General features: G+C 44.3%; 2 protein-coding genes and 1 long non-coding RNA gene across 5 annotated transcripts in view; 2 read left to right on the top strand and 1 right to left on the bottom strand.

The window, feature by feature from the left end:
• Positions 1-2,064, top strand: part of LOC147452246 (uncharacterized) — an 8,359-nt gene extending 6,295 nt beyond the window's left edge. Inside the window, exons 2-3 of one of the 2 annotated variants that reach the window (XR_015188881.1) lie at positions 1,514-1,630; positions 1,723-2,064. This is a non-coding gene — a long non-coding RNA (uncharacterized LOC147452246). The remainder of the gene's footprint in view (positions 1-1,513; positions 1,631-1,722) is intronic. The other variant, XR_015188882.1, reaches the window with a different exon arrangement.
• Positions 2,065-10,045: 7,981 nt separating this feature from the next.
• On the top strand, positions 10,046-11,776 carry LOC147452245 (uncharacterized). The gene is made up of 3 exons (XM_086518901.1): positions 10,046-11,282; positions 11,376-11,477; positions 11,579-11,776. Exons 1-3 carry the CDS (start codon positions 10,218-10,220, stop codon positions 11,621-11,623), a joined length of 1,212 nt encoding a protein of 403 aa, XP_086375027.1. The 5' UTR covers positions 10,046-10,217; the 3' UTR covers positions 11,624-11,776.
• Positions 11,777-21,175: 9,399 nt separating this feature from the next.
• LOC147452244 (scarecrow-like protein 30) lies at positions 21,176-69,576 on the bottom strand. Of its 2 annotated transcripts, none has more exons than XM_086518012.1 (2): positions 67,274-69,576; positions 21,176-21,198 (listed from the first exon to the last, which is right to left on the bottom strand). In XM_086518012.1, exon 1 carries the CDS (start codon positions 69,378-69,380, stop codon positions 67,317-67,319), a length of 2,064 nt encoding a protein of 687 aa, XP_086374138.1. In that variant the 5' UTR covers positions 69,381-69,576; the 3' UTR covers positions 21,176-21,198; positions 67,274-67,316. The 2 variants fall into 2 exon arrangements, with proteins under 2 accessions (XP_086374138.1, XP_086374137.1); XM_086518011.1 differs by lacking the exon at positions 21,176-21,198 and adding an exon at positions 66,273-66,787 and having other exon boundaries at positions 67,274-69,575.
• Between the last annotated feature and the right edge of the window lie 2,513 nt (positions 69,577-72,089).

Below are 72,089 nucleotides of genomic sequence, written 5' to 3'. Positions count from 1 at the left end.
GTTTTTATGGGCTGTTATACTTGCTGAAAACGCTGCTAGTCTGTGGTGCCAAGCTGTGGAAAAACGCCACCAACGCTAAAGGGTGAGTACCTGCGTTTCTTCAATGCTGAATTTGCTGATCAAAAATGTTGGCATGGCAGCAATCCTAGCGTTAGTAGTTGGCTGCAAAAACGCTGAGAAGTGCAGGCTTTCCAAGGCTCAAAAACGCTGCTGTTGTTGGTAAAAAACGCTACGGTTGATGCTGATCTGCTGGGGTGCTAAGGCCAGAAGGGAGAATTCCAATGGCGATGGCTGAAGCTGTGGAAAGAAAACACCAGCCTGGGGTGTAGATGCAAAAACGCCAGGGATGGGTGAATATGCAAAAATGCTAGATGGTATGAGGGGGTATTGTTGAGAAGTTTCCTGTTGAGTGGGAAGCTCCTGCTGCGTCTTCTGCCAAATAGTGCTAGCTCTAGTTTGCTTATATACAAACTGAGCAATGACGCTGCTTGTGAGATTGTGGAGAAATATCCAAGATCGGTAGGCTATTGTCACTTTTTTCTGTTTTTGGGTTAACAATAAACCTAACAGCTTCTACCAATTAGGAGGGAAAGATGGAAACGATATGTAGGAGCTTTTAATTTCTTGCGCATATAAGTATATATTTTCACAAATTCGAAGGGCCCTGGCATAGCTTGGTTTATAATCATATATAATAATAGCTTTGCCATGGTGTTGCATGGCTCTCCATATGCAACAAATTCCCTTTACAGATCATATGATGACATTCACTTCTAATGCAGAAGCCACGAAAGTAAGGCATTGATTGAGTTTGACAGTAGATCGTGTGATTGTGTCTAAGGGTTTACACAATGAATTCTGAGGCTTACCTTCGACATAATTTAACTACATTATATATAGGAAGATGTAACCATGAGGAGATGCCTCTACCTTATGAAACTACTCCTCAATTACATTAGATGAGACAAGGCCTGTAAAGTTCTACAACCCAATGCAACAACACAACAAGGAGTGAAGGCAATTAGAGCAAGATGGAAAGATGGAAACGGTACGTAGGAGGTTTTAATTTCTTGTGCATATAAGTATATATTTTTATGGCCCTGGCACAGCTTGGTTTATAAGCATATATAAGAATAGCTTTGTCATGGTGATGCATGGCTGACTATATCCAACAAATTTTCCTTCCAGATCATATGATGGCAGTGGTGGACTTTCTGATGCAAATCCTTACAAAGGGTTCCCTTATTTATACTGTACTCTACCCACCCATTACCATTTCATTTCGTCAGTGTCTTAGGTTCCCTCTTGAGGTGCCCTAGGTGGATTTCTTTTCGTCATTGCTGTGGGTTCCTTGCAGTTCCCTAGCTGAAGAAAATAGCCTTGCTGGAATCTCTTTGTTTGGACAGCTTGAAAGATGTGTGATTATCGTCATGTAATGAAATTAATTATTTAAGCTAAAATTTGTGACAATCATTACTATTAAGCACTCCTACTTGATGTTGGCTCTTACCAGGTGAGACCACTCAACTTGAATGTTTGCTGCTCTTCCTGCAAATCATAGTGTGTTATCCCACTTCTGAGATAACGTTAGAAAGAGTCACATTGTATTGGAGAGATTATCAACAAAGATGTAACTAGTTTGTTTTCAAAGTTCTTATGTAAATAAATAATCATGGATTCTCTACGTTGTGTTTATTTGATTGCTTATATATATGGATGCAGGGTTGCAAGAGTGCAGGGATGAGTGTGAAGTGCTGAGCGAAGCAGCATAGTGAAGCTGAATTTGGAGTACTCGCATAAGTCATTGCTCCAAGATAGACCATAACAAATTGTACTGAAGGCAAGGGTAACCCCTTGTGGTTTGATTGTGGAGAAGCAGGTGGAACTTGCAGCTTACATGGTGGGTTGATGTATGCGATGGGGATATCTCTTGCAGATCTATACTATTGCCTGTGGCAGTCATGTTGGATTGATGTTTATCATATGAAGATTATTTTGTAAGGTCATGCTTTGTAAGGTAATTGTGAACCAAGCACAATACATCTGGCTATAGTTTTGTGCGGGTGTGTAGGGTTTTGGGTTACTTGTGAGTCAAGTCTCTTGTTGTGGATTGTTCCAAATGCCGTGGGTTGATTGATTATTGAAAGTTCATATATTTTCATAGGTAGCATGATGAGTACTTTCACCAAGAAGTAGGTTGAGGTAATTTCGGGAGACACGCCGAGTAGGGCTAGGACTTTTCATCTTGAAGTTACTAGATGAATTACTATTTTACATATTCGAGTTGCTAGATGTATTACTAGTTTCATAATACACCTCAAACTAGCAAGTGAGCTTGAACTCTCTTGATTCATCTAGCAATTATCTTACCATGTAGCTATTCAACTTACTATATGGTAAGAGGATTGCTACTTGAAGCATCTAGGAGTTGTCTCACGCTTACTAGTTTGCACTTTTACTAGATGTGTGTATTGAAACTAGTAAAATATCTAGCAATTATATATTTTTTGCCGTATGGTAAGCCGTCCAAAGCTCCTTGTGCAACTTCCTTCAAGCTTTCTTTCAAGCTTAAGATGCCGATATCGACTGCTTACTACTCTCGATTCTTTGGCAAAATCTACAAATGCTTTCCAAACTCTGCTATGCAGAATCTATTCGGCTTCAATTCTTTCGAAGTTGATTCGTTGCAGATCCACATTTACTGCAGAGATGCATTTGGCAAAAAATCCCTTGATTCTCTCTCAAGATTTCCTCTCCCTGAGAGAGGTTGCACATACGACGGGTGCGGGGAGCCGAGCGCGACCAATGTCGGGCGGAACCGCCCTGGTCCAGTTCCACCTCCGGTCCGGATCTGCTCAAGGAAGCTTCGTCAAGCTTCCATAGCTGCCAAAGCTCAAGCCAAGCTCGCTTATGTGTCTCGTTGAGAAGCCATCGCTTTTGCGCCAATCATCGTCGTAGCTCTGATACCAGTTGAAGAGTGCAGTACGCAGATTGCATGCATGTAGTACAGTGAATCTATCTGCCACATTGAGATGCCGCAGTACAATACAATTTGAGAGAGAGAGAGAGAGAGAGAGAGAGAGAGTGAGTTGAGACACAGTCAAAGATATGGAAGCTAGACAATTTGTTTCAAAAACAATATAGACAAGGGTACTTAAAACAAGAACTCCCATTAATAATAAAAAAGTTACATTTTATTAAACTTGCATTACATAAACAAGAAGTGTTCATCTTTTGGAAGGACCGGTTTTAGTAGTTGATGTGCTCCCTTCGATTGGCATATTAAGATTCACCACGTTGCTTAGTTGCTGTCTCATTTCCTCCTCATCCTCCTCTGTGATGAGCCCAATCTTCTCTAGTAAGAGAAAGCTAGTTGTCTCGTCTCGTTCAAATTGATTAAGCTCCGCATATTGAGTTCCTTGCGGCATTGATAGAGGCGATACACGTTGATGGTTGCCTTGAGAGCCTGACGAAACCAGTCGGCTCCATACAATGCCTCTGTTTGGAATGGCTTCCATGGCATCCCACGCAGACTTTATTTTACTCTCAAGATCGTCGGACATCATGAAAGGAGAGGTGTGCTAGGAAGCTATTGGACGCTTTCACAAAAATAACTCAAGCTATGGCAATTTATAGCCACTGTGGTAATATTATATTATTTTATATACGATTTGACACATAAACAACCAGTACTCAAATATGAAAAAAAGTTGCAAATGAATGTATCCAAATGTGACCATCCTAAGATAAAATTAGAAAGTAGTACAATTGTTTAGGTAAAGCATACTAAGAAAAAGTGAGCATTGTCAAATGCTATGCATCCATGCCTGGATAAGTCCGACTTCGACTCAGTGCCCTGAAGATATCAACATCTACCAGGATTGGTTGATGGATAAACATGTTCTCATTTTGGCTTATCCCTAGCACACGCAAATAAATAAAATACAAATGTTTACATGCAAGATATGGTTTTTGCTTTGACACTCGTTCCATGAAGTCTGGGCATGTGCACAATGGCTGGTTGCTAATACAAACTTTGTACATCCCGACATGACCATCTTCACTTTTTGTCTCTAGTTTGAAGACCTCATTAACACCATCTGCTGCACATATCTCTTCTACGACCTTCGCTCTCAGGGCTAGTGCTAGACTAATCTTGCGAGCAGCATCCTCGGAAATGGAAGTCCGATACCGTACACGTAGACCATCTCGCACTGTGGCTCTCACTACAAGAGGCTATTCATATTAGCGACGCTCACACAGCGACGCTCAAAAAAAAAATTTCCCGGCGTCGCTAGACGCTCATAGCGACGCCGGTTGGGCTAAAAAAATAACCGAGCGCGCCCAAAAACTCAGATCTCAGATTTGAGTTTTTTGACGCCCTCAAGCAAAGAGCAGGTAACGCTCTCCCTCTCTCTCTCTCTCTCTCTCTCTTTTTCTTCTCCACACACACACACACACACACACACACGAGGAGAGGAAGGAGAGCCAGGTATGCTCCTTCCCTCTCCTCATTCTCATGTTCCCTTCCCCTCTTTCTCTCTCCCTCTCTCTCTCTCTCACACACACACATACACACACACACATAGTGTTTTTGAGAGAGAGAGAGAGAGAGAGAGAGAGAGAGAGAGAGAGAGAGAGTACAAACAAAAACAAAAACGCACACACACATACATAAACAAAGAATGCACACACACATTGAGAGAGGAAAAGAGAGAGAGAGCATGCATAAACAAAAAACGCACGCATTGAGAGAGGAAAAGAGAGAGAACATGCATAAACAAAAAACGCACACATTGAGAGAGAAAAAGAGAGAGAAAACATGCATACGATCCAAAAAAACGCACACACATTGAGAGAGAAAGAGAGAGAAACTAATTTAACGTCGTAGGAAACTAATTAAAATTAAAAGACTTAAAGATCTAGCCGACGAGGAGTTGAACTCAAGACCTATTATTCAAGACGGAAATGGCATAATCAATCTATCATACTTGGCATGGGTGATAGAAAGGTTATACCATTTATCTCTTTTTATTGGCACACACATCCACACACGCGCACACACACAAGAAGAAGAGAGTTATAAAGTCGTAGGAAACTATCTTAAAAGACGTTAAAGATTAGGTTATATGTAAACTTACATTAAATTAGATTTAGGTTTATTTTTAACTAGATTAACGTTTATTTACGCTAGATTTAGATTTACGTTAGATTAGATTAGATTTAGGTCTCCATAGACTGCGATGCCTGCATGAAGCGGGTGAAGAAAGCCCTCAATGGAATATAGGGTATTGCTGCCTTCACTCATGGTGGGCTCCGTCGATCCAAAAGTACTGGTGAAATGTCTTCAGAAGATAGGGAAGAAGGTGGATCTTCAGGGCGGCAAGAGTCACTACATCCTCGACACAATGACCATCTAGACAACCTCTAGTCATTCAACAGCAACTTCAAAGTTAGTAACAAGAGCAAGAACGATCTAAAGGGCCAATTGCTGTCGTCATATGTGGATGGAGATGAGGCAGCGTCACCGCCGGAAGTTAACTCTCACATCTTTAGTGATGAGAATGCCAACTCTTGCCGAGTTATGTGAAAAATTATGTGTTAAATCAGTTTTAAGGTTCTTATAATCCCTGTTAGTTTAGTTCTTTGTTTTTAATATAACATAATTTACGTTAGATTTAGATTTATGTTATATTAGATTAGACTTAGGTTTATTTAAGTTTACCCCCCACACACACACACACACACACACACACACACACACACACACACACACACACACACAAGAAGAAGAGAGTTTTAACGTCGTAGGAAACTATCCCAAAAGACGTTAAAGATTAGGTTAGATGTAGACTTACGTTAAATTAGATTTAGGTTTACTTTTAGTTAGATTTACGCTTATTTACGTTAGATCGAGTCCACGCAAGAATTACTTACGATTTAGGGTTTAGAGTTAGACGAACAGTGAAAAGATCTACTGTGAAAAGATGTTAAGATGCTGTGAAGTGCTACAGCTAGAGAAGAGGCAAAGGGGTTTTGTCCACTACATACAGTATCATGTAGACGTGGGTGTGTAGATTTCTTGTACCCACAAATATAGGTATTGACCAATAAAGACGAGATTATAACCCGGTGGTTCTGATCTCCGTGCACCTCTAGACCGAGGTGTGCGGGGATTGGACATGACTAGAGAATGTGAGGTAAAGAGAGAGAGAGAGAGAGAGAGAGAGAGAGAGAGAGAGAGAGATAAGACGAAGAATGCCAATAGAATATTAAATTTGTTGTCCAGGTTATAAGTTTTTTATCCTCATTATGAGTAGTGACGAGGATGTGGGACCGTCCAACCGAAACACCTATCTCTCAACGAGGGTCTTATGTCCTTGTAATCAATGCAAGCATGCTGTGCGACGGACAAGACGTGTTTCTTTGCAGCACGTTCGCGAATTTGGCGAGTTCGATCCATCTATTATAGATCGAGTTGTTGCCAATTATAACTCGTCGGACTCTAACGCTGGCCAACAAGCAGCAATCTTGCAACCCAATAGACGTGTTCGCAGGCGCTTTGGTCAAGCAGCATATGTGAGGCCACAAGATGTAGCCTCTGACAGCTCGGGGGATGATCATGCAGAGCACATTCCCAACGAGGCAATGTTTGAGCCCGAGATTGATGAAATGATCGAGACGATCATGGATTCAGAAAGGCTTATCTATGATGATATGAAAAGTGAAGCCGATACGCCATTGTATAATGGAGCACGTATGTCTAGATTGAAAGCACTCCTGGTTCTTCTCAACATGCAGGCAAAGTTTGGATGGAGTGACACTAGCGTCACAGCGCTTTTCAGGTGATCTATTACAATTAGTTTACTTTAATAAAACTCTAAATGTATAATGATCTGATAGATTTTTACACGATTGTATCATATTTTTATGTTGTGTAGATTGCTGAAAAAGCACATACTACCGGCTGACAATGTGATGCCAGATTCCCGAGATGAAGCAAGAAAGATTTTGCGAAACTTGGGGATGGATTACAATTCTATCCACGCTTGTCCTAATGACTGCATTCTTTTCAGAGGGGAATACATAGACATGGAGAAGTGTCCGAAATGTGATTCCGAAAGATATCGAGTAGATCTCCACGGGACAAAAATTCCACAAAAGGTTTTGCGACATTTCCCTCTGCTTCCTCGCATCAAGCATTTCTTCGAATGTAAGTCCATGGCCGCCCTAGCATCATGGCATGAGGAGAATAAATCTTCGGATGGTGTGCTACGAATTCCTGCAGATTGCGTAGCCTGGAAACATATAGATGGAACATGGTCGGATTTTGCCAGGGAAGCTCGAAATTTGCGCTTAGGCCTGGCTATGGATGGCATAAATCCATTTGGTCAAAGATCAACATCTTACAGTGTATGGCCCGTTGTCATCGTCAACTACAACATTCCCCCGTGGTTGACTACGAAGAAGGGGCACCTATGGCTAAGCTTGATTGTGCCAGGGCGATATAAAGTGGGGAATATGGATGTGTATCTTCGTCCACTATTGGAAGAGCTACAACAATTGTGGATTGGCATAGAGGTGGTGGATATGAGCCGACACACAGGACGACGGAATGCTTTGATCAGAGGCATTCTAATGTGGACCATGCATGACTATCTCGGGCTAACAGAATGCTCAGGTGATCTATTGACACTCCTCACTCAGACACTGTAAATCTTTTTTTTTCCCATAGTTGATCTATTATCATGTGTATACATGCAGGGCTTCAAACAAGCGGATACAGAGCATGTGTCACATGTGGACCTAGACTGAATGCACGTAGGGCACCCTCACTGAAGAAGCAAATCTACGAAGGTCATCAAGCGTATCTTCCAGAGAATCATGTGTTACGCGACGGCTTTTTGGGAAGAGAGCCACCAAGGATGTCTGCACAAGCATGGTTAGAGCAGAAGGAGATGTGCGATGACGGATTGCCTCCAGGGATGAAGAGACTATCTCTATGGTACGAGTTACCATACTGGCCCTGACTCATGATCAATCACTTGCTCGATCCAATGCACATATTCAAGAATGTGGGTAATCTACTATGGGACCATCTGACCGGCAAGAAAGATACTTTGGGAGCCAGAGTTGACCTTAGAAATGTGGATCGTATGGAGCAATATTGGCCGCAAACAGCGTCTGATGGATCGATAAAACTACCTAAAGCACCATGGATTTTCACAGGAGCCCAAGAACGCAAAGTAAAAGAGACCATTCGATCTTTGCGGACCCCCACTGGCGTAATGCACTCGCTCCGAACGTGTTTTACTAAAGAAGGAAAGCTTACCGGTTTGAAGTCACACGATTGGCATAAAATGTGTCAGGTACGTTCATAGTGGACTTTAATATCATTGCATAAAATGTGGACTTTAATATCATTGCTGCACATACTTTACAGTTTATTTTACCGGTTGCCATTGAGGGATGTTTGTCTCTCGACATCCATAACACAATCTACAAACTTGCAAAGCTGGTGCAATGGATCTCACAAAAGGAGATCAACGTAGACTCCATACCATTCGCCAAACTAAATGTTGCGGAGCTTGTGTGCATGTTTGAGAAACATTTTCCTACTACAATGCTAACCATTCAGGTGCATCTTCTTGTTCACATAGTTGATGAGGTGGAAATAGCTGGCACAGTTCATTCTAGATGGATGTTCTTCTTAGAACGTTTCATGAAAACGCTTAAGGGATATGTGCGTCAAAAGGCACGTCCGGAGGGTAGCATGGCAGAAGGTTGGTTGGTATCAGAGTCCCTAGTGTACATTGGAGAGTGGCTAGACGGATTTGATAAATCTCGGGACACGCTATGGCGAACCATAGATGATGAGCGCATATCTGGGATTGTCATGTGCAATCTCGGTGTTGAGAAGAAGATGACGGAAGATCTAAAGGCTAAAATCAACCGATTTTGAATGCTTCACAATCCAGTGATGCAAAAGTGGATTTCACAATATGAGGATGCAAAGCAAGAGCGACAAAGGGCACGAATCGAGTGGAGACGGGGAAGACGACCACCGATGCACTATCCAGCGGTTCTGGAGAGCCTACCAACCTTCATGAGCTTAAGATGGTTGCACAACCAATTGAAAAGCGCACAACAATGCGGTGACGAAGTGACTGAGGAAGAGTGGGAGTACTCTCGGGGTTGCGCGACCAAGGTAAGTTTGCAATGTACGACTAGCAAGTGACTTTATTTATAAACGTTTGAACGGCCACTCATAATCTTTGTTCGTTGTAGTATAAGTCATACACAGCAGCATGGTGTAAAGGTCGACATTTTAGGGTGGAACGAATCGACAAAAAACGTTTTACTCAAGATTGTGGAATCAGGGCAAAATTTGAACAGTCTAGTCGACGACGTTCCTCTGATGCAGATCCTGTGGTGGCGGAACTCACTTACTTCGGCATGCTGCAAGAGATTTTGAGGATCGATTATAGAGGATTTTTTGTCGACTTGTTCGACGTGCAATGGTTCAAGATAATCATGGAGGGTCGCAACGCTACTGTGCGTAGAGGAGAGTCTGGTTTTCTTGAGGTGGATTTTACTAAGAAATGGACTGACCTAAGAGACACTTTCGTACTACCCGAGCATTGTGAACAAGTAAGTATGTAAATAGTTAACATCCCCCTTTTACAAGTTATGTGCTTGAAAGCTCTCATGTAAGTTATGTGGCTCTGGCAGGTAATATTTCATCCTACAAAGTCTACATCAAACTGGTGGTACGTCATAGAGGTAGCCCCTCGTAGTGCAAGGACGTATGAAGGCTACCATGTGCCAATCACAACGGCATCAATGGAGGAGATCAGAGAAGATGCTCAATCAGAAGCCGTTGCGGTGGTGCCAGACGAGCATCAAGATGCTACTACTCTATATGGGGTGCATGCAGAGGAGCTACAAAATGAAACAGAGGATATGTGTTTAAACGGAGATCTCTATATAGATATAGGAAGTTATGCTGAGTTATGCGAGGATGAGAGAGAGATCTCTTAAAGCCACAAATATTTTATTTGAACAATTTTGCTCCGTGTTGTAAAAGCTCTGGCTCTCTAAGTACCTTCCATGGTGTATAACGCTCTTTTCTACTCGCGCTCACATCTTTTGATTGAAAATTCTGAGTTTTCGACTTGCCTCTTCTATCACTCAATTCATTGCGTCATTGTATTTATATGCGTCATTACGTCATTGTATTTAATGGTCTGTGCGTCATTGTCTACTCTATTCATTCAATATTAAGTTTAAATATTCGTGTGTTTAATGCAGGTATGGATGATGCGGAGTTTCTTTCTTCTTTGTCACCGCAGCAGAGACAGTGGTACGTGGAGCGTCATCGCTCTGGCGCATCATCGCGCGTTCCTACTCCATCCGCATCTCCCTCTCTTTCGGAGCATTCGGCGCACTCCGAAGCTTCGGCGTCGACGAGACGAGCTTCACACTCGTCTAGACACCGGCGCTCTAGTGGTGGCGGTGGCGGTTGTTGTGGGGATTCCGCCACCGATGCCTCCACACCGTCTCGTGTTCGACGAGGCTCTTTACCCTCCCCTTCTTTGCCCGCCCCCACACCAGCCACAGCATCGCCATCTACGCCAGGTTTTGCACGGCTGACTGTTCATAGAAGCTACACACCTCTACCTACTCCGCCAGGAGCCACCCCACTCGACACTCCTCGCTTCGGGGCCCAGACGCCGGTGGAAACACCTGACGTCCGTACCCCCATCGACACGCCGCTAGAGACCCCTGCCGGGACACCCAGGTTCACGCGTCACCGGCCAGAGGGCTTGTCTTACTCCATCGACTTCAGCGGCGGCATCATCATGGATGATGACGGCAAGAAGGTGATCTCGCGCATGCGTGGTATTTGCTCTCAGCTGTTTAGACACTACATACTAAACAAATGGAGTGAAGTACCAAGTGATTTAAAAAACAGAGTCATCAACATACTTCATGATGAGTTTCCCATTCCAACACGGGATCAGCGCTTCAATGAAGACCTAATGAAGATTCGAATGCGCGAATACTGCAAACACAAGCGTTCCGAAGTGCAAAAATCAATCAAGAATGGGTGGAATAGGCCAGATTGGCTGGCCAAAGAAGATTGGAAGAATGCGAAGAAAGCAGCGCGCGAGAATCTCGACAAGTGGAAGCAACAAAAGAATGCAGCCAGAGCGCGAGTAGAGGCAGGGAGCTTGCACCACTTGGGGAGCGGTGGATGGGCATCATTTGAGGTCGATTTTGTAAGTGTTTTCACATTGCTCTTTATGTTCGATAGTTTAGGGTTTATGAGTTTTTTAATTCTAACATAATGAAATCTTTGTATGTTTTGACAGTGGTCAATGACAGGACGTGATCCCACACCGTACGAGCGCGAGTACGCAGGCAGGAAGGGCTTAAACGCCCTGATGGACATTCTCAGTTCTCGCGGCGGCATGGTTAGTATTAGGGTTTACTCTTTTTTATTTTTTGTATTGTTTTATAAATGTCGTTATATGTTTATACTTACTGAAAGCTGTCTTATTGTCTTTTTTTGCAGAATCCGACAGATACGTCGCTTGGACGCGATGAGACGTCTGACTAGATGACGTCAGTTTAGCCGTAGCTAGATAGCATTAGTTTAGGGTTTCTCATAGCTTATGTATCATGAGACGAATTTTATACGTCTTTTTGAACCATGTATATTATTACATTTGTCACCGCAGTTCCTTTTGCCAATCAATTCTTTATGCCTATGATGTTGTACAATTGTCATTATTACATTTGCCAATCAATTCATTTTGCCTATGATGTGTACAATTGTCAATTTTGCAAACAATGCGTCTTGTGGGTGACTATTTTGGGTCTATTATCTACCCTTGCACTTTTTTTAAAAAGTGAATCAAGTACAATATGGTTGATGGGTGGCAGGGCATTCAATGCCCTGCCACCAAAAAAAAATTCTCTCGGGCGTCGCTATAACCGTCGCTATTTATGGCTCTGTAGCGTCGCTATGCGTCGCTATAGTCTTCAGTGTAACCGTCGCTATAACCGTCGCTATGAGCGTCTCTATATAGAGACGCTTGTAGCGACGCATATAGCGACGCTCGTAGCAACGGTTTTAGCGACGCCGGGGGTTATAAAAACCCAGTGTATTTCCGTCGCTAACAGCGTCACAAGAGCACACAACCTCTTGTAGTGTCTTGCACTGCCTTCAGGAGTGGATGCATCTTTTGACTTGAAAGGAGAGTTTGTCATATTTTGTTCTTGAGCAACTGGCATTACATTAGATACTCCTTCTTTGCTCAGCTCCACTTGATAGCCCCCTTCATGCAATATTTGCACCTCATCCTCCGATAGGTTGGTGCCCACATACACGGGCCAAGTGTGTGGTGGATGAAGATGCTGCGGCTCAATGTTCTGGTCTACTATATGACAATGCAAGACATGATCCGGACAAAACCAAAACCATTGACGCACCACACCATTTGGATGTTTTCGATATCCTTCAAACGATGGGGCTGGTATACCAAGGCTAGAACCTGCTATACTGCATCCACACTTGCATCCGCCTCTTGGTGTGCCGCTACATGTGACCCTACTACCTTGTGGAGTTCGACGTATGGCCTACATTGCCTCATTGACCTTGCGCTCAATTACATACTGCTCACCAGGACCTATACTTCGTTTTGGGGTTTGTGATATCCCTTCTTCTGCAAAGTTGATCTTACGTGGTCTTCCACACTTCTTGCGATCTTTGGTGACCGAGTTGTACTCAGGCCTATGTGATGCATCATCTTCCACGTTGATAACCTCATTTGGCTTCCGTTTTTTCCTTGATGTCTCCTTATCTCCTGTTAATGGAATTGGTTGTTTATACATTGGAGTGCCCTCAGTAGCCGCATTCACTGCTCTAATCACTTGGCTAGGACGTTTTTCATGGCATTCCGTAAGCTTTTGTATTGATGGACCCTTCCCAATGTGTTTTCCATGGCTGTATGAAATGGCCTTTGTGCTCTGTAAGATGGAATTTGCAAGGTCGGTTGTACATGCATCATATAATGATATGCGTTTACGGAAACCCTCCCCTGCTATCCAGCTGCCATGCTTGCTCTCCGCAAGGTTAGTGCGTGGAATGTTTGGCCCATCAGAGCTACTTTCTACACATGTCATAATGCCACCCCAATGTGCAATACGAATTTCCCACCAACTAAGCCATGAATCCATGTATGGAATGTTACGGTCTATGCAATGACCGTTACGCCACCATTGGCGTATCAGACGAGCCTCTGCTACTACAGCCTCTTTTGTTGTTGCTTGCCTCCACTTCTCACACATTTCTTTGTGTGTGTGTTGAGAAGCTTGCACCACATACTTCATTGTGTGTTGATTCAAGCTTTGCTTCCAATGGAAAAGACAAGAACGCTCTCGGATGCCAGGTGGTAGAATTTTTTTAGTAGTTGTTTTTATTGTTCCTATAAAATTATAGGTATAATAAATCTAAAGGTAACTTTTTTTTGTAGATGGCTACTAGGTACCTTCACAGACATGGGAGATGCTGTGTTGGATTGTTTTGCAGGAGTTGGGACATTGGCAGCACAATGTTACTACTACGTAGACATTGCATCAGTTGTGAGAAGGATTGGGCAGTTTTCAGTGCTTGTTTGGAGCCAGCTCAGCGCCTACCTTCCGATTTAGGCTCGACATTGATGTTTCATAGGAGTGTCAGAGCTCAGGTAACTGTGCAACCGGAGCAGGTGTCCGAGCAGCTTCATCCACTTGACCCACCGTTCCTGACACCACTCAGAAGTCAGGGCGGGGCAATAGCAGCATCATATCCCACTTTCACAGCCCCATTTTTGGCATGGCGTGCAACTGGACTGTCTCCCAATGCATTCATTGCCTCCACATCTGAGGCCCCGCCCGGGGTTGATCCATTGCCTCTTTCACTACCTGCAACCCCCCCCCCACATATAGTTCATACCCTTTGCCATTTGGAGTAGTTCCCCCACCATTTGGTGCACTACCCCCGTTGGCACGACCTTTGTTTCCTCCCAGAGGATATGGCCCCCCACCGCCCTTCTTTCCTCCACGTCACCCATGATGTATCACCCCCCATATGTATTTACTTTGGATGCAAAGGAACTCATAGGTTTGGGGTTTGCTATTTGAAATAGACCGTAATTGTGTGTAAGGAACTTCTATTTCTCTTATTAATAGTGTATTGAATGATTCGCCGGTGTTTTTTGTTTGAATGTAAGTTGGTCGTGAAATGACAATCAAATTTTAGAGAGAGAGAGAGAGGGAGAGCGAGAGAGAGGGAGAGAAAGGAAACAAAAGACAGAGAGAGAGAGAGAGAGAGAGAGAGAGATGGGTAGATTGTCCCTTCTTTTGAGAATGTGCTCGCCCGATTCTTAAAAAGAGCTCACCAGAAACTGCTCGCCCAGAAATCGCGTCCAAGAAGGAGAGAGTGCAAGGTGCTATGTGGGTGGAGAAAGTCTCCAAGTGAGCTGCCCCTTATTCTCTGTATACGTACAAGAATAAGGTGAGTGGACGGCCGGACACCAAACGTCCGGCTCGGGCAAAGGCACAACACGTTTACCCCAACATGGTTGCTCCAAATACCTCCTAGGGAGAGGCAATAGGGAGTGAGGGTTGTTTTGTGGTTGTGCCTAACCAGAGTGAGGTAGTTTTCTCATGTTGGGATTTTTCCAACCATCTGTAGCTTTCGCGTTTTGGCTCATTTCATGGCTATATAGGCTCATGCCTTGGAGCGACACATGGCGAGAGCAATAATTGGAATTTAGTCTAATTTGCAAATCCTTTAGCGCAACAGAATTTTGAACTAAATTTTAGTCATATTTACAAAGTCTTCAATCACCATATGATCTATTTTTGAAACTGCTGAGATGAGTGTCATCGAAGACGTGTGTAATATTCTTTTGCCCTCCCAGGTGTAGCGTGTGGAGTGAGCTTGCAACCTACTCCCACAATTCTTATTGGATGGCAATGGCAATGGCAATGGCTACCTTAGGTATATCCCTTTAGTTGTAGTCATATTTACAAAGTCTTCAATCACCAGAGGATCTATTTTTGAAATTACTTAGACGAGTGTCATCCAAGACGTGTCTAATATGCTTTTGCCCTCCCAAGTGTAACGCGTGGAGTGAGCTTGCAACCTACTCCCACAATTCTTATTGGATGGCAATGGCAATGGCAATGACCACCTTAGGTATATCCCTTTAGACTTTTCTCTCAATTCTACGGTTTATCTTTAAGAGGATTTCAAAGGACTTTAGCATGAAACGTGTTTATATTCTTGCAGACACTAATGCTTATGTCCAAGAGCATCCAAGACATCTACGCGAGAAGCTAGCAAAGATGCTAGATCTTCACTTGCAACAGACTGAAGAGCTAGATGCTTCATGGGACGAACATTATTATTTCTTTTTTTGTAAAAATAAAGCAAGGACGACTTTTTTGAACAGTTGAATCGATGAGGAGAGTGGATGAGAAGAAAATTTGAAGCTACTTCTTTTCAAGGAGAGCTAACAATTGGTCGATTACTACATCGTCCATTGGTGTCTTGAATTCAAATGCTCTATCTTTAGAGACAATTTTAAAGAGGATGGATATGCTTGCATCATTGATTTTTCTAAGGACACAATTTATTAGAGAAAGCTATTGTACACTTTTTGAAAGGACCCTAAATACTTTGCAGAGCGAAATTATTTGGACACCATGCTATTCATTTTATTTTTTTATAGAGTTGGTGTAGTATCTTGCAATATGAGTTTTGAGTATCATTAATATTCTTCTCATAATATTATGCTTTTAGATCTTATAAGAAAGCTACCAGCTCAAACTAATATTGTATCAATTTATATTTGTTTATCTTTGAAGTTAATCTATCTACTTGAATATTCTCGTGCAGCATGAATTTTGAGTGCAATAAAGATTATAGTTTGAATGATGTTATTTGGAATATCATTGTGCGTCTATAATCTTTGATGGTTCTCATCGTGCATCCATAAAGTTATAAGATGATGTGATGAGGGTTTTATTTAAAAGTTTAGGCTCTTTTATCGAGTTTAAAAGGGAATGTCTTTCCCAACTCTTGGCTAAAAAAGAAGAGAACAGAGACTACATATCAATGAATTTCATACTTCTAGCAACTTTAGAAAGATATAGAAGCTGTATAGAGAAGAAGACATGATAATTCCCCAAGAATGAAACAATACCTTCCCAAAGTTCCTAAGAGTATGAAAGTTATATTCCAATTCTCTCTTTTTTTAGCAAAGAGCTGAGCAGAGCATTCTTTTTTAGTTTCAACAAAAGAGCCTAAACCTTCAAATAAAACTCTCATCACAGCATCCTATAGTTTTATGGAGCACGATGAGAATTAATCAAAGATTGTATACGCACAATGATATTCCACGTACCGTCATTCAAACTATAATCTTTATTGCACTCAGACTTCATACTGCACAAGAATGTTCAAGCCGAAACATTGGCTTCAAAGATAAACGAATATAAACGAATGCAATATTAGTTTGTCTTTGTAGCTTCCTTATGACATCTAAAAATAGAACATTATAAAAAGAATATTAATGACACTCAAAACTCATATTGGAACATACTACACCAACTTTATAACAAGGAAAAATGAATCGCATGACGTCTCAATATTTTCACTATATAAAGTATTTAGGGTCCTTTCAAAAAGTGTATAGCTTTGTCGGATAAATAATTGTCTTAGAGGAATCAATAGTGCAAGTATATTCATCCTCTTTAAAACTGTCTTTAAAGATGCATTTGGTTCGAACGCCAATAGACGATGTAGTAATCGACCAATTGTAATCTCTCCTTGAAAAGAAGTAGCTTGAAATTTCCCTCCCATCCACTCTCATCATCGATCCAAATTCCCAAAAAAGTTGTCTTTGTTTTACTTTTACCAAAATAAAAATAATAATTTATGCCCATGAAACCTCTCTTCAACTTGCTGCAAGTGAAGATGTAGCATCTTTACTAGCTTCTCGCGTACATGTCACACACTCTTGGACATCAATATTAGTGTCTGCAAGAATATAAACACATTTCATGCTAAAGTCCTTTGAAATCCTCCTAGAGATAAGCCGTAGAAGTGAGAGAAAAGTCTAAGAGGATATACCTAAGGTGGCCATTGCCATTGCCATCTAATACGAATTGTGAGAGTAGGTGGCAAGCTCACTCCACACGTTTTACTTTGAAGGATAAAAGCATACTAAACACATTCTCCATAAGACTCATCTCAGCCATTTCAAAATAAATAACTTATTTCAAAATTCTATTGTCCTAAAGGATTTGCAAATTATGTTAAATTTCAATTATTGCCGGCCATTTGTCGCTCCAACAACACAACTCGGCCATCGACAACCTCTGCGGAAGGATGATTCTGGACCATTTGAACCATTTCAAAGGTTTTGGATCGACGCTCTGCCTTTGGAGAAGTTAAATCCAGTCCCGATCACTCTCAGTAGGTGCGCGAATGCAACAAGCTCGTTAATTCAAACAAATTAGAGGCCACGACAAGGCTGTCTCTACTAGAGGTTTTTGCGACATAGGTCGCACGCAATCAAAGGATTAAGTACATAAGAAATGTTGAGCAAGAAATTAAGAGCAATAATTATGACTTGCATAGAGTTGTTGATGTCGAATTAGGAGACCGGAAGCTAGTTAAGAACTAGTGCAATATCTTTCAAATGTGCTTCTGCTCACCTCGGGCTCTACGAAGTCGTTAGGAGTCAAGGCAAGCTACGATGCAGATCAAAGCCAAAGGGAAGAGGACTATGAAATCATTAGTAGCAGTCTAGGCAAGTTGCAATGCAGAAAGCCCAAGGAAAGATAATTAGGAGCGATAATGAGGATACAGGATCATTGAAGCACAAATGTCCTGATTAATTGTGGGAAGGAGTTTAAAAGCGGACATTCCAGAACCTAAATGACTCATACACCAACATCTAGCTGCCGCCAAAGACTAAAACCCATTGCAACAGGTCATTGGAATTGACATTTAAAAGACTAAAGTTCACTAGGCGATTTTGGCAAGATGTGTTTACTCATCTTCGGACAAAGTTGAGTATGTTGTCCTCCAATCATAAGTCCAACAGACAAACTGAAAGGATGAATCGGACATTAGAGAACATGTTGAGAGCTTATGTCTCTAACAGACAGTCTGATTGGGAAAGGTGTCTTCCACAATTAGAGTTTGCCTACAATAGTAGCAAGCATTCTGCTATTGGATTTAGCATGTTCATGTTGATGTATCGATTTGAGCCTAGATCCCCTATTGCTATTGGCTTAGAGAAACTCAAAGATTGCCAGGCTCGAGATTTCTTGTATGATATGCAGGAAATGCTCGAATTGGCTAAAGATAGTATAGGACAGCTTGTGATCACGTACTACTTATGCTCATCAAAAGAGATCTCCAAGAACTCTAGAAATGGGACAATGGGTCTACTTGAAGATATCCAAAGATTCTAAAACTATACAAACTGGAAAGCATTATAAGCTTTCAGCTAGGTATTGTGGTCCGCTTCTAATCACACAAAAAAATTGGCTAAGTTGCCTATAAATTGGCTCTCTTTTCGGATGTTAGTTTATGTCCGGTGTTTCATGTCAGCAACCTTAAAGAAAAATTAGGCGAAGTCAACATTGTTGTGCCTATCGAGGAAAGTGTGTAGCAACATATGCAAACTGAGTATATTCATCGAGAACCAAAGGCTCGTTTAGATCATCGTACCCATCATTCGCACCAAAAATCTTATGACGAGTACTTAATTAAATGGAAGGGTCAATCTGAAAGGTTTGCTACTTGGGAAGCACTTAGAGCTTTGAAAGCTCAATATCCCACTTCATTAATGAGGACATCAATGGTTCTTAAGGGGAGAAGTATGTTATGTCCCGCTTACAGGGAGAGGATCTAGCCTAGACACCATTGGGGTAGGCGTCCAGTGTCAAGGCAAACGTAGTGTAAACTCGGCCAGTGTGGCCGGACATTATTATAAAAGGGAGGCCAAGGCCTCATTTGTAGTTATCGGCCCCCATTGGCAGAGTGCCAAGTGGTTAGCCCGTGAGACTAGGAGTACACGAGGTCACCTCAAGAAGGTGAGGCCGGGCGGAATGGGATGCTCGTTCTTACAGGTACATGCATACGTTCTCAGACACTGATCTCAGCACGGAGGTGCTACCAAATGGTGGCTATGGTCGAGTGGTTTTTCCAACGCGTGTTTGTAAGTGGTCCATGCAACTGGAAGATCCTCTCCACATGTTCATTTCACCTTGAGTTCCCGCACCTATAGGGCTACTCGCCCTTTGATTTAGATGAATTTTTTCCAAGAAATCTCTCTAAATCAACTTGTACCTCCTTCGGATTAGCAACAATCCGGTAGCTGTGCAAGAGGCTCTTGCCTCCACAATTGACCATGATTTCCTCAAAACTATACATTACAAATGAATGGCCCTTGAGCTGGGCATCACGATTATGTATTCAAAAGGGTAGATGTAGCGAGTAAAAGGTGTTGTGCTCTCTAAAGTGGGTGCTCCTCAGTGCAATATGTATGAGACCTCGCTCCAACGGAAGAAACATCACACAGGAACATGACTCAAACACAGAAGCAAAATAGGACTCAATACACGATACGACTCAAAACACAACTGCAAACTCAACTCAATGGAACTCGACAAGCTCAAAGAACCATAAAACTCTCGCTGGCAGCACACACAGCTCCAAGCTCCGGACTCAAGATACACTAGGGGTGTCCAGGCTCCAATGTGCAGGGAGAGTGCCAGTGGCATGAGACTCTTGACTCCGGACCCAAGACTAGACGCTAAACCATACAAAAGTGGATAATGGTGCGTATCCACAACTAGAACCAACCACTCATATGTATCTCCTAAGAGCCACCAACAGCTGGCAGATATCCCAATCCAACTAAGCCTATCTCCTAACTGAGGTGGTGATGATCTGGCCACGATGTCCACTGAACCACCATCCTTAACACTTGCCACGTGTCACTGCCCACGCGAGAGTCCACCCAGTGTGAACTCAAGCCCAACTGCAACTAACTGCTTGTCCCATGCCAGTGACACTGTAGCCCTGCTACAATAGAGAGGTGTACAAGAGCGGAATCATCGTACTATATAAGACAGAGGACAAGGCGAGCTTTCCATTAAAGTTGTACACCTGCACCCACTACTCACACACACAATGTAGCTTCACAATTAAGTGAAAATCAACCCTTAGTAGTATAAAATCAATTTGGGTGCCCCCTCCTAGCTAAGGTGTCGTGCAGATGGCTCTACAGCTGCCAAGTGTCCACTTTGCGCATTTGGTTTAAATTCATAGTACCCACTAACTTGTGAAGTATCGACGAGGGATCTAAACGACTTTAGCTAAGCCTAGTCACCCCTTTACTAGTCAGATTTCAATGTCAATCGGACCAGCCATCTCATGGATGTCTAGCCTTCACTTCTGCAGGTGAAACTTTTGGCCATCGATCGTTTCACACTGGCCATGCAATGTTCGAGCATTTGGGGTTTCAAAAAGAGGGTCCCAAAAGTTAAATAAAAATCAAGGGAAGGAAATCAACAAGTAAGATTAGTGTTTGTCACAGTCTCGTGACATACCCCCCTCTTGAAATCGCAAACGTCCTCGATTGCATGCCTAATATACATGTCATACATGATTTAGTGTGATTAGCACTTGCAAGACAGATCATGGAACATAGAGACAGATGAATTCATGAAACCTTCATACTTTTGTCATTTTTGTCTATCTTAGAAGTGAGCATTCTATCTTTAATACTAGTTAAGCAATGGAAACTTCTACTGCACTGAATCCGTATGTACATGTCAAGTGCTAGCTCCATCATCACCCCTCTTTTAAGCACGTTGAGTTTGAAACCCAAAGGCCTCAAGATAAAGCTGCAATTCATTTAATGACTCTCCCAGTTCACTTTCTTCCATCCACTTTGCATCCATAGATGAATAGTTCTTGAACTTTTCTTTCTTTGTATGCCGAAATCTGCTCATTATGACAAGTCGATCTTTGAAAGCACGATAGCCCCATTGAGACGCTCCAAAATGTACTCAATACGAGGCATACAAAACTCGTTCTTGACCATCATCTTATTGAAGACCCTATAATCCACATATAACTGCGATGAGCCTTCTTTCTTACGAACAACGTAAATTCAAGTAGCAAAAGCATTACACTGGAACGTATAAAACTCATATCCAACAACTCACCTACTTGCCGCTCTACCTCCTCTTCATTAGCCTTGGTCAAACAATATGAAAACTCTCTTACATGTTGTGCTCCGTCTACTAGGTCAATGATATAATCCTCAGGTCGCTTGGAACGGAGTGTAACGAGAAGATCATCCTAGAGAAACAAGTGCTCAAACTTGGCAAACAACTCACCATACCTGTCAAGAATACCCAAGTTCGTTGATGTGGGGTTGACACAGACAATCGCTGCTTGGGCTCCTTGGCGTAGCCCTCTTTTAGCCTGGACAGAGGAACAAAGGGACAGTGTTACTTGAAACACGGAACGGGAACGACGACGGGTCTCCCCACGGAACGGGAGAACGGGAAGGGGACCGAAACGGGAACAGAGCGAAACAAGAGGCATAAAAAACACCCTAATAATGCAATTTTTAGCGAGAAGGAGAGAGAGCTTGAACCTTGAGGGTTTGAAAGAGAGGGGGCTTGAAAGAGAGGCTTGACTCCTTGAGAGCTTGAGATACAAAGCTTGAGAAGAAGAAGAAGAGAGTTTTAACGTCGTAGGAAACTATCCCAAGAGACCTTAAAGATCTAACCGACGAGGAGTTGAACTCAAGACCTGTTATTCAAGAGGGAAATGGCATAACCAATCTACCACACTTGGGTGATAAGAAAGGTTATACCATTTTCCTCTTTTTATTAGCACACACACACACACACACACACCCGAGAAGAAGAGAGTTTTAACGTCGTAGGAAACTATCCCAAGAGACCTTAAAGGTCTAGCCGACGAGAGGCTTCACAACTGACACGAAATGACATTCTTTGTTATGGATACTCACCTTTGAAACATGAAACCGGGATTTGAAACGGGAACCTAGAATGGGAGCGGGGAATAGAGACTTGAAAATGGTCATTCCTTGTAACTATGTATAAAAGTCCTCATGCCCTAAATACCCCTAGCAATGCATCTAAAGTTTACCTATGACTTCCTCGTGCTGCTAAAATCGCGTCCATCGATGGTCCCATTTCTTCAAGGGTCATTCTAAGTCGGGCCGCCGAATTCAGGTGAGATGAAGTTGGTCTTGGCTCCTCCATCAGAGTTGGCCCATGCTCTGCAAAGCTTGATACTCTCGTCTCGCTCTCACATTAAACCAGCCTTGCCTTTGTCTTCCCTTTCTTTACATGCTCCTTTGTCAGTTTTGAAGTTTCTCATTTGTCTTCACTTGCTCCTTATGTGCTTTCTTGGGACACTTTGTAAGAATGTGCCCTTGTTCCCCACGACAGTAAAAGGTGCCCTCTTTATAGTACAATGCATGTTGTTTGTCACGTGCACATCTAACCCTATGTGCATGTGGACAAGACAAATCCTACTTCTAGGCTTTAGGACATCCTAGCAAGTGTTTTGGCACTCTTGTGAGCATGTACACACAACGTGCATGTTAAGGCACTTTAAATTAGTTGCATACCTTCATTGCGCATGAGCACAATGAGTGTCTACTAGGTGTAGGCATTGGAGAGTGTTTGCACTATCTAGCATCGGTATCCACGGCTAGGTATTAAGTGAGTTAGTAACTTAATTATAAGTGATATTTAGCAAGCATTATAGAAATCATGGGTTTTATTGGCATTGCACGACCCGGCTTTAATTCCATATACAAGCGACCATGGAAGTCCCTTCTCAAGCATCCAATACCTGCAATACAAGCATCAACATCCCGAGTACCATGGCTTTTTTCCCAGCATCAACCCGCCGTAACAAATCAGCCCGGCAGTTCCATAACAGCCCTAGCATTAGAGGTTTCGGTATTAGACACCAAATCAACCATCGTTTCTGCAATTTGCAAATTCAGCCCAAATCAGCCAACATTTTCAAATTTACGCCTATCCATCGTCCTCATCAGCATCCTCGACATCAGCAATAGCAAATCAGCCCATAGCCTCATCAAGTTTGCAAATTCCTAGCAATTTCTCTATTGTTTTGCATTTTCAGCCTTTAGCCTCACAGATCCAAGCATCCACCACAAGATCCCATCAGCATCTCAATAGCTAGGACCATTGCATCATCGTTTGTACAAATTAAAGCAAATACCTCTCTAACGATAGAGAGGGGGGCCCTTGGAGGGGGGTTTGGGACCCCACCTACTCTCTCTCTCTCTCTCTCTCTCTCTCTCTCTCTCTCTCTCTATTGCACATCTCTGAGATGAAGTAAAAGGAACCCTCTCATGCAGTAAAAGGAACCTTGAGTACACACTGAGCACTCTTCCTGAGCATTCACCATCATTCACTTCCACTGCACATTACATTGTTCTCTGATCATTTGGGGGCGGTGGGTTTCTTCTTTTGTTGCTTGCCCTTCTTTTTGCCGTCGGAAGAGTCTTGCCCCGTTGAGGTGGACACTGGCTTGTCCATAGGATAGGTCAAAGAGCCTTCCTTGGCATGTCCCATACCGTGATGAAATCTTTTTCATATTCTTCCGTTAACCATCATGAAGTGAATAATTTTTTAATTTAATCTACTTTGAAGCTGCTTCTTTGTGCAATAGTAGGGTAGACCACCATGCCTACATGTTTTCTTTCATGAAAAACTCCGCCTTTCGTAATTTGGAGGCTCTCAAGAAACAACCTCTCGAAAAAGTGATGTCAAATTGTTGTATAAATATAAGGGCTTGATGGATATCCTTGAAGCTTGAAAAAGTGTCAAGCTTAACTGCTTGTCCTCCATCCTTCAACTCCTTGGTCTTCTTGCCGTTTCCTCAAGATGGTCATACTGAGTTGCAAGCACGAGGGGTTTTTGTTTCTTCCCATATATATTTCCATATGTATTGAAATCAGTGTCCGAGCGTGGTCTTCTTTTTCCCTCACTAGGAGGTTTTTTCCTCCTTGCATTGTATATACGTCCATCACTCTAGGGCTAACTTATCTTTCCATTGCACACTAAGTAATATACTCTATTGTGTGCCTTGAGCTTTCTTCGTCTTCTCCAAGTTGTGTGTGTTTTCCTGCAGAAACCCTAATTCCAACAATTGGTATCAAAGCAGGTTGTGTCCTCCCGGGCTTAGTCGCCAACAGCTCCTGCACACGCATGCTCATTTTCTCCGATGCCTGTGAGCTTTGGCGAGCGTTCGCAGGTCGACAAAAACTTCGGGATAAGCTCGAAGAGCTGAGTCTGCTCAAATTTCTGATTCGGGCGCATTTCGGCCTCCGTTTCCACTACAGAAAGTACTACACGCTATTTCGTCATCTTGTGCAGAATTTCTGTCATTGCCATTTTCTGTATAATAGGTCCCTTACAGTCATCTATGGTTTGTGCTATATAGCACGTATTGTTCCCACTTCGTTTCTCCTCTTTTCAGGCAGTTTTCACATCAAGTGTATACATTCGCCATGGCCGACAACACCACAGATGTGTTCAAGATGTTTGTTGTTGAGGACAGATTGGATGGGGACAATTACCCTATGTAGACTTACATTATGCAACATGTTCTTGTGTCAAAGGGTGTCTAGAATATTGTGCAGGACATTTATGTACGTCCTGGTTCTAAGGATGTTATAGGTCTTGCTGCAAGTATTGTTGCTGTTAGAGTTGTTTTACCTACGGCAGAACAAGCTTGCTGGAATGTAAAAGATGTGCAGGCTCATGCATTGATTGAGTTGTCTAAGAAGCACCCTATTACTCCGCACATTTGTTCAACGAAATGTGCAAATTAGGCTTGGAATATTCTGTTTGGTCTTTATGCAAGTCGTAGTGAGGCAAAAATTGCATTGCTGCGTAAAGAGCTAGAGTCGAAGATTATGCATGAGGAAGATGATATGGACACTTTCCTTGCTAGTGTCAAGGATATCAATGAGCAACTTATTTCTGCAGGCGAAGTCACTTCAGACAGTTCCCTTGTGCACACTGTTCTTGATGCCTTGCCACATTCTTACCAGACTTTTGCTAGTACTTGGAGACTTCTGACTCAAGGAAATCCTGAAGTTTTGTGCTTACTGCTGCAAATGGCAGTTCTTTCACACTTGTTGATGCACTTTATGTACCTGGGATCTAGAAGAATCTTTTGTCAATATCTACACTTGCTAGACTTGGACTTGTAGTCTTTTGTGGATGACAGATGTACACTACATGATCTCAGTTTTCGTGATGAAATTGTTGCATCTGGCATTTTATGCCGTGGGCTGTATAAGCTCACTTTGTATGACAAGTGCGGGCAAAATTTTGCAAATACAATTGTGGACTCCAAGGCTATTTCAGATGCAAAACTTCGGCATGCACATTTTGGACATCTGAATTATGTCAGTTTGCTGCGTTTGCAGAAATCTGATATGGCTGCTTCTTTGCCGCCTCTTGAAGCACCTGTCAAATATGTTTATGAAGGTTGTATTTTGGTAAGATGCAGTGTTCTAAGTTTCCAAAGGATGGTTCAGTAAGGGCCACATGCAGGTTGCAGCTTGTGCATAGTGATGTTTGTGGGCTCATGCAAACTTCGTTCTTGGGCAATTACCTTTACTTCATGACTTTCATTGATGAATACTCCAGGCATGCATGGGTATTTTGCTTAAAGCAAAGTCCAAAGTATCTATGTGCTTCAAACAATTTCTAGCTATGGCTGAAAATATCTCGAAATGTACTATGGGCACCCTCCGTTCCGATCGAGGGGGGGAGTATATGTCTCATGAATTTAATGAATTTCTGGCTAGTCGTGGAATAAAACACCAATGTCCAGTGCCTTATAAGCCTCGGCAAAATGGTGTTGCTGAGAGGAAAAACAGGTTGGTTACGGAAATGACACAATGTATGGTCAAAAGTCAAGCTTTGCCGCATTCATTTTGGCTTGAGGCCATCATGTGTGCTATCACAAGACGGGCACCACGTGCCAATAGAAAAGAACAGACTCAACAGGCTTTTAGCACTTCAATAACAACTGAACTAAACGAGAGACGACACACGACACAGTGGTGGAATTCCACCCCAAAGAGTATTGGCCCCAAACCTTGGCGTCCCTTTCGGTATTCCTTTATATTGCATCAACACAGTACAAGCCGGTACTCCATGCTCTACACCTTCTCCTAGAAGAGTGTTAGAGAATGAGCCCTAGCCTCATATTTGAAGGCCCTTGCCCAAAAAAATCATTTACAGTGAAAAGCTTCAAACTCAAAAGCAATTGGTCCAAAAGCTGGCGCTGAAAATCAACAAGCGTAAATCACGGAAATCCGTACAAGTTGTCACGTCATCAATCAACGTGAAACACAAAAATCCGTACAATTATGCCACGTCAACAATCAACGAAAAATCCAAAATTCCGTACAATTACCACGTCACCAGTCTTTATGTTAATGCCTTTATGTCACTTGGACCCCATCGGACGCAATCCCATAAGTTGGTGCGGATTTCAACTTCTTCAACTGCCTCTTCTTAGGGTTTAGGCCCTCAGCCGGGATCTCCACAGTGCCTCCGTTCTTCGGTGGCTTGAGACGTCAGCAGTTTGTGACATTTGCCACTTATGTACTAAACAGGTGTCCTACGAAAGCTTTGCAGACTATTACTCCATTGAAGCATAGCATGATAGAAAGCCTTCTATTGAGCACATGCATGTTTTTGGATGTTTGGCATATGCCTTGGTGCCACAAACACAGGGGAGAAAATTGGATGATAAGGCTGTCAAATGTACTTTTGTTGGTTATAGTGTTGAAAGCAAAGGTTACAGGTTATATCATCCACAAACAAAGCGTATTCTGGTTTCACGGGATGTGTCTGTGGAAGATTCTGTTTAACCCTTGTTGTCATGTCCTAGAGACGGTAATGTAAGCTCCCAGGACATTTATGACACTGTTGCCTTTTTTCAGTGGTGGAAGTTTAGAAGTAAATTCCAGTGAGGCAAATGTACAACCTTTGGAGGTTTCTGAAAATGTTACGGATCAACCTATTACTGATGCAGATGTACATGATGCACTTAATGAGGAAAGGGCTAAAAATGAGCAAGCTAGAGGTATGTCAAAATGGTTGGTGCATACATTGCATGATCGTAAAATGGATGCACCTTTGCCTAGTCGCACTCGTTCAGGCTCTCGCCATGCATCTTATGCATCAGATTGTTATGCTTTGGCTGTGTCTAACTTACATGATGTTGAGGAACCTCTTATCTTTTGATGAAGCACAGAATTCAGAAAATTGGATGGCAGCCATGCAATCAGAATGTGATGCACTTATAGAAAATCACACATCGACTTTATGTGATTTGCCTCTTGGCAAAAAGGCCATTGGTACAAAGTGGGTTTACAAGTTGAAACGCAAGCCGGATGGTGAGATTGATCGGCATAAGACTCGACTTGTTGCAAAAGATTATGCACAGCAAAAAGGCACAGATTATGAAGAAACTTTTGCTCCCACTTGTCGTATGACTACTGTGCGTTTCCTATGTGCATTGGCAGCTCATTTTGGTTGGGATATACATCAATCAGACATTGTTACTGCTTTCTTGAATGGTGACATATTTGAGGAAGTTTATGTAACGCAGCCTCGCAGTCAACCGGATAAAGAGAAGCCAAAATCGGGTGATTACCTCTTTAGGAGGCTTTGCCCTCCCAAGGTATGATCTTTTGGTTTACCAGTTCTCTTTGTTCGTAACAAACCAAACTCATACCAGTTTTGTGTGGATTTCAGGGCACTCAAGACAAGGATGGTCAAATTCCGAAAGCAGAGACCTCACAAGGCCGTTCTATTAGAACGTCCACAGGAGGCACAACGAGTTTCCAAAGTGAACCTGTTGAGTTGCCGCCACAAGGATAGACTTCGAAGGAGCAATCCAAAAGAACCACCACCGGAGATCATTGTCACCAAGTCAAAGCGTTTTCGGATGCTTCCATTTCAATTTGGCAATAAGAAATTTCAATTTGGCAATAAGAAGGAAGCAAGGCAATACTTCCTGGAGTTCAAGGATCGAGGGACACATGAAGCGGCTTGGGTGGATGAGGAGTTTATCACCGATTACCCAAATTTGCTAGCCTCATACAAGGAGGCCATGCAGATCTGTACTCGTACCTCACCTTAAGCAGGAGCGGATGTCACATGCACATGGCTCTGTGTGCCACATGGACATGCTTCATCGACTTCGAGAGCCAGTTTTCCCCTTCTTCCTAGATAGGAATGTTCAGAATCTGAGGAGGATTAGTATCCCCAATTAGGTGAGCCTATTCGCAAGACCTGCATGTCCGGACAAATCCATTAGATTAGGTTTTCCAGGTTTGGAACCCTCTTGGATAAATGGTTTGTACACGCGTTTTGACAGATGTTATTACCCTACGATGAGCATGTGACATGATACGCATGGAGTTCTAGGTTAGAGGAATCCAACGAGCCATTCCCCCCGTCGACCGAATTCCCAGGTGGGCAGATGTGCGACAGTTTCACCCAAACTGGACCCTCTTGGCTCAAATTTTAATTTATCATTTTTATGATTTATTTGTTGGGTGACCTGGTGGACAATTGCCATGCCTCAATCTAAATAAATTCATAGGGCTAATATCTCACCTATAAAGGAAGAGATCCTTCATTTAGCATAAGTGGCAAAAGAAGCAGAGAACGCTAGCAAATCCTCAGCCCTAGCGTTTTCTACACTCCATGGTTAGCCTGGCGTTTTCAGCAGCAAATCAGCCAGCGTTTTGCAATTCCGAGCCCTAGCGCCAACCATCCTGGCTGATCAACCTAGCGTTTTCAGTTTTCAACCCCTTCCCTCGCCGGATCGAGTTGCATCCGCATACGCTAACCCGTTTCAGATGCGGTCCAATACTCTGGCAGCCCATTGAGCCTCCCCTCGGCCATTCGCTTGCCCGCATCGAGCGCTCCACTGTTGTCCATCATCGTCATCATTGAGATTTGCGTTTTCAGCCCTGCTTTACGCGAGAGATCTGCTGCGTTTTTTTGCCTCATATCTACGTTTTTGCAGCCAGGTTTCAGCCGTTCATTCCTCTCACATCGGGAGCGCAATTCAGCCCCATATCTTCCCCTTGGTGGCCATCCACAATCCAACATCGAGAAGGATCCAAAGGTGCATCAAATCAGCCCCAGAGGTGCCTCGTCTTGAAGAGTTACCGTATTGATTGTCATCATTCGAGTCAATACAGTCTGCATTGAGGTATAGCATTGTGTGTACATTCCATTCATGCAATCTAAAGCAAATACCACATCAATAACCACGTAGGGGACCCTTGAGAGGGTTGCTTGGACCCCATCAGGTGTCGCTCTCTTCTTCTCTCTCTTTCTGTCTCCCTCTACACCTCTCTATTGCATTCTCTTAGCCCCTCTCTTCAAGGGAAAGGGAAAGGAGCCATCATTGAAGCTAAAAGGAATCACTAACGCAAGAAAAGAAGTTGAAGGATTTATAAAAGTGTAAAACTAGATCTTCACCATTTCAATTCCGTTGCACCTGACATTCCAACGAGCTTGAACCACATATCATTGGCAGTCTTCAAAGTCTGAATGGCTGGAGAAATGTCCTTTGTAGGCGATTCCGCAATGGCCAACATTGCCATCATATTAGCAACATCCCAATCGACACACAATTTAAGATATTCGTCATCTTGAAGGCAGGTGTGTACCTATTGTTGGGATCCCTCGTAGGACGGGGCTGCGAGCTGTCAACATATCCCATAAGTCTTTCCGTGATGAGAACCAAAGTCGCATGGTCAAATTCCAATGAGTGTCGTTATTGTCGTTCAATTTGTCATTGGCACTCGAGCAAGGGGGGGTCATATTAAAGTTGCAAGATCTGGAAATCTGGAAATCCTTCTCGCACTCCAAGAGATGGTCGCACTAACCAAGCCACAAGTTCTCCAAGTTGTACCGGCTCGCAAGTCGGTCCACTCGTCTACTACTCCCAAACTGCTCCGCAAAATCTGTTGTCCCTCTCTTGAGCTCCAATCTGCACTTCTCCCAATCCGCCACAAAGCCCTTTAGAATTGGCCGCCGGGTTTTCATCAAGCTGCCTCTCTCGTCAACTCCAAGACATACAAGGAAGTGCCCTAGACCTGTGTGAAGCAGCAAAGTGGTGTAAATCTAACACCTCCTCTCAGCACCAAATGTTGAACAAACCGCATAAAGCTGAAGATGTGAGGCAAATGATGAAGATACCTGTTGCAATGTCCACTGAAGGACAACACTCAGCGAGCAGCAGTGTGGGGTGTCCCGACCGCCAAGAAATCTCCACGGAAAGATGTCGTCACGAGCAGGTAGCAAACTGATGTACTCCGTTAATGCAGTGTGAAGGTACTGCGTGAAGGTCCCGAACCGAGTGTGAAAACAACTCCTTGTCATAAAAGAAGTGCCAATAGACCTGCAAGTGTCCTGCCCAATACGATTTGTGGTGGTCCATGCGGTCTTCCATTGACTGCTGCAGCTTACGGTAGCTTCTACAATGCAGACTGCTTAGTCTGGCTTTCCTTGTTTCGGAGGACGTTTACAGTGCAGATTGCTACATCTTGCCTTCATGGAGTTTTCACCAGGTTAGCCACTTGGCCACACTGGGTTACAGGTTCATGCATTGACAGGCTTCCGGTCATTCTCATGACGGTTCCTAAGCTTCACCATTTTCTCCAAACGGTTTGACTAACGGCCGCCCACCTTGTACTCGACGCCCTACATATTTCTTTTTTTCCTCTTGTTGGGTCGTGGGGCCTTCATTTGGCATTTCCCTACCTCCCCTTGGGCACCTATGTATGGGCAAGGGGGTACCCACTTCCACAATCATAGACACACACATCTGATGTATTGAGGGTCTCTTGTTCTAGTAGTCATGGGGGGCTGATCGCTCCCTCTTCCCCATACCAGCGTTTGTTGTATCTACTGTCTCCCTCTCTCTCACATCTCTCACGCTTCCGCACTCGCGCACTCTCACATGGTATCAAAGCTTCAGGTTCTTTATGTTCTGGCACTTCAGGCTCTCCTCCCAAGAAGATCAGAGCAGCCAGTATTTTCTGCAGATCTGCCAGCGTTTTGCAAAAGTCAGGCAAGCCATGGAACTTGGAGAGTTTTCATCGCGAAGGACCTTCTCCACCTGCGTTTTTTGCTCCTATACTTGGCGATCACTTCCTAGCTGCCACCGCTACACTTCTGGGACATATCCGTCGCCGGAAAAACCTCTGCTCCACCTGCGTTCTCAGCCAGATCTGCGTTTTCAGGACAGCAGGGCAGCGATTTTGCAACAAAGGGGGAGCACTAGCCATACCCATTCGGATCTTGCTTTTCTTCCCGGTTTTGCATCCGGTGTATTGCCAGCGAGAATCCTCTTCATCTGCACAGATTTCAGCCATACATACCTGCTGTTTTTTTTCTGTTTTCAGCCCTCCTACAGCTCTGTGCACACAGAGATAAACCCTCCCTACACCCTCTACACCGCTGCGGACCATGCCGGGAGCGTACGAGCACGCTGAAAATCGTTGGACAGCAGCGTTTTCATCAACTCGCAATTGCATTTTTGGATGGACAGCAGCCTCTTGGCTTGTGTTTTTTTACAGAGGATGAAGTTACCTCCTGCCAAGACACCATCCAGTGGTGGTCCATGCCGTCTCTCAATGACTACTGCAATACACGGTAGTTTCGACATCGGCTTGATCATCTACGGGCGTAGGATCCTTGGGAGATCCATTCATTCCAGCCTTTCTTCGGCGGTTGTGCACTCTAGAGGGGGTGGTGACTCGTGGTTTGCTATGGACACACCTATGCACTCATCAAAGGAGTTCACACGAGATATGGCCATGCTCATGGCATATGGGATCACGACATTCCCAAAGAAGACACCACCATCTTGGGTGGACAGACACTTACCACTTGACCTCGACACATTAGATCACTTGCTTACACAGGAGCATCTACATGGACTTTGGGAGAGGATCTTGGATCTCTTCTTGAACAGGTTCATTGCTTGGATCTATAGACTAGAGTGGGACTACAGTGCTTTGGACTCTCTTGGAGAGTTTACCCGCGAGATGCAGGAGATCAAGCATTCCGTGACTACATTCGAAGTCACACGGAGCTTGGCTTGGATGGTAGTGCAAGTAGTTGCTCTTCTACAGTCCTGATCATTTGGATTGCTACCTTCAGAGTTGCTTACACTCACCCTTGGTAACCTTACAACAAGCTTATCCCTTGACCTGGGTAGTAGGCCACTCCCAGCTTCATTCACATTGAGAGCCACACCGAGATGCGGTTTGGTGGTGTTGTTGGCACAGATTTCTGTTTTGGTTGACACCGGAGGATTAGAGGCAGGAGATACAAGCAAGACGGCGCAAACATCTTGGTCTGGCCACTTCACTTCTCAGTGCATACTGTTCAATCTGGCTTCCCTTCTTCATACAGGATGACCACGGAGCACACAGCTTGGTCAAACCACACCTCTTCTCAAAGGCCCTTACCAACGCAGACTGTTCAGTCTGGTTTTTCCCTCATTTTGGATTACCCTACCTACTAATAGGACACCATCCGGTGGTGGTCCGTGCGGTCTCCCGGTGACTGCTGCAACTTACGGTAGCTTCTACAGTGCAGACTGTTTAGTCTGGCTTTCCACGTTTACGGCGCAGATTGGTACATCTGGCCTTCCTGGAGTGGCCACGCTGGTTACAGGTTCATGCATTGACAGGCTTTCGGTCATGCTCATGACAGTTCCTAGGCTTTCCCATTTTCTCCAGACGCTTTGACTACAGACACCACAGATCCTATTCCGAAGGACACTTGCAGGTCTATTGGCACTTCTTTTACGACAAGGAGTTGTTTTCACACTCAATTCAAGACCTGCACGCATTAACTTCACTCTGTATCGACCAAGTACAGCAGTTTGCTACACTGATCGTGACTACATTTACCATGGAGATATCTCGAAGGTTGGGACACCCAAACTGCTGCTATACTCATGGAGTATCCTTCAATGAACATTGCAGCAAACAACTTCATCATTTGCCTCACATCTTCGGCTTCATGCAGTTTTTTCAGCATCGGGTGCTGAGAGGGGGTGTTAGATTTACGCCACTCTGGTGCTTCACTCAGATTTAGGCATAAGTATGTCTCCAGGCTGACCTCCCACTGCACTGTCCGGCCACCCACCTTGTCCGAGCGCCCTCATATTTCCTTTTTATGTTGTATCGTGGGGTTTTCTCAGGTATTGCCCTACCTCCCCCTTGGGCACCTATATATGGCGCCAAGGGGGTGCCCACTTCCATAGATTACAAATCTCATATGGCATTGTATTGGGTCTTCTGCTCTGATAGTCATGGGGGGGGACTGATCGCCCCCCTCTTCCTCCATCTCTCTCTCTCTCTCTCTCTCTCTCTCTCTCTCTCTCATAGAGAGCGCGTGATCTCTCGGAGGGTAGGCTGCCCTCTGAATAGTGGCTCGTATCGGCCACTAATATCAGCATAAACCATGCATCTACAAACAAAATGCTCCTCACTCTCCACTTCTTCTCTGCATACTCGACAGACTCTCTCCACCTTGGGGATGTCATGGGCTCGTCCCATCTCGATCTCTAGAGTGTGCGATGACACTCTGAGCTGACCAATCGCCACTCGTAAGTTGTGTGGGATGTAGGTGTCCATATAGCATGTCGTTGTATGAACCCGTCCTCTAGTATGGTAAGAAAATGATCTCTATAGTGTGACATCTTCCACTGGAGGGGAGATGTGATCCACGTCTGTCTAATACAGAGCTGCCAAAGATCCTGTCGGATCACTACGTGAGAGATGAAGCTGAGGGGAGCCAGGGTCGTACTAGAAAGGTGGCAAACTCTCAAGATCAAGCCCATGTGCTCCGAACCGTGCTCTAACCTATGTGTATCATGCTCTATCATACCCAGCCTCTGCTATTTGTATAGTTGACTCAAATGCTCGCCGTGTGAGTCTGTCGTTCGGAGCTCTCTCACTCTCTAGATAAAGTAGATCGTCTGAAATAGTGCCTCCACTACCATGGGGAGGGTGGCAAGCTCTACCTTGATGGTGTCTTGTGGCACTGTGTGCTTGCCTCGAAACAGGCGACAGATCATATGGATCTGTAGTCTCTCAATCCGTGCCCATTGGCTATCTGTCAATCCAGGTGCCCACACTGCTACTGCATACATCAGGGCTAGAGTGACTAATGTGTCAAATAGCCACCCCTTCGTGTGGGATTCCTGAAAGTGTGCCTAATGGCATCTCCACTCTAGCATGGCCAATGCTGCATATCCTCTGTCAGTGGCGGCATGTGCCATGGAGAAGGGTCCCTGTCTGCTAGTGAATGTGACCTCCAGGTAGACGTCAGAGGTGATCACCTCTATTGGTCCTCCTATTGCTATAAATGTGGCTGCTCGTCGGATTGATCTCGAGGTGTGGAAGATCATGACCTTGGTTCACTGTCAATCCCTTGAATATACAAAACTCATGCAAGGCCCTCAAATGGCTTTGTAGACCCTTTGGTGACTCTGAAATCAGCATATAGCATAATGTGGACTGGGGTACATGCTAGGTCACCTGTAACAAACTTGGACACTCCAAGTCAAGAATCAATCACGACAGCACCAAATAACCACTTCAAACAATTCACAAATCACAATAGATTTGCACTGGCCCGGCGGAGTTCCGTGCCTAGAGATATTAGCCCCAAAGACTGGCACCCCTTTCAGTATTTCTTTTTGTATTAATCAGTTCAAAGTACAAGAGAGTGGGTCGGGATTTACTCTCAGACTCTGCGTCCAGATGCTCTAAGAAGTGAATGCCCAAACCACTTATTTAAAGTTACAAGGGATGCCCAATGCAGAGCCCCAAAAGCTTCTAAATCAAAAGCTAAAAGCTTCTCTCTCTCAAACCCTCTGTGGGCTTTTTTTTAAAATAAAGCAATTGGACTCTCTCTCTCTCTTTCTCTGCCCAATTGCGTAGCCCAAAAAGCAACTTTTGCAGCGCAAAATCCGCCACAATTTCCGGGGTTTCCGTACGCTGGCCTACGTGGCAGATTTTTAGGATTTCAGTCAATTAGGGTTTCAGCCAGCAGTTAGGGTTTCCAGAAATTAGGGTTTTTGTAAAATTAGAATTTTTGGTAGAAATTAGGGTTTGCAAAATTTTTAGGGAAATTAGGGTTTCTGCTGTCAGTAGCCACGTCATCACTTTGTGACATACCCCCCTCTTGAAAGCATTGTAATCGACCGCGATTACGCCTGCAAAACCGACAAAAGCCATAAACCATCTTAGCAGACACTGACTGTTAGTATCTACGTACTAGGAACACACATCCAGCACATGTGCCAAATCGACATTCACATCACACGACATCACAGGACATCACATGACATTCAACATTCATTCGGATCTTAGAGCGTGATTTATCGGCAATGTAGCTAGCAATCACATCTAGGTCCAATCGGGACCTCATCGATGTCCGATTGACTAACCCCTATTGCAACCATGTCTATTCGAGATCAATCAGACCAAAATGTTGCAGTCATTTCGTCTATCAGTTCCTGCACTTAAGAGAAGTCAAGAACAAATCAGTATCATAATCAGAAATTCCATTTCATTAAAGTCATACAGCAGAATGCTGTCAGCTTTCAGTATCCCTGAAGCTCAAAGAGACATCAGTGACTCTAGTATCTAAATCAAGGCATCTGTTGACAAAGGAGCGGAGCGACTCCCCTCTTGCATCCCACTGCACCAGATCTCCGGCCAAGCTGAATTCTCAGTTCCATTTGGAGTAGACTATGCTAAACCAAAAGCATCAAGGTAAAGTTTCACAATCTGAGGAGTATCTGCTAGGTCCTCCTCCTCCATCCACTTCGCATCCAATGCAAGATAGTTCTTGAACTTAACCAAGAACCGCCTTCGGACTTTACCTTTAGTCTTCGTATCCTTATGTGCCAAAATCTGTTCAGGAACAAGGATCTCCTCGTTTTCTTCCACTTCGGGTTGCTCATCAGGCTCCCCATCATCAGGCACATCACCTTTAAAAGGTTTCAAGAGACTCACATGGAATGCACTGTGAATCCTCCAAGTATCTGGCAGTTTCAATCGGAAGGAGACATCATTTATCTTTTCAGTGATCTAGAAAGGTCCGTAGTATCGCATACTAAGCTTTGGAAAAAGCCTCTCCTTTCCCTTTTTCTTTCATAGGCGTGCCTTCTCAAAACGTAAGAGCACCCAATCATCCTCCTTCAATTTCATGTCGCGACAATGGCGATCCGCTGCCTTTTTCTGTCGTTCTTGAGACTTCTGCAAAGTCTCGCGAACCTTAACAAAAGCTGTATCCAAATCTCGCGTATATTTATCCGCTTCAAAGATCTTATCTTTCGTGCTCAGGAAGGGTGGGACCTTCGCAGCAACTTCAACAATCTCAAATGGCGTCTTCCCCGTCGAAGAGTGTATCGTGTTATTGTAGGAAAATTCCACCAAAGGTAAGTATCTTTCCCATTGAGTCTTCTAAGCTGAGATATAAGGCTTCAATAAATCTAGAACCATTGAATTTGCAATCTCAGATTGCCAATCAGTCTGTGGGTGGAACGATGACGAGAACTACAACCGCGTGCCAATGTTCTCCCAAATTGCCTTCCAAAACAAACTCGTAAATCTGGGGTCTCTGCCGGAGACAATCGTCTCAGGCATGCCATATAATCTGAAAATCTGGGCCACAAATAGTCTCGCTTAAGTGATCCGGCTTGATTGTTTTCTTCATTGGAACGAAATGAGCCTGTTTGCTAAATCTGTCAATAACAGTCCAGATACCATCGTGACCACTCTGTGTCCTCGGGAGATCAAAAATGAGATCCATCGCAATACTTTCCCAGGGGCGGGTAGGTATGGGTAAAGGCTGTAACAATCCCTGTGCCTTATGCATGTCAAACTTGACCTTCTGGCATACTAAGCAACTGCGCACAAACTCTTCCACATCCTTTTTGAGTCTCGGCCAAAAGAAGCATCTCTCTACCCCCTTCATGTGGTGGCAATGCCGCGGTGACCCGTAAAAGGTGGATAGTGGCATTCAATCATAACCTTTTCCCTCAACGGCTGTGTAACGCACAACATAGTCTTTTTTATCAAGTAGCCTTCCCGAAGGGAGTATCCAGCTACTGTCTCCCCATCCCGTATCCGTGTGAAAATATCTGCAAAATCTGTATCTGTGGCATACTGATTGACCATATCCTCGAAGCTCCTATGATGTATCACGGAATTATCCAGAACCAACGGCTTCCGAGCCAAAGCATCGGCCACCACATTCTTCTGTCCCTGAACATGGACAATCTCGAAGTGAAACTGTGACAAGATGTTTGCCCACCACATCTACTTTTCCGAAAGCTGCTTCTGTGACAAGAAGTAGCGCAAACTCTGATGGTCTGTAAAGAAAGTAAAATCCGCTCCGAGTAGGTAATGCCGCCACTGCGTAAGAGCATGGATAACCGCCAAAAGCTCTTTCTCATATATCTATGCTGTCATCTCCGGCCTAGAGAACAATCGGCTCTCGTAAGCAATGACATGGCCTTCTTGCATCAAGACCACACCCAGACTACGACCACAAGCATCACAATATACTTCAAATGACTTCTGCAAGTCCGACAAAGTCAAAACTGGTCTCGTAGTCAATTTCTCTTTCAAGGTCCCAAAGGCGATCACCTCTGTGGATCCCCACGAGAAAGGGACTCCTTTCTGTGTCAAGGTATGCAAAGGGGAAGCAACCTCTGCAAACTTTCGTATGAACCGCCTGTAGTACGAACACAGTCCCAAGAAGCTTCTAACTTCATGGACTTTCTTCAAATCGGGTATCTTGGCCGGGTCCATTTGCACTCCAGCTGTTGAGACAATGTGTCCCAAAAAGTGTATCTCTGGTAGGAAAAATTCACTTTTCTTTGCATTAATCACTAACTTGTGATCTCGTAATGCCCGAAAGACCTGAAGCAGATGATCTCTGTGTTCTGGCTCATTCTTGGAGAAAACAATGATGTCGTCAAAGAAAGTGCCAACAAATAGTCTGTACTCTCGAAAAATCATGTCCATCATCCGGTTACATGTCGCAGGAGCATTGGTTACGCCGAAAGGCATCACCAAAAACTCAAATAACCCAAAAGTAGTCCAAAAGGCTGTCTTCTAGACATCTCCCAACGCGATCCGGATCTGATGATATCCACTCTTCAAGTCAATCCTGCTAAAGCACGAGGATCCCTGTAACCTGTCGAGTATATCATCGATCCTAGGAATCGGAAATCTGTTCTTGATGGTTATTTTGAGCTCTATAATCGACACACATCCTCCAAGATCCCTCTTTCTTCAAAGCCAACAACACTAGAGAGCAATACGGTAAAGTACTAGACTGGACAAGACCCTTTTCCAAGAGGTCTTTCACTTGGTTCATGATCTCTTCATTCTGTACTCGGCTTACACGGTAAGGTGGCCGGTTTGGTGGTGTGCTTCCATGTATCAGATCAATGGTGTCAAGTGACACATCCCAACCCTATGTGTCCGTGGACAAGCTACACCATAGCAGGGTTCCGGCACTTAGTTTAGATTAGCAGTGATCTGGCACTTTTGTGAGTCTATTCGTAGACCGTGCATGCCCAGTCACTTAGCATAGATGCATATCCTCCGATTGCACACAGCATGATCATCGGAATTCCCATCAGAATCCATTCGCATCAGTTAGGGAAATTTTCCGGTGCATTTAGCCTATTTTCCTATTTTTGGTTATTTTCACTCATTGTCTTTAAGTGACTTTCCAACAAAAGTAGGTAGGGCAATTTTGCTAAGTTAATATATAAGCAAACCCCAGTTAGCACTTTCTAGCAGAAGAGGCAGCAGGAGCTTCCCGCTCAACAGGCAACTTCTCAGCAATACCCCCCAGCACACCCAGCGTTTTTGGAGTTCATCCTTGCCGGGCCAGTCTCCACCATTGCCGCTTCCTCATTTGCAGATATCACCTACATCCCCCAGCAGTGCAGTTTCCTCCCCGTGCTAGCAGTAGAGATCCTAGCGTTTTTGCTTGCAAAAACGCTGCATGACCAGCCCAGCGTTTTCTTCACAAAAACGCCAGCCCACTTGCAGATTCAGCGTTTTGTTTTCAGCCTCAAAAACGCAGCAGAACTTCAGCCCCTTCAGCGTTTTCAACAGGTGCAAATCTGCCATAAAAACGCAGCCTAGCAGGTGCAAGACTTCAGCGTTTTCATTTTCAGCATGACCCCCGACATAGCCAATCATTTTCAGCCATCAAGACAGCAGTAAAACAGCCAGTTTCAGCCCCGAAAACAGTCCACAAATTCAGCCAAAGAAGATCACAAATTCAACCATCGAGTCGTCGTCGTCATCGGCATAGTCCCATTGCATCAGTCCATTGCACTCGCATTGTACACCTTTGTGCAATCAAAGTTAGACCACTCTCGCCGATGAGAGTAGGGCCTTCGCAGGAGGGTTTTACAACCTCTCGGGTGTCGTATCTCTTCTCTCCTTCTCTCAGTCTCATTGACTTGCATGCACAATATCCACTCACTTTGTTCGTGATCATAGCACTCTACAAGACGGAAGGCTCTCTCCTGCCCTGAGAACTAAAAGGAACCTTGAGCAATAAAGATCACTAATCTTGAGAAAATACAACATTCATTCCGTTGCACCTTACATTGGTATCAGAGCTTTGGAAGTGTTCTGCATTACTCAAGGAAAGAACCACAAGAATTTTTTTTGCTTGTTGCGATCGCACGAACCCAAGTTTACTTGGGCGTGGCGATTCCTAATCGTGTTTTGTTGAAGAGTGACACGAATCCCAAGAAAGAAGGGCTTGTCCAGCCTCCCCTTGTGTCTCTTTTCACTCATTGAGAGCGGACCGTGCACTTAGCGACCGGCCAATCGACGTGAGGTGGGGTGCGCCCGCAGAAAAGGGTAGAACTCGGGTAAAGAGAAGATCCTTCGCCAACGCGATTTGCAAGCAAAAGAAAACCTCAAGAACCCCAAGAACCCAAGACCCTCAAGACTCAAGAACCTCAAGAACCGAAGATTCTCACGAACCAAGGACCTCAAGAACCTTAAGACCCTCAAGAACCCAAGTTCCTCGCGAGCTTAAGACCCCAAGATCGTAGTGCATGGTCGTCACCCGAAGCGGAATGGATACTTCGCATACAGGTGATGAGCACGAGAGAGGCAACGAAGACTTGTCCCCACCCGGAGATGATTTCTTCAACCCTCCCCCTTCGCCATCTACTCCACCAAGTCCACCAAACCCTATGGAGGAAATGGTCAAGCAGATGATGGCCATGATGGATAGACAAGAAGCAAGTCGCCTTGCTCAGGACAATGAGCGCCTTGCTCAGGACCGTGAGCGCGACGACAGAATTGCAAGAATGGTCGCAGACCAAGAAGCCAAGGACCGCGAGCGCGACGAAAGAAACGCAAGATTTGCCGCACAACAAGAAGAAAATCGCATTGCTTTAGAACGCGAGCGCGACGCAAGAAAAGAAAGAAAAGAAATAAGGAAGGAGGAAGCGGCAGCACGAGCCGCAGCCTTGGAGGCCGAGCGTGAAGCTCGAAGGGAGCTACACCATAGTTACCCGGAACGCGGAACGGGAACGGCAACGGGATCCCCGCGGAACGGGGGAACGGCTAGGGGTCCGGAACGGGAACGTCGCGGAACGGGGAGGTATAAAAAACACCCAAATAGTGCAATTTTTAGCTCCTTGTGTTTAAATACAAGGAGTATTAGAGTGCTTTGACTCTAATACTCACAAAAAACTCGTTTTGAAGACCATTCAACCTTGCTATGACTAGATGATGAGAGAGAGAGAGAGAGAGAGAGAGTGAGATGGAGAGGGAGAGATTTGAGAGAGTGGGAGGGAGAGGAAGAGAGCTTGAAGGCTTGAAGCCTTGAGCCTTGACAGAGTGAGTCTTGAGAGGGAGAGATCTTGAGAGTGAAAGGGAGAGAGCTTGAGCCTTGAGGATTAGCTTGTGAAGAGAAAGGGGGAGGGGGGTGCATTTTATGAGTCCTTGAGGCCTTGCACACTTTCAAAAGAAGCCCAAACATTTACTTCAATTTTTTCTATTTTTGCCAAATTTGTTTGTAGCCGTTGGCCGTTCCAGGGGCATTCCGGAACGGTCCGGGGGCGTTTCGGAACGTTCTGGAACGGCCGTTCCGGTTTGTATTGGCCACCCGGAACGTCAGACATTCCGGGACGTTCCGGAACGTTCGGGAAGGGAACTGCCCCCCGGAACGCCGGAACGGGGGCTAGGGGGCGTTCCCCGGTAACTATGAGCTACACACTCAAGAATTGCTTGCCCAAGTCCTGGCCTCGAAGACCGAACAGCCCAAAGATCGTGGAATTTCGTCAAGTGGCGCAAGCCACGACGAGGATTCCAACCATCCAGTCACAGAAAAGTTGACTTTCAGTAAGTATGACGGTAAGATGGATGCTACGGTTATTCATTCTTGGTTGCATCAATTTAATGCTTATTTTGCGACAACTAAGAAGACAGGAAATAGCAAAGTTTTGACAGCAACTATGTACCTTGCCGGTGATGCCATCAATTGGTACCACGCATGGCAAGGCACAGCTAGCCGCGCACCTAGAGGCAGCCGACGATTTCACGCCCCTCTTTTAATTGGGCTGATTTCCAAGACAAGCTCAAGGCGCGGTTTATGCCACCTCAGTACCTCGCACGATTGAAGGACGATTGGCGCGCCCTCAAGCAAAATGGTATGCCGGTTATGTCTTTTTCTAATCGTGTTTTGCAGCTAGGTACCTAACTACGCATGTCGGATGATGAGCGCAAAGAGGCTTTTCTCTTTGGATTGGACGAGTATATCAAGTACGATGTCGAGGTATTCGATCCAATCGATCTCAACAAGGTGGTAGCGATTGCTCTCGCACAAGAGATGAAGCACAACACGGGAAAGCCTAAGGAGAACAAGACATCCACAAGTACCTCACAGACTTCTCAGAACCCTCAGAACGGTAAGAATGGTAAGAATGATAACTCTTCTAACCAATCTACCAACAGTATCTCATCAAAGAATTCTTCCAATGAATCTAAGGGTAAGACTAACACAACTACTAAACCTAAGCTTACTCCAGATAAAAAGGTAGCACAAGGAATTGTAGGAGGATACATCACGTCGGAAGAACAAAGCACTTATTCTAAGGAAGGTCGTTGTTTTCATTGTCACATTACGGGTCACATAAAAAGAACATGTCCTAAGCTTGAATCGAATGAATCTAAAGAACCCACAGCACCCACTACATCTGTCAATGCAATGAATGATAACACGGGTGTGCCCAAAGTTTCTCAGGACCCTCCCATTGATGATTCTCTCATTAAATGTTATTGTCACGTGACACATCCCAACCCTATGTGTCCGTGGACAAGCTACACCACAGCAAGGTTCAGTCAGTCCAATCAAGTTAGATTAGCAATGATCTGGCACTTTTGTGAGTCTATTCGTAAACTGTGCATGCCCAGTCACTTAGCATAGATGCATATCCTCCGGTTGCACACAGCATGATCATCGGAATTCCCATCAGAATCCATTAGCATCAATTAGGGGAATTTTCCAATGCATTTAGCCTATTTTCCTATTTATTGGAATTTTCACTTATTATTTTTAAGTGAATTTTCTACAAAAGTAGGTAGGGCAATTTTGCTAAGTTTCTATATAAGCAAACCCAAGTTAGCACTAAATGGCAGAAGAGGCAGTAGGAGCACCTTGCTCAACAGGCAACTTCTCAGCAAGACCAACCCCCGCGACTACTCTGGCATTTTCTCCACAGAAGACCTAGCGTTTTTGCATCAGATCAGCCTTGGCAATTTATGCACAGCAGATCAGCCCCGGCGTCATCACGACACAGCAGATCAGCCTAGCGTTTTTGCATTTGCAGAACCCCGGCGACAGAAGGACCAATTTCAGCCCCTGGCGTTTTTTGATTTCAGCAGCAAATTAAGACCGGCATCATTCACCTAAAGTGTAGCAGATTCAGCCCGTAAAGACCATCAGTTTTCAGCCCTAAGAAACCTCATTTTTCAGCCAAGAAAACGCAGCCAAAACAGTCATTTTCAGCCACCGAAACAGTCCCGAAATTCAACGATTAGAAGATCTCAGATTTCAGCCATCGTCGTCGTCGTCGTCTTCGTCATCGTCGTCGTCATCGGCATAGACCAAGTTGCATAGTCCATTGCATACGCATTGTACACCTTTGTGCAATCAAGTAGACCACACTCGCCGACGAGAGTGGGGCCTTCGGAGGAGGGTTTTACAACCTCTCGGTGTCGTATCTCTTCTCTCTCCTTCTCTCAGTCTCATTCATTTGCACGCACAATATCCACTCACTTTGTTCGTGACCACAGCACTCTACAAGACGGAAAGCTCTCTCTTTCCCTAAGAACTAAAAGGAACCTTGAGCAATAAAGATCACTAATCTTGAGAAAATACAACATTCATTCCGCTGCACCTAACAGTTATGGTCGTACGTCGGGGCACCGTTTTGTCATATTGTTTCACCCAGGTAGTATGCATGATGTGATCAGTTCCTCTCTTGTTGAGAGAGCCCGCCTCGAAGTTAATCCGAGTATCTCCTATCGAGGTCTCTGGCTTTCGTCCTGGTATGGACGCTCTCATCACGGAGGAGTGCCTCGATGTGTTATTTGCAATTCAACAGATTGCCTTCACTAGAAGATTTGTTGTTTCTCCTCTCTCAGGATGTGATATGATTTTGGGCATTCGATGGTTTCGTGATAATGACGCTCTCATGAAATTTACGGCTAACACTAACTCTCAATGCCGACACTGATTCTCCTATTGTCATTCATGGAGAGGACATTGCTCCTTCTCCATCATCATTGCTAATATGCAGGACAAGGTTGAAAGGATTCAAGATAAAAAGATTCTCTCAATCTCTTTTTCTCCAGCATGACACACAGGATTTGCACGATTATGTGAAGCATGATGATGATTAGATTGACAATGATTTGCATGATCAAGATGTGCTTTCTCACAAGCATGATGAGTTGCATAAAGAAGATGTGATTGTTCACCAGGATGAGGTATTAGTAAATGCTTTTTCTATCAAAGCTAACCTCGTTGCAGATTTGATCAATCACGAAGGATCGATCTTGGCTCTCGAGCCTTGGTCAAAAGCACCCTCACAGGAAGTATTATATGTTCGCATGATTGATACGCACGCATTGTTCGAGTGTTTCATTCGTGAAGGTTTCCTATATTTTAGTCAACATCGTTATGTGATCCCTTTTCCTAGGCATGACATATTGTATGTTGAGCACGTTTCTCTCATGGATGAGCACGAATGTATGCGGATTGTTCATGAAAAGCTGAAAAGTTTGTATGTCAGGAAGTCACATTCAATGTCTCTTCCTTGGCATGTCACAGTTTCCGAAAGAGCACATGATTGTATGAGCACCACGCATGGGCATTTCCATTGTGATTTGCCACACTTGATTGATTTCGATCAAACAGAAAAGATTCGATCGCATTGTTTGCATGTGTTTGATGAACGGGTTGTCACTCTGTCTCTATGTTCATCTACATTGCATACACAGTCTTTAGAGAAGACAAGATTTTTTTCCTTCACTTTACATGGAATGGGTATGTTCATGGTTTTGTGTTGGAGATGTTTTCAGGAATTTTCAGCCATGGAGATTCTTGAAGACGAAAAAAGCAGGACTCTAGACGAAGTTGAAGCATCGAAGGAGCCACATAAGACTTTGTGTCGCTTTCGGCGCAGCCCAAAGAAGCAAGCGTTGCAGACCTTTATGAAGTTCAAGTACCGCACGACCCACACCTCAAAGTGGGCCGGCGAAGAGTCCCTTCCAGGATTCCGGATGCTATTGGCGATCTCCCTCAACGCCATACAATTCGGTACCAGTATCTCACTTTGAAAAAGAGGGGATGTCACGTGACACATCCCAACCCTATGTGTCCGTGGACAAGCTACACCATAGAAGGATTCCCGGCAATTCAGTCAGTTTAGATTAGCAGTGATCTGGCACTTTTGTGAGTCTATTCATAGACCGTGCATGCCCAGTCACTTAGCATAGATGCATATCCTCCGATTGCACACAGCATGATCATCGGAATTCCCATCAGAATCCATTCGCATCAGTTAGGGAAATTTTCCGGTGCATTTAGCCTATTTTCCTATTTTTGGTTATTTTCACTCATTGTATTTAAGTGACTTTCCAACAAAAGTAGGTAGGGCAATTTTGCTAAGTTAATATATAAGCAAACCCCAGTTAGCACTTTCTGGCAGAAGAGGCAGCAGGAGCTTCCCGCTCAACAGGCAACTTCTCAGCAATACCTCCCAGCACACCCAGCGTTTTTGGAGTTCATCCTTGCCGGGCCAGTCTCCACCATTGCCGCTTCCTCATTTGCAGATATCACCTACATCCCCCAGCAGTGCAGTTTCCTCCCCGTGCTAGCAGTAGAGATCCTAGCGTTTTTGCTTGCAAAAACGCTGCATGACCAGCCCAGCGTTTTCTTCACAAAAACGCCAGCCCACTTGCAGATTCAGCGTTTTGTTTTCAGCCTCGAAAACGCAGCAGAACTTCAGCCCCTTCAGCGTTTTCAACAGGTGCAAATCTGCCATAAAACGCAGCCTAGCAGGTGCAAGACTTCAGCGTTTCCATTTTCAGCATGACCCCCGACATAGCCAATCATTTTCAGCCATCAAGACAGCAGTAAAACAGTCAGTTTCAGCCCCGAAAACAGTCCACAAATTCAGCCAAAGAAGATCACAGATTCAGCCATCGAGTCATCGTCGTCATCGGCATAGTCCCATTGCATCAGTCCATTGCATTCGCATTGTACACCTTTGTGCAATCAAAGTTAGACCACTCTCGCCAACGAGAGTGGGGCCTTCGGAGGAGGGTTTTACAACCTCTCAGGTGTCGTATCTCTTCTCTCCTTCTCTCAGTCTCATTGACTTGCACGCACAATATCCACTCACTTTGTTCGTGATCATAGCACTCTACAAGACGGAAGGCTCTCTCCTTCCCTAAGAACTAAAAGGAACCTTGAGCAATAAAGATCACTAATCTTGAGAAAATACAACATTCATTCCGCTGCACCTTACAAATGGTATGATCTTCACGACGAGCAGGGGGTGACTCTCCTGGTAGGCCCTCTGAGAAGCAATCGGCGTGAGAGTGGAGAAAATCTTGGCATTCTTTATCAAGTTTAGATATATTTGTCCTATCCTAATCGCTCAATTCTTTCATAAAGATCGAGTAAACAAACAGACTAGATTTCATTAATTTTGAAATGGCCGAAGCTGATACAATAGGGACAGACTCGCCCTTTAGTTCAATATCAAGTACAATTGTTCTGCCCTTTTATGTAGTCAAAGTCGCTTTTCTCGCCTGATAATCGACCACGGCGTTGTTCTTGTGGTACCAGGGAATCCTTAAGAGAACATCACAACCCTCCAAAGGCATTATGAAAACATGCCCAAAATACCCCTGACAATGCAACCGAAGTTTGCCAATGACAAGGTGTAATGGCTACGTCCCTGCCGGGTGCCGCTAGAACTGCCTGTGCAAGTGGTCCCATCCGATCGGGAGTAATCTCGAGCCGCGCCGCCAATTCTGGTGAAATGAAGTTTCCCTTGGCTTCTCCATCAAAGAAAATCAGGGCCTCTTGATCTTTCACTTTGCCCCAAGCTCGGCAAAGTTCTGTACTCTCATCCATGGTGTCGAGATCGGTATCCACACAATCTGGAACCAATCCTGTTTTCATCTTGCCTTTTCGTCCACGTTCCTCAGCTGCTCTCGAACTCTCAGGCCTGTCGCCATCCTTATCATTTTGTTCTTTTTGTGCCTTTTTAGGGCACTTCACGGAGATGTGTCCCTGTTCTCCGCATCCAAAGCACTTCCCCTCTTTGATGAATCGAGCTCGCTCCTGAGGAGTAAGCTTGGGTCGTGCATCCTTTTTCTCTGGGTTGCTCTTTTTCTTTCTACTTTCATTCCCAGAAGTCTGTTAGGCTCGTTGTGTAATGTTCTCATCTGTCGGGTAAGTCAGACTGCCAGAGTGAATGGCAAAGCCCCGCTTCGCATGACTCATCAACTCCTGAATAGAAGCTGACTTCTGCTCCAAGCAGTGATCTCGGATCTCTGTAGGTAGACCCAAGGTGAACCGCTCAATCTGTTCTCTGAACGAGATCTTCTTGAATGAAGAGGCGGATAGAAAAGAGCTCCAGAATCTTTCACAATAAGCATTGATTGTATCTTTCTTGGTCATCCGAAGATGGTTCCAAGCAGCTCGTATATCTCGTTCATATTCTAGCGTCAACCAAGAAGAAATATAAAGCTTTTTAAATTTCAGTCATTTAACTGGCGCAGTCTTGTTTAAAAGAAGCGTGGACCACCAAGTACGAGCATTCCCCTTAAGGTAAGAGGTAGCTCTCCGAATCTTGGAGTGCTCTGAATAGCGTCCTCCCACGAAAGCAATGTCAAACTGCTATATAAAAGACAAAACCTTCGAAGCATCTGAATATCCTAAAAAAGTATCAAACTTGATCGAGTAGCCACCCTCCTTAAACTTCCCGGAAAATCAGTGCTTTTCTCATGCTTTTTTCCGTGCTTTTTGGCTTTCTTTTGTGCGTCAAAAAGCTGAGCAATCCGTGCATCAACCACCTCTTGTAATTTCTTCTCTGAATATTGTTTGTGATCAGAAGGTTTCTTGAGAGCGGGTTTCAATGGTGGTGTAATGGTTTTCTGCCACTGTGCATGCACTTCCTGAAAAGAAGTCTCGCTCATATATTTTGCCAATTTCGGATCCTTCGCAAAACTGAGCATCATCTTTGTTGCATCGCCGATCAATTGACGACGCTTCATCTCTCTTTGCTCCGCCTGAGTAGGCCGAGGCGGGCCATACTCTCTGTCAGAATCTTCGTTGTGATCCTTACCCGCATCTCCAGATGCAGAGGGAGTCGACTGATCCTTGCGTGAAGCCATAGGTGCCGCGGAAAAAAAATTGGGGATCGGATTTCCCATAGAAGAGAAATCGGCCATGCTGTGATACCACTGTAACAAACTTGGACACTCCAAGTCAAGAATCAATCGCAACAGCACCAAAGAACCACTTCAAACAATTCACAGATCATAATAGATTTGCACTGGCCCGGCAGAGTTCCGTGCCTAGAGATATTGGCCCCAAAGACTCGCGCCCCTTTCGGTATTTCTTTTTGTATTAATCAGTTCAAAGTACAAGAGAGTGGGTCGAGATTCACTCTCAGACTCTGCGTCCAAATGCTTTGAGAAGTGAATGCCCAAACCACTTATTTAAAGTTACAAGGGATGCCCAAAACGCTTCTAAATCAAAAGCTAAAAGCTTCTCTCTCTCAAACCCTCTGTGGGCTTTTTTTTAAAATAAAGCAATTGGACTCTCTCTCTCTCTTTCTCTGCCCAATTGCGTAGCCCAAAAAAGCAACTTTTGCAGCACAAAATCCGCCGCAATTTCCGGGATTTCTGTGCGCTGGCCCATGTGGCAGATTTTTAGGGTTTCAGCCAGCAGTTAGGGTTCCAAAAATTAGGGTTTCTGTAAAATTAGGGTTTCTGGCAGAAATTAGGGTTTGCAGAATTTTTACGGTTTCTGCCAGAAATGCTGTCGGTAGCCACGTCATCACTTTGTGACATCACCTCCTATCCCTCCCGCTCGTAGGATGTTGTCAGAGATCTCGTCGATGTAGAATTCAAAGAGGGTCGAGGACAGGGGGCATATTTGCTTAACACCAATGGTACTAGCAATAGACTCTAACAAATCGCCTCGGCAACGAGCTCTCCCATCACACTCATAGAGAGCATATATGGCGGGATTTGTGGGCTTTGCTTCTTCGAGCGAATCTTCTCTAGTCTACTAGGATGCCTGGGCATGTGTATCCCATGTGGTAGCATGTGGCCACTTTCCACTTAGGACTGTTGACACAATAGATGATGTATTATCTAATGAAGTCATCCATGAGGTCATTTGTTGTATGCCTATATAAGAGGCATTGTACACACCCATTGTAAGTGTTCAAGTTCAAGCATTTTACATTTGATTACATTGAGTCTTTCTCTCTTTCTATTACACACACACTCACATCATGAATGCCACTGTCTTGCACCTTTCTTGATCCAACAAGTGGTATCACAGCTTTGGTTGGCGCTCTCCATCAGCACCTTCCCATTAGCTCGTCATTAATCGGACTCCCATTATCATTGCCATTTTGCAATTTTTTAATTTTGCACTGGCTTGCTTTATTATTATGTGTGATTATCTTGCGTGTTTGCTATCGATTCCTTAATGTATTTTTTCTTGTGTGTGTGCGTATCTACTTGTGGACCAGTGTGTGCACAATCTCTGTGTGTGTTTTGGAGAGGGAGAAGGGAGCGTGTGCACTGAAGGAGTACGAGCGGAAGTGCGACGCGAGAGAGAGTGCGAGAAGAAGAGCACGACGATATGGTGAACTCGCTCTACTGTAATGTGTAGAGCATAGTGAGTTCTTATTAGGTTTTTACAAAAGAATATGTGTACATACCTGGCGGCCCGCCCACTTACCTGGGCGACCACATTGGGCTTTATACCCCAACAACCTCCCACTTAAAGTCCAATGTGGTACTTTAAGTGTGAGAGAAGCTACTATACAAGCTAATATACAAGAGATGTAGAGAAGTGATGTACTACCCTACACCTAACTGCTTGCGAAAATGCGCAAAGCTCTCTGAGAAAAGTCCTTTTGTAAGTAGATCAGCAGGATTTTCTGTGGTGTGAACTTTGACAAGCTGAAGTTGCTTATCCTCGAGAATTTCCCTGATGAAATGATACTTCACATCCACATGCTTTGTCTTTGAGTGATAAACTGGATTGCGAGCCAATTGTATAGCACTTTGACTATCACAATATAACACAGTCATCTCTTCTTTGATTCCCAAATCTGTTACTAGTCGATTAAGCCAAATTGATTCTTTGCATGCCTCTGATGCTGCAACATATTCAGCCTCTGTAGTAGACTGAGTAACACAATCTTGTAATCTAGAACGCCATGATACTGCTCCGCCAGCCAATGTAAAGACATACCCTGACGTAGACCTTCGGTTGTCTAAGTCACCTGCATAATCTAAGTCTGTAAAACCCTTTACACTTAGCTCCTGACTCCCATAGCGTATACGCATACTCTTTGTAGCTTTCAGGTATCTCAATATTCCTTTCACTGCCTCCCAATGTTTCTTGCCTGGGTTTGACATGTATCGACTTACTACTCCCACTGCAAATGCAATGTCTGGGCGAGTAGCAATCATTACATACATCAAACTACCCACTGCAGACGCATATGGAATCTTATCCATTTCAGCCTGTTCTTCCTCAGACACAGGACAATCTTGTTTGCTAAGTTTCACAAATGGTGGCAATGGAACACTCAGTGCCTTTCCCTTCTCCATATTGAAACGTTGCAAAACCTTGTCAATATACTCTGTTTGAGATAACCAAATCAACTTCTTTGATTTGTCTCTCTCAATGCGCATACCAAGTATATGACTTGCCTCACCCATGTCTTTCATGTCAAACGATTTTGCCATCTTTGACTTCAAAGCTGAAATTTCTTCCAAGTGCTTGCCAGCAATCAACATGTCATCCACATACAAAATAAGGATCAACCAACTCCCATCCTTAGCCTTCTTTGTATATAGACAGTGATCGAACTCACTACGTTTGTAGCCTTGAGAAAGCATAAACTTGTGGAATTTATGGTACCATGCCCTCGGTGATTGTTTTAAGCCATAAAGACTCTTTAACAACTGGCATACCCAATCTTCCTTGCCTTTCTTAACAAATCCTTCTGGCTGCTGCATGTAAATTTCCACATCTAAATCACCATGCAAGAACGCTGTCTTGACATCCATTTGGTGCAACACCAAATCTAATATGGCAACCAATGCAAGAAAGCATCTCAATGTAGTCATCTTGACCACCGGAGAGAAGACTTCATCAAAGTCAATGCCTTGTTCTTGCTTAAAGCCCTTGGCAACAAGCCTTGCTTTGTACTTTGGCTGACTATCATGAGCGGTGATCTTATACCTGTAAACCCATTTACAAGGTAGAGCCTTTTTGCCCTGTGGTAATTTAACTAGCTTCCATGTCTTGTTTTTATGCAGAGCTGTCATCTCTGACTGCATGGCCAATTGCCAATTCCCGGAGTCCTTCATTTGCACTGCTTCCTTGTAACATGAAGGCTCATTGCAATCAGTCAACATGACATAGTTCATAGATGGAACAAACCTATCAAGAGGTCGCGTGACATGTCCAGATCTACGCACAATAGGTGGCTCAGGCTCAGCCACAACCTGTGGTTCCACTCTATCCTGTCCTTGCTCCTCTTGAGCCCTGACATTTTGTCTTGCACGTGCAGGTCCATCTTCTTGGAAGACAACTCTTCTAATCTCCTCAACTTTCTCTGTTTTAGAATGATATTTGGCTTCATTAAAGTGAACATCATTGCTGCGGATAACCTTTCTGGATTCGGGATCCCAAAGTCTGTACCCCATCTCACCAGAATTACCATAGCCTAGAAAGATGCACTTTCTACTCTTTGGCTCAAGTTTGTTCCTAAATTCCTTTGGAACGTGAGTATATGCCTCACAGCCAAAGACTCTCAGATGCTTGTATGAGGGCATTTTGCCTGACCATACCATCTCTGGCACTGAATCCTTCTGCAAAACCTTGCTAGGAGATCTATTTACAAGATGAACAGCTGTTGATACAGCTTCAGCCCAAAACCCATTTGGCAGCTGTGCATTAGACAGCATACTTCTGACCTTCTCTTGTATGGTCCTATTCATCCTCTCAGCAACACCATTTTGAGGAGGATTGTAAGGAGCAGTAAGTTCACGTTTTATACCTTTTGACTCACAAAAGTCCTGAAAGGCCTTTGAAACATACTCTCCACCATTGTCAGTGCGTAAGAATTTAAGCTTCTTGCCACTCTGATTCTCCACAAGTGTCACAAACGTTTTGAAAACACTAAACGCTTCATCCTTGTGCTTGAGAAAGTAAACCCATACTTCCCTCGAGTAATCATCTATAAATGTCATAAAGTAAGAAGCTCCCCCTAGAGATAGGTTAGGCATAGGTCCACACAAATCACTATGAACAAGTGCCAACTGTGTATCTCTTCTACTGCTTTTATGCTTATGTGGCTGCTGTGTTTGCTTACCATACAGACAATGTTCACAGAATTCAAAATCATTAAATGAAAAGCCAAGCAAATAACCAGAACGAGACAAGATTTCCATTGCCTTCTTGGACATATGTCCTAACCGGCTATGCCACAAAGAAACGTTCGGCTGCTCGATTACATTGATTACATTTTTAAAGACATTTCATACATAAATTATGTAAAGTCCTCCAGACTTTACTCCATGTGCTACTGTCATAGAACCCTTGGATATCTTCCACATGTTCTGTCCAAAAGTGGTGACGTAGCCAGCATCATCAAGTAAACCTGTGCTGATCAAGCTCTTTGTAATTGCGGGAACATGTCTCACATTTGTAATTGCGGGAACATGTCTCACATTCTTCAGCGTGAAAAAAGAGCCATTCTGAAACTTCAATTAAACATCTCCAACACCTAAGATCTCACATGTCTGCCCATTGCCTAGCCGAACATGATCTTTAGTGGTCACATAAGAGGTAAACCACTCCTTGTTTGGAGACACATGAAGTGATGCCCCTGAGTCTATAATCCAGTCACTCAGTACATTTCCATCAGATGCTGTAAGAAGAGCTGAGTCTATTGTATTCTTCAAGAAGTAGATGTCTCCTGACACTAGACTGTCATCCTCTGCAACAGTGTTTGTCACATTTATTTCTTGAATCTTCACTGAGGACTTGTTCTTCTCACCATGGTCTTCAGCTTTCTCTTTGCCTTTTTCTGCTTTCCATTCTCTGCAGTCTCTTTTCGTGTGACCCTTCTTGCCACAATGGTAGCATTCTATGTCACTCTTGCCTTTAGCACTGCGGGACTTGCTACGAGACTGATTCCTCTTTCCACCTTTGTACTTTTCTTTGGTCCTTCCCCTGACAACTAAGGCTGTTCCTTTGCCTTTGTCCATTGTCTTTCTATTGGTTTCTTCAGTACGCAGACTTCCTTCTACACCTGCTATGTTCAAACCATCTGGAGGTGCAAAATTACTCAAAGCTGTGCGAAAAGTGTCCCAACTTTCCGGCAATGTGATCAACAGGAACATAGCTCTAACAGGTTCATCAAACTTGACACCTTGAGCTGACAACTGACTGTAGATTGTGTTGAATTCATTCAGATGATTGGACATAGGTGTCCCTTCTTTCATCTTCAAGTCAACAAGCTTCTTAAGCCAGTATACCTGTGAAGCTGCACTCTGCTTCTCATAAAGATCACTCAGCTTTAACCATGCTTGATAAGCCGACACCTCGTCTGCTACATTGAAGTAAACGCTTCCTGCCAAAGTCAGCATAATGGTAGAAAGTGTCAATTCATCCATTTCGCTCCATTCATCTTCGTCCATATCTTCTGGTTTTATCCCCTTAAGCTTTATAGGTTTTATCTGCTTCTTTTGTACCAACACGTGCCAAATCTGCTTCTTCCACAATGGGAAATTGGTTCCATCCAGCTTCTTGATATTGTAAAGAGCAGTGTCATGTGATCCAGCCATAGCTACGCTTCACAGTGGTTTACTTTCCTGGGAAAAATTCGGCAGAGTTTCCCCTGTAAACTGACCTCTGAACCAATATCAACCTGTCAAATGAACCAAGAAAGCTTCAGATTCTGCAGAAATTTTGGCAAAGTCTCCTTTGTAAAATGGCTCTGGTGTACTCAAACACAGACCAAAAAACAGCTCAAAAAACCACTGTCTCTCTAACACTGGAAGCTGTGGGTAAACCTGTCTTGCACCTGTACTGTCTCTGACTGTCCTGTCACTGTCCTGTAAGCATAGACTGCGACAATGCCTCAACGGCAGTAAAGCAAAGATGCAATCCCAACTGTCTAACTCACAAACAATACATCCTAGCTGCCTATCTAAGGGTGCTCGAGGGATCGCTCCAAGACCTGTATCACCGAAAGGATCTCAACATTCGAGAATCCCCCAGCTCAATAAAACCTCACTCGACCCTCAACAAAGGCTGCAGTAAATCTGACAGTACATAGACTTCCCACAAAGTCATACATCCACAAATTTCCCCCTGTATGCTGTAACCGCTGCGGCGGTTGTTTGCTGCATGACTCACAGCCAGCAAACCATCAACAGACATACATCATCTCTGACAATACATCCCATGTGGAAGTACCTGCAATGTCAGGATGAAATCTGGAATATCAAGCAGCAAACACAAGCTACCTGATGAACTAGTGGATGTCGCCTACAGTCTGTGTGTAGATGCGCCCGTGTCGTATGTGACACGCCTCCAAGAACTGTGAGCCGTCCTTCGATGTGTAGATATCCTCAGCATCTACAGTCGTAGGCCACAAATCAACACTCTGGGAGTGTAGATATCCTCAGCACCTACAGTCGTAGGCCGAAAACCCCAAATTTGCAGAGTCGGATCTGCACCCGCTGAGACCACGTAGTCAAAAATGGCCTATGCAGAACTTTGTCGAAGCCGAACGGTGGCCGAGATGACCTCAGAATGAAATTCTGAGCACACCTAGCCCTACGGGTCCACCCACAAGATTTGGGGCCGTGTCTTTGCCTGTCGAATTTCACTCCAATCTGAGCTGGTGACTCTAGCCTCCTGCAGTGCTGCCCCGAGCCTCGATCTGAGCTCTGATACCAGTTGAAGGAGTACGAGCAGAAGTGCGACACGAGAGAGAGTGCGAGAAGAAGAGCACGACGATATGGTGAACTCGCTCTACTGTAATGTGTAGAGCATAGTGAGTTCTTATTAGGTTTTTACAAAAGAATATGTGTACATACCTGGCAGCCCGCCCACTTACCTGGGCGACCACATTGGGCTTTGTACCCCAACATGCACGCCACTAGTGGACGTTTTTGCACCATTGACAACTTGTCATGGTAACAACAACAGAGCGAAGCCGCTAAAGCTCCAAAGAAACTGCTCATTAGTCCACAGTAGCATCAAAACCACCAGAAAAGCAAAGCATGGCATTGAGCAATTCTGTCTGAGGGCCAATAGCATAGCATCACCATAAGCGCCACCAATCGCCTAAGCGGTGCCATCCTCGGCCACCACAGCAGAGCTCGACTCTCGCCCCATTCATCCAGTTCTGTTTTCACCAGCTACCCATCAGTTGTAGAGCCACTCACATCGCCCCTTGGCTTGCACGGCAGCCATAGCTCTTCTCGACGCATCCTCCTCTACAACCCATGCTGCAGTGAAGCCCTATCTACTACCAGACTCTCTCTTGGGCCCTTGCCAACACATCAACCTGTGAGTCGTAGCACTCAGGCCACTGTCTAGCTACCAGAAGCCGTTGCCGCAACAGCTTTTGGCATCGTTAACACATTTGGCAATTCTTTTTTCTTTAATGCAATCGACGCTCAGCACATCCAGCATCTTGCAAGCCCAATCCAGGAGCGAACCCCAAGTTGGCTCTAGAGCAGCAAGCTTGGCAGAGAATCTTCAGAATCTAACTGAACACGGACTCACTTGCAACAACTGCTATTCTTGGCATCCTTTCGGTAGCTGATTTTGTGCAGCATCTTAAAGCCTGCACCCTTGGCATAGTGGAGTTCATCTCCTCGGGCAGCTCGTCAACAACTTGGGCAAGAAAAGTAGCCCTTCGTGGTTCATACAGCCGCACCTTGGCTAAATTCGATGTACCAGGTTACCCTTCTCAGCATGAGCACGTGAGCAGAAGTGTGTTTTTTACAAATTTAAAAATAAAAATGTGCCCACTAAGAGGGGCCATTCACGTACATTTGTGAATCAAGAGAGCATTCACACTCATGAGTTAAGCATCATCTTCAAAAGGCGCACATATCATTGCCCTCAATGATTAGAGGTGACTTAGAGTGTACTCCAAACCACAAAGCTATGTATGTCGAGTTTCTTCAAATAAGAAGAGTATCATCAAGGGGAGGCGACTTAGGCATGTTTTTAGTTTTTGGCATTTTAGGCATTTTATTTGCATTCAATAAAAACACGCAGATGATCCTCGTCAAGGGGAGGAAAGTGGCACCATGCAATAGAAGCGGATAAAGGAAAAGAAGGAAGAGCAAAGGTCAAAAGCAGCATATATTTCTCGAGGACTATGACAGTGGCAGATCATTTTGCCTTCACCTCTTGCAATTGATACATGTTAGAGATAGCTTCGAGCGGATGGCTCACCTTGGTCTCCGAATTGTAGACATTGGTTTGAGGGGAGGTGTTCTTCATTTTGTCTCTTGGACTAGAAACGTGTAGCAAGCTCTTGGATTCGAGACTTGCAGTGGTCTCCTGGATTGGAGATATTCTTTAGCTCCAGGATTGGAGTGTGTCTCCTGCATTGGGGATGTCAGATTAATGTGCTCCTAGATTGGAGTGTTACGAGTGTATTGTGCCATTTGCCGTAGCCCAAACCCCAGAGGGAGGGTTGTTGGGATTTGTGGGCTTTGGCCTACGCTTATGCTTCTTTATGCGAATCTTCTGTAGTCTACTAGGATGCCTACATGGAATTGGGCATGTGTATCCCATGTGGTAGCATGTGGCCACTTTCCACCTAGGACTGCTGACACAATAGATGATGTATTATCTAATGAAGTCATCCATGAGGCCATCTGCTGTATGCCTATATAAGAGGCATTGTACAAACTCATTGTAAGTGTTCAAGTTCAAGCATTCTACATTCGATTACATTGAGTCTTTCTCTTTCTATTACAAATACACTCATCATGAATGCCACTCTCTCGCACCCGCCTTGATCCAGCAGCCCATATCATCTCTGAGGGTATCCCCAAAGTAGCCGAAAGAGCCTCTCCCGTGGAACTGTGACAAACGCTTTGCGGAAGTCCACAAAGCAGCAGTAAAGCCTCTTCTTCCGCACCTTTGCCCCATCAATGAGGTAGCACAGAACAAAGATGTGGTCGATGGTGGAGGTCTTCCTGAACCCTGCTTGGCCAGGGGCCCGTAGGCCCTCAGCCTCCCCGTATGAATTGAGCTCAGCCTTGGGAACTGCCCCATATAGTTTGTCCATTGTATGGCCAATCATGATAGTCCTGTAATTCCTTGGGTCCAAGGTGTGTCAGTAGCAGCAGAAGCGTTTTAAGGAAATAGCTCGGATCTAGTACTCCGCATAGACACAAGGGACACTTTACTTCACTGGAAAGAAGTGAACTGAACTGAATGAAAGAGAGAGACAAGAGAGAGATAAAAGAGACGACACGGGATGTTGGGTCCCAACCCTCAAGGGCCCCCATGCTCTATTGCTAGAGCAAGTACTTTCTTTATTCTTGCACAATGTTGATACAATGATGCTAAATGTTGAGATGCTGATGCTAATGGGTACTGACGCTATTGATGTTGGGTACTACTGAGATCTTGAAGGGTACTGCGTATTGGGGTACTAGAGGTACTAATGGGTATTGAGGGGTATTGCAGGGTACTGAGGTATTGTGGGGTACTGAAGGGTGTTGAGGTACTGATGGGTTTTGTGCCGACAACGATGACAACGACGACGAGGTATTAATGGGTTATGTGTCGACGACGGTGACGATGATGACAGCGACGAGGTATTGATGGGTTTTCTGTCGACGACGATGACAACCACGACGAGGTACTCATGGGTTCTATGTCGACGACGACGACAAGGTACTGAGGGGTTCTGTGTCGATGACGATGACGATGATGACAACGACGAGATACTAAGGGGTTCAGATGATCCTTATGTTGAGCTAGGCAAGAGCCAAGCCAAGCCAAGCACAAGGGATCCTAAATGTTGGGGTTTTGTGTCAACCACAATGACGACAGTGACGACAAGGAGGCTATGGCTGAATAGAAACTGCTAGCGATGTCGATTGCTAGAATTTGCAACCATGACGAGGCTAGGGGATGAAATCTGATGGAGAACATGGGCTGAATCACTGGCTGTCCTCGCTGAAAACGCTGGTCTTTTTAGGCTGAAAACGCTGGTTCATGCTGAGAAAACGCTGGAGATCTACTGGGTCCTGCAACACTACTTGGTGCTACTGCATCTGTCACAAACTGGTGACATGGCTGGCCCCCGGACACACCCTCAGACACGCTGCCCGGATATTGTGCCAACAGACTGACACGTGGCACTGTACGGACGCCGCAATTTCCGCTGATTGCTCCGCAAAACGCGTTGAGCTGCTGACATGGTAGAATGTACGGAATTCTGTAATTCGCGCCGGCTGCCTTTTGCTGGCAGATTTTGGGGATAATTGCTTTTGAGTTATAAAGCTTTTGAATTAGAGATTTTTGGGGCTCTGCTTTTGGGCATCCCTTGTAACCTTTATAATGAACCCAAGGGAGCTCACTCTGTAGAGCATCTGGACGCAAAGTCTGAGAGCGAGCACACGCAGGAGTTGTACTTTGCTGAAAGATTAATATAAAAAGAAATACCGAAAGGGGCGCCAGTCTTTGGGGCCAATACCTCTTGGCACGGATCTACGCCGGGCCGTGTTGACCTTTTTGTGAATTGTGAATAAGTTTGAAGTGAATCTCTACAATGCTGCGGTAGAATCTTGACTTGGGGTGTCCAAGTTTGTTACAGTGGTAGCAGAGCGCAGAAAGATTCTTCTTCTCCGGAGGATCCGATCCTTTTTGTAGCACGCACAGCCTTTGTGAAAGAATCTTTGTGCTCCGACCCCGGACTTATTAGCCACTCCCACCCTTCATACATCGCGCATCGGGCGCACTCCCGTCTTCATCGCTCTATCTTACAGGGCATAAAGCCATAAAGAATCCCAGATTACACATGGGTTCTTGTGAAGAATCTGACAGAGATGACACCTCTCAATGGGAAGGCAAAGAAAAGCTGAAAACCCGGCGCGGGAATTGAAGAAAAGAATGGAGATTTGGGCAAATTTTTTTCAGACAAGTTTGCCAAGGAGTACAAACGTCAACTGCACATTGACATATGTGTGAACACATTGATTAAGTACTCTAGGGACTCCAGGTTGGCGAACCACCTAACGAATTACCCGATTGATGAGATTTACTCGAGATGGCGTGTGGCCATCGCTTCTCCTTTCAAGTAGGGAGGAAAGCCGAAAAGACAGAGGAGTGTAGAAAAGCGGAACCTGTACTCGCAGAAAGACATGGACAAGCACTCTTGAAAAGAAGTACTTCTACATAGCCAACCAATATGACTTCCTCGAAGACAAAAGCAAGAAAACAAAAGAATGTGGACAGTCGATTAAATTTGAATCCTTTTCTAGGTTCCAAGATGCTCGAACATCGTGGTCCACTCTTCTTCTGAGAAAGGAAGCTCCAGTTACATGGTTGAAATTCAGAAGGCTCTTTATTTTCTTCTTGGCTGTCTCGGGAGTACGAACGAGATATACGAACCGCTTGGAATCATCTTCAGATGACCAAGGGAGATTCTTTGGACGCTTATTGCGAGAGATTTTGGAACTCTTTTCTATCAACCCTTCGTTTATAAAGGTCTCTTTTAAGGAACAAATTGAGCGGTTTTGCAACGGACTCCCTACAGAGATCCAAGACTACTGCCTGGAACAAAAGTCGAATTCTATTCAAGAATTGATGGGTCATGCGAAATGGGGTTTTGTGAAACATTCGAGAAATTTGACTTACCCCACTGATGAGATCTTGACTCAGAGAACCCAACAGACCTCTCACAATGAAAGCAGAAAGAGAGAGAGTTCCCAGGACAAAGAAAAGAAAGATACACGTCCCTGACTGACTCTTAGAGAAAAGGCTATCTATCTCAAAGAGGGGAAGTGTTTTGGCTGTAGGAAATTTGGACACATCTCCGCAAAGTGCCCCAACAAGCACAGCAAGAACAGATTGAAGACAAGCTAGAGAGGTCTACTAGAACAACAGAGGAACGTGGCAGAAAAGCAGATGAAAGCATAACTAGTACCACATTGCGTGGAGCCCGAACCGAATCAGATGAACGAAAGTACAAAACTTTGCCGCCCTTGGGACAAAGTGAAAGATCAGGAAGCCCTCATTTTTTTCTTTGATGGAGGAGCCAAGACCAACTTCTTGAATTGGCGGCTCGATTTGAAATTACGCACGACACGCTGAGGCCACAAACGGAGGCGGTTCTAGCGGCACCCGGACGGGATGTTGCCATTACACCAATCATTGGCAAACTTCGTTTGCAATGTAAGGGGTATTTAGGGCACGAGGAATTCTACATAATGCCCTTAGGAAGGTTGTGACGTCCTCCTCGAAATCCCATGGTAACACAAGAACAACGCCGTGGTTGACTATCGGGCTGAGAAAGTGACTTTGACAAATGAAGGGCAAAGAGATTGTACTTGATGAAATTCGGCTTCTTTGCTCGATTTTCTAGAGAGAACTGAATGATGATTGAAGGTCAAATATGTTTTAACCTCGCAAAAGAACGCCAAGTTTTTCTCCACAATCATGCCAATTGTTTTTCTGAGGGCCTGCCAAGCGAGTTGCCATCATCTCGTCCTGAGGATCATACTATTGATCTGATACCTGGAAGCACACCACAAAACCGGCCACCTTACCGTGTGAGCCGAGCCCAGAATGAAGAGATTATGAACCAAGTGAAAGACCTTTTGGAAAAGGGTCTTATCCAGCCAAGTACTTCACCCTACTGCTCTCCGGAGTTGTTGGTTTTAGAAAGACGGATTTTGGAGAATGTGCATTGATTATAGAGCTCTCAATAAAATCACCATCCAGAACACATTTTAAAGAAAGACGGATATTGGAGAATGTGCATTGATTATAGAGCTCTCAATAAAATCACCATCGAGAACACATTACAAATTCCGAGGATCGATGATACGATAACAGGGATCCTCTTGTTTCAACAAGATCAATTTGAAAAGTGGATATCATCAGATCCGAATCACGCAGGGGGATGTCTACAAGACAGCTTTTTGGACGAGCTTCGGTTTATATGAATTTTTGGTGATGTCTTTTGGCCTTACCAATGCTCCAACGACTTTCAACCGAATGATGGATAGGATTTTCAGAGAGTACAGATCTTTTGTTGGCACTTTCTTTGATGACATTATAGTCTTCTCCAAGGACAAGGCAGAACATAGACAACATCTCCTACAGGTCTTTCAGGGATTGAGAGATCACAAGTTGGTGATCAATGCATATCTTGACACAGAAAGGAGTCCCTTTCTCGTGGGGACCCACAGAGGTGACTGCCTTTAAGACTTTGAAAGAGTAATTGACTACAAGACCAATTTTGACTTTGCCAGATTTGCAAAAGTCATTCGAAGTATATTGTGATGCTTGTGGTCGTAGTCTGGGTGCGGTCTCAATGCAAAAAGGCCATGTCATTGCCTATGAGAGCAGATTGTTTTCAAGGCCGAAATTGACAGCACAGATTTATGAGAAAGAGCTTTTGGCGGTTATCCATGCTCTTACTCAATGGCGACATTACCTACTCGGAGCCGATTCTACAGTCTTCACTGATCATCAGAGTTTACGCTACTTCTTGTCACAGAAGCAGCTACCAAAAAAGCAGATGCGGTGGGCTAACATCTTGTCACAGTTTCATTTCCAAATTGTCCATGTACAGAGACAGAAGAACTTGATGGCAGATGCTTTGTCCCGAAAGCCGTTGGTCTTGGCTATTTCCACAATTCATCATAGAAGCTTCGAGGACATGGTCGATCAGTATGCCACACATCCAGATTTTTCAGATGTATTCAATCAAATACACAATGGGGAGGTAGTAGCGGGATATTCCATTCGCGATGGCTACTTGATGAAGAAAACCATGTTGTGCGTTCCACAGCCGTTGAGAGAAAAGGTTCTAACCGAATGCCACTGTCACCATTTATGGGTCACCGCGGCATTGATACCACCTTGAAAGGTGTGAAGTGATACTTCTTTTGGCTGTGACTCAAGAAGGATGTGGACGATTTTGTACGCTGTTGCTTGGTATGCCAGAAGGTCAAGTTTGACAGGCATAAAGCACAGGGATTGTTACAGCCTTTACCCATTCCCACCCGCCCCTGGGAAAGTATTGCTATGGATTTCATTTTTAATCTCTCGAAGACAGAGAGTGGGCACGATGGTATCTGGACTGTTATTGATAGATTTAGCAAGCAAGCTCATTTTATTTCAGTGAAAAAAAAAAAAGTCAAGCCGAACGAACCATTTAGCGAGACTGTTCATTGCCCAGATATTCAAATTATTTGTTTTGAAGGCTATTTGGGAGAACATTGGCACACGGTTGCAGTTCTCGTCACTTTCCACCCGCAAATAGATGGGCAATCTGAGATTGCAAATTCAGTCGTACTGGATTTATTGAAGTCTTAAATTTCTGATCAAAAGACTCAATGGGAAAAGTTTTTGCCCTTGGTGGAATTTGCTTACAATAACACAATCCACTCTTCGACGAGGAAGGCACCATTTGAGATTATTGAAGGTGCTACGAAGGTTCCACCCTTCCTAAGCACGAAAGATAAAATTTTTGAAGCCAACCAGTACGCGAGGGACTTAGACACTGCTTTTGCCAAGGTCCGAGGGGGCTTTAGCAAAATCTCAGGAAAGACAAAAGAAGGCAGCAGATCAACACCGTCGCGATTTGAAATTGAAGGAAGACGATTGGGTGCTCTTACGTTTTGAGAAGGCACGCCTAAGAAAGAAAAAGGGAAAGGAGCGGCTTTTTCCAAAGCTTAGCATGAGATACTATGGACCTTTTCAAATAATAGAAAAGATAAATGATGTCTTCTTTAGACCGAAGCTGCCCGATACTTGGAGAATTCACAATGCTTTTTATGTGAGTCTCTTGAAACCTCCCTTCCCGACTTTTTCCTTTAATTTGGCCATCCTTCTCATATTCTCGACTCGATTGCACGGCCGGGGGGTTTGTCACGGCCCTAGGGCACTATAGATGCTATTATGTGGATGTGTGTATATTTATGTGCATATGCTTGTGTTAATGTGCATGTGTGTATGGGGGGTGGTTGTGGGTATGGGGCACGGGATGAGCAATGAGTAATATCGGGTAACGAGGGGGAGGAGGGTAGGGTGGGACAGTGAAGGCAGTAAGCACTGCCCTGGTGCTACACAAGCAGGCGGTTGTTGCAGGTGGGGCGTGCAAGGTTGCAGCAACACGCAAGGCAGCAGCAACGCGCAGGTCAGCACAACACACACACACACACACACAGAGTCTCCTAACGCAATGAGTATGTAATACAATGAAGGGAAGGGGTTGTATATATACCAACCTCAGTAAATTGCCCTACCTAGACTTTGACAAATAAGTAAAATAAATCATAGTTACCCGGAACGGGAACGAGGAACGGGAACGAGGAACGGGGAACGAGAACGGAACGGGATGGGAACAGGGAGGAGGGGGGGAGCGGAACGGGAACGAGGCCGGAACTGTCGACTAAAGTAAGGTTTAATTTACCTCCATTCAGCTTAGTCCCAAATCAACTCCTAAACAGCCCCCAAACTACCCCCAACCTGCCCTCAAACTGGCCCAAATATGTCCCCCAGACATCGCCAAATTTGCCCCCAAATGCCTACTTTTACCCGTTCCGCCCAACGTTCCACCGTTCCACCTCATGTTCAGCCCCATTCCCCCCCCCATTCGGGAACACCATTCCTGTTACACCCCGCTCCGGAAAGGCGTTCTGTTTCCGAAACGGAGTCGTTCAAAACGTCGTTTCGGAACGTTTGGGCTGTGTCCCGCCCATTCCCTGTTACACTGAAATAAATACCTAATAACCAAAATAAATAATGGGACCATATTGGGCAGTTCACTTGAGATGCAAAAACTCTACCATAAGTATGGTGTGTTTTCAAAAAAACTCTTAAGAAACCATAAAAAATGTGTACAAATTACCTCATTGACTTAGGACTATACTTAGGTCTAAGGTTAAAGCCTAAAGGACCTAAAAGGATTTGAAAAATGACTTGAGGAGAGAGCATAAAGACCATAGACTCAAGGCACAACCTACAAAATTGTTTTAAAAACGGTAGACCGCATTTGTATCCATACAGTCATACGACCATCCAACATGGGTATTCGTACAACGTAGAGAAACTTCCATGGATGCATATACTAGAGGATACAAGGATATGTTTCCCCTTCGGGTATGTACACATTCGTGATGACATCTCATGAGACGCGTAGAGTGACTATACAAGAAGAGTCAACGATGTGACATGGTCATGCATGGAATGATAGGGATATTGGTTGTCATGATCCCACTGATGTTGTGATGCCATGTGAGCCATCGGATGGCAATAATGGACCTCTAGATGTAGATTCACGTGATATAAGTGGGCTTGCACGGCAAGCCAAAGTTTCGAGGCATCACGTACAAGTTTGTGCATGTACCTAGATGAGTTACTAGGTATGATCCATGCATGCATGATGTTGAGAGTTGGCCTCCACAGTAATAGCAGCGGATCGGCCCGTGGTTGACCATGATAGGAGGCTACAGGAAGTAGTGCTTGAAGTCTTGAGGTACTTGGGTGATACTCAGGTGTTGCGCATATTCTCTGATGTGCATGGAGCATTTGTACATGGTAATACAGATGCGGCTATAGACATCAGATTGGCAACATCTACATAGCCATGAGGTGATGGGCATAGGATGAGGTTTCTCATGGTTGCTCTTGCTTGAAGTGGGGGGGTGTTGAGGCAAGTGGTCGATTGCCCACTGTGGACAAACACCCTTTAAGTGGGGGGGTGTTAAGGCAAGTGGTCGATTGCCCAATGTGGACAAACACACATACCCATCACATATACACACAAAGTGAATTCATTCTTTGAGTAGTCTTAAGAAAAAAGATTGGAGTATCTTATCATTGGAGCTCCGGCTACAGAGTCTCACTCTCCTCTCTCTCATTCTCTTACTCTCGAGTCTCTGTGCACTCACCACGGTGCAACACACGGCGCGCCCCCTACGGAGGCAATCCTAGTAGTGGGTGGGCAGCCCTAAAAAAGGGGCATCGCCTAGCGTTTTTAGGGAGCAGTCCGTCCTTGCGTATTTTGGGCAGCTTGACACTTTGTCAATTCCTTGCATCAGGGCGGCAGCACCATTCTAGCGATGGGCAGCAGGTTGCAATTCCCTACCTTTTTCTCATGAGGGCAACGCACCACGTCCAATGTGCAGGTTCTCTTGCCAAGAGGAGATGCACCAAAGCTTTGCTTTCAGAGCAGGCCACAGTTGTTGCCATGTAGAGGTCGAGTTAGAGGTCTCATGTGCTGGAGCAAATGCCAGTAGCAATAGCAGTTTTCTGTTCCGTGGGTCTATCCATCCAGAGCATATCAGATCTATGATGGGCCACCCTTGGACGCTTGTAAGTGCAGCTTGTTATCAGCATGAAGAGCCTTTCCTAAATCTCTATCTCTTTCATTCTCAGCTGTCCTATCTCTCTCTACCTCTGTGATCTCTTCTCCATCATTGCCTTTGAAGTTTGTACATGTGTGACATTGCAGGTGTTCTCATGTGCCAGAGGCTCCTATCAGAGTAAAGCCACATCGGAGTCGGGGTGTCCACTGGATCAAAGTCCAGTATTTGTCATCGCATCTTCTGCTGCCTATTCCGACAGCCGTATCATATATGGAGGTGGAGAATCTAGCTGCTATTCGTGAGCTATGTGGTTGGAGTTATAATGGAGTTGCATAGGCACAGAAGTATCTCCCAAGGCCAGGTAATAGTTGCCGGTGCCTTTTATTATAGATAATGGCAACAATCAGACTAACGTCAATCTGCCTTCAAGGTAAAGATGTCCTCAGCTTAGAAAGTGAGAAGGGAACAGACAAGTAAAACAAGTGACTAGATCAAGATTCCTAGGTACAGAGAATCTCCAATACCGGAAAACAAAAGGTAAGAAAACATGATTTAGTGCGGATTCTTGATACCAGTTTGAAAATCACATCACACGTGGGGGACTGGAAATTTTTGTTTATATAAAATTCAAAAGTCAACACATAAGTGTGTATACGACGTACGTGTCCTCATATCCCACTTCAGGCCAGTGCACACTGGGCAGCTGAGTAAGTGAATAGTCATGTGCACACTATGGCACTTAAAGGTGTAGGGAAAGGACAGCTGTTGTCCTTTCCCTGTGATCACATATGGTGACCGGCAGAGGTCGAGAGCCATGGGGGAGCACTGATTACAGGGAAAGGTAAACAGCCGTCCTTTCCCGGCCTTCAGAGTCAGGGGTCGGGGGGCGGGGGGGGCACCATAACAGGGGCAGCAGGAGCGCTGACAGTGAAGCAGTCCCGAAAAATTCTGCATGCTGAGCTGGCAATAATTCTGGCTGCTGACTTGGCCCACACTGCTTGGACTCATTTGTTGTTCCTTCCGGCTGCTGACTTGCCTGACATCCTTGAGCTGCAGGCACTGTTTCGGCAGCAGAAGGTCCTCCTGGTGGACAGCCCAGAGGGGCACAAACTTTCCTGTACATGTACAGAATGAACCTTAAAAACACATACAAAACCAGAAGGTGGATATGTATGTACAAAATAAATGTGAAAGTAAGTCAAAGAATGTCCCTTTTTGCCCCATTCAGTTTTTCTGAGATAAATTCCACAAAATTGAAAATACTGACCGTTTCGAAGAGGAAATATTGGAAAGAAGCAAATACGAAAGCTAACAAACACAGCTAAAACTTGCACAATGGCATCCCAATTTCCTCCCAGGAACAGTGTTACCTCTTAGAGGCACGCAAAGCTTGAATGGCATGAGGGCAGAATGCTGTTAGACAATCAATGTACAATGCAGAGCCAAGTTCCAACATGCATGGTACACTCCTTAACAGATCAATGAGAAAGCTAGCACACAGAGAACCTCATGTGGAGCTTGCACAAAAACAATATCAAAATTTTCTCCCAGAAATAGTGTTAACTTTTAGAGTGCACATCTTGAATGGCATGAGGACACACTGTGAGATGATCGTTGTAAAATGAAGGACCAACATCCACTCCTTTATCGTTGCCTCCCATCTGGTTCCCATGCTGAGAGTGCCTGCATGGATCTCCCTCGCCAGCCCAACAACAACCATTTGTTAGAATCATTGAGCAAGCTGAAGTCTTTGTGATAGCTCTTCATAACATCTATTGCTGTGTCCAAGACGCTTGGAAGGATGGCCAGCTGCCGAAAGCCCATCCTTATGATCCGTGCCTGCCACTGTTTATAGGTTTCTGGGAGCTCTACTCTCTCGATGCCCTCACATGCGACCACGTTCAGGATAGCCCTTCCCATCAGTTCCCTCTCAAACATTACTCTCTCAGGGCTTTCATTCATCATCGTCGTGTGAAGGACATCAAACATGTTGGAATAGTAGTAAAATGCCTCTTTGAAGCGAGGTGCAAAGAAAGGAGAGCTGTGGCCTGCGTTCATAGAGCCCATGACAAATAATTTGGGATTAAAACTTCGCATTCGCTTTAGCAACTGGTCACGAGGACTGGGGAGCATGACAGTGTCGTCATGGATATGACCAAGCCTGTTGAACGAATTGATCACAACCACTTCATCTTGCGATATATGGAGAGAGGAGGCATCTATATCCTCCCATTTGCTGGCCGAAATCACCTGATACTCAAAAGGCACATTGTAGGTTTTGGCATACTCTCTAAGACGGCAACTTGTTCCCTCAGTTGTGGCCCTAGGGTTGATATCAGCAGGGTTCGCAGGGAATTCAATGCCTGTGATGCGAATGAAGGGGGGCCCTCCATGCTGGTGTGCAAGGGCATATATGAGACATGGCCACTGAAAGCCATATAGGATGCCATAGTCAATTATGTGTAGACGGCGCGCTCCTTTAGCCACCTTAAGAATGTACTGGTTTGCAAAGTGATATGCAATCTTCACATAAGGGCAGGCCTCAAACACCATTTTGTATGCCTTGATCACCATCAATGGTGATGGCAGTTGTGCAGTGTTGGCTATGGCTTTGTAGAGAGTGTTTCCCATGCCACTGAGGCGTGCCATTAATGCCTCACAAAAGTAATGCACAACCCGTTGCAAGCCGCTACCATGAGGAGATGCACCCTCTTGTTGAATTTGATGTAGTATATCCATGGCTTGCTTCACATTGCCGTTTCCAACTGCGATGCCACTGCCTATTAGGAGCGCTTTCAAATCTACTGGATTTTCTAATGCTTCATCTCGTCTCCCTTCATTGCGACGGGGGCCACTAGCCATTGCTGCTGAAGATAAGGCAGCTTCTTTACTTTTAAGGGGGTATTCGTCAAAAAGCTGTGCATAAAGCTCTGCTGGGAGGTCTGTGTTTCTCACCAGAGAAATGTCCTGCACTTCCGCTACCTTAAGTGAATGGCTAGGCATGAAAGGTCTATTGCCATTTTTATGAAATTGTACACGTTGTGTAGCAGGGATGGTTACACCATTTTGCATAAAAAGTGATGGCTCTTTATGCTGGTTCTTGACGTCAGACTTAAGCTCCATCATGTGACCCGATGAAAACCCATGCTGAAAGGCATCCAAATAATCTTCCGGTTGTTGCAGATAATAATTCGGGGAAAAATCTCTGGCAAACTCTGCTGGACTCTCCAAAACCTTTGCCACTAGCTTCTCACTAGCCCCATTCTCGGTTTCCACCGAATGGAATGAGAAAGAGTTTGAGGGATTCTCATCTAATATGTCATGAAAGCCCCTGAAGATATGTTCATACTGATCGTTAAGCGACACTGAGGACGAGAAATTTCCCTTACCTGCAATATTGTCAATGCTTCCATGTGCATCGGTAAGTCTGCCCACACTGTGGTGGGCCAGAAGTTGCCAGCTACTGTCTTCAAAGGTCTCATCCATGAGCATGCTGTTAATGTACTCAAGAAAACTATTATGGGGAGCAAGCTCCTCTTCAAGCTCAAGCTTGCTCTCTGTAGACGCTGCGGCAGCCCCTCGGTTGACATGGCTATGAACCAAGCTCCGATGTGGCGAAGCTGAGAGATCTCCATTGGAGATGGTGGGTTGCCTCCAAGCATACACAGAACTCATTTGGGTTGTTGAAATGGGAAATTTCGCATCCATGTGGGAATGCGTCAAGACAGTAAAAGTGGACCTACAGTAAGTGTAGTGTGGATTGGATTCTCTCTCTCTCTCTCTCTCTCTCTCTCTCTCTCTCTCTGGTGCATGTGCGCACTGTATCTCCTCTCTCGGGTCTCGGTACACAAATGCATCCACAAGTCACTACTTGGACGTTTAACCTTGCGAGGTTCATGGTTCTCATCTTTTCCACAAAGACCTCAAAAAATGCTCCACATTTCTCAACATATGGTAGGCTACTTTTTCGGCCGCCTTACAAAGAGTAGCATCTTGGGAGCAGTGGACCATTGGATAAAGCTTGCTGAGTAATGCCACATGGCAAGCTAATGATGACAAACTTTCTATTTTTATTGTTTCTCGTGGAAGGGACATTAAGTAACCACTAGTGTTTCAACCCGGCCAGTTTGTAGGCCCTTGTGAGAGGGTATTGGCATTTGTTTACCTGTCTCTTTAAAGAGGGACATTGACGCACAATCTTTCTCATCCTCTTTCACATTATTTTATCTTCAATTTCTTACAATATAATTTTTTAGTTGTAAATTGTGTTCAAATGAAAAAAAAATTATAACAAAAAATATGTTTTAAATAAAAGAGTTGAAAAGAAAGTCATTAAGTTCTTAAATGAAGAGACCCATTGAAACTAACGAGGTGAAGAGTCACATTGGTATACTAAAACAATTTAATAAAATGGACACATGTGAAACTTTTAAATTAAAAGGTTTTTATCAAATTAAAATATAAAAAACAATTCAATAAATTGGCATATTAAATTTTTTAATGAAATGGAGCCCATGGTCTTAAAGAAATGACTTTTTTATAAATTAAAATAGCAAAAAAAAAGGTGAAAGAGGATGAAAAAGATTGTGCATGATCCAATTTTCTATGGTCCTCTTTAAAGAGAGAGGTATACAAATGTCAACACCTCTCACAAAAACCTTAAAAAAATATTAAAAAACAAGCTGAGTGTACACATGTCTTCCATCAGATCGACTTACATCCACGGTTCACAATCTACAACAAAAATCCACCCATCCCACCAGTGTTCGAGAAAAGTGTGCCTCAGCTTAGCCTTGAGCTAGTTACAAAATCAAAGTAGCCGGTTGAGGGGAGGGCAAGAAGAAGAAAACTCCGCTTAAAATACATGGAAAATAGTGTAATTTTACAAAAATATTGGTTAGTATTGTAAAATTTCCGATTCAAATTTGCCTTGGAGAGGGATTTTTATATGTTTGTGAAAATAATTTTTCCCGAATACTACATCCTACTATGGCCTTCTGTAGGCCAAAAATGGATAGGGGGAAGCTCACAAGGAATAGACGCAATGCTTTTGGAATGTCTTTTGGTTCTTTGGACCTCCAAAGTCACATGTTGACAATATCCATCATTATTAGTTAATAGCTTGCAAAACTTCACTGTGTAATTGTTTTCAGTGCTTCCAATACTTAAGTTGTCAAGGGCTAGGCAAGTTGTGTGTGTGTGTGTGTGTGTGTGTGTGTGTGAGAGAGAGAGAGAGAGAGAGAGAGACTCATAGAATCGAACATCTATATCTATATCTATACTATATATAAAGCAGCTTAAACTTTTCAAAGAAGGAGAGGGTCTCCACTTGTCTATACTATATATCATGCAGCTTAACATTTTCAAGGAAAGAGAGAGCCTCCACTTGTCTATACTATATATCATGCAGCTTAACATTTTCAAGGAAAGAGAGAGCCTCCACGTGTCACTCCCTGGTTCACTTCAAAAAACTTCAAAAAACCCTTACAAAACATCTAATCTAAAATGCAAAAATGAAGGGTAAGATTGTAAGAAATGAAAGAGAACCTTACAAAACATCTAATCTAAAATGCAAAAGTGAAGTGTAAGATTGTAAAAAACGATAACCTTTTTGGCTTTCTGAAAGATGCCTTAGTGTTGAGTTGGGTTACGCATAGTTTCATTGTTTTTAGTGCCATGTCGGAGACTTACCTTAAATGTTATTTTCCTTTTAAAATATTAAATGAATCTTTCTATTTCACCTTTCATTTCACATCCTTACACGGCTTGACTTCACTTGCATTCTATTCTTTTAAAATGCTAACTAGTATGTGACCCGTGCGTTGCTACGGCTAATTAGAAACCATGATAAGTATGTGACACTTTCCTCCCTTATCTTTCCCCAAGGTGGCAACATGTGCAAAACATTCTCTATGCATCGATGAGGTAGTGCCAAATATATTCTCGGATGCTTCATTATTAACTACAATCATCCTCCAAAGCTACGATAAGGCAACTATAGCAACTAACTATCAATAGTGACATCTCATATAGAAAAATAGAGGAGATGACATCTAAACCCTCTAAGAAGACAATCCAATGAAAATCCACCCACATCAATGTGTTTATCCTTATAACCATTTTGAAACATAAAGTAATTGTTGGTTGCTTTAAGTTGCTATATTGTTCCATTGAGTTGGTTATTCTTTGATGTTCATTGGTGTGCACGTCTGTCGCACGTGTCAATGCAAGGGACTTGCCGTACACTGTGTGCGAGCCACAAATGACTGCAAGCACACAATCAGACTAATCTAGCAAGCTCAAGAGAGCAAGGGTGTGTCAGTCACCGCCCTAAGCTCGCCTTCGTGGAGGATTCCTCGCTGCGAAGAAGGAGCTACCGCCATGCTACGCTCAATCGCTTCGTCGTCACCGTGCCGT

The sequence above is a fragment of the Adiantum capillus-veneris genome, chromosome 8, assembly GCF_014529385.1.
Source record: "Adiantum capillus-veneris isolate H3 chromosome 8, ASM1452938v2, whole genome shotgun sequence".
NCBI classification, from domain to species: domain Eukaryota; kingdom Viridiplantae; phylum Streptophyta; class Polypodiopsida; order Polypodiales; family Pteridaceae; genus Adiantum; species Adiantum capillus-veneris.
Note: the sequence above shows the minus strand (reverse complement) of the source record. Positions and strands in the feature narration are given on the sequence as shown.

Coding starts and splice junctions, on each gene's coding strand:
- LOC147452245 (XM_086518901.1), top strand. CDS start 10,218: ATGCGTCATTACGTCATTGTATTTAATGGTCTGTGCGTCATTGTCTAC. Junction 11,283..11,375: donor CATCATTTGAGGTCGATTTT/GTAAGTGTTTTC, acceptor ATGTTTTGACAG/TGGTCAATGACAGGACGTGA. Junction 11,478..11,578: donor TCAGTTCTCGCGGCGGCATG/GTTAGTATTAGG, acceptor CTTTTTTTGCAG/AATCCGACAGATACGTCGCT.
- LOC147452244 (XM_086518012.1), bottom strand. CDS start 69,380: ATGGATGCGAAATTTCCCATTTCAACAACCCAAATGAGTTCTGTGTAT.